The sequence below is a fragment of the Agelaius phoeniceus genome, chromosome 3, assembly GCF_051311805.1.
Source record: "Agelaius phoeniceus isolate bAgePho1 chromosome 3, bAgePho1.hap1, whole genome shotgun sequence".
In the NCBI taxonomy this organism is placed as follows: domain Eukaryota; kingdom Metazoa; phylum Chordata; class Aves; order Passeriformes; family Icteridae; genus Agelaius; species Agelaius phoeniceus.
In genome coordinates, this window is record NC_135267.1 from 12,240,867 (window position 1) to 12,311,575 (window position 70,709).

Genomic DNA, 70,709 nt, shown 5'->3' on the forward strand with positions numbered 1-70,709 from the left:
TTTTGGCCTTCAGCGGAGATCAATTTTGGCAAGCTTTGCTGCACGTGCCTTCACTTACTGGCATATGGGAAAGATTCCTGTATTTTTTTTTTTAATTGTTTTAAGCATCCATGCCATGTCTTTTCTCCCTTCCCCAACAGGTTGTGTCGTCCTCCTTGACTTTTTCCCCAGGTTTTGCAACATCTGTGAGCTTAATTTTGGCATCTTTTGGGTTTTTGCACTGCTCTGATAGAATCCCGGTCCATTTTCTTCTAGTCACTAAATTGCCCAAATTTCCCTCTTTTTTTTTTTTTCTCCTCCAATTGCAATTCCTTTGATGATATCTCCATTCCAGCCTCTTTGTAAGTCCTTCCTTTCTGTTTTGGCCTTCAGCGGAGATCAATTTTGGCAAGCTTTGCTGCACGTGCCTGCACTTACTGGCATATGGGAAAGATTCCTGTATTTTTTTTTTTAATTTTTTTAAGCATCCATGCCATGTCTTTTCTCCCTTCCCCAACAGGTTGTGTCGTCCTCCTTGACATTTTCCCCAGGTTTTGCAAGGTCTGTGAGCTTAGTTTTGGCATCTTTTGGGTTTTTGCACTGCTCTGCTAGAATCCCGGTCCATTTTCTTCTAGTCACTAAATTGCCCAAATTTCCCTCTTTTTTTTTTTTCTCCTCCAATTGCAATTCCTTTGATGATATCTCCATTCCAGCCTCTTTGTAAGTCCTTCCTTTCTGTTTTGGCCTTCAGCGGAGATCAATTTTGGCAAGCTTTGCTGCACGTGCCTGCACTTACTGGCATATGGGAAAGATTCCTGTATTTTTTTTTTAATTGGTTTAAGCATCCATGCCATGTCTTTTCTATCTTCCCCAACAGGTTGTGTCTTCCTCCTTGACTTTTTCCCTGGCTTTTGCAACATCTGTGGGCTTAGTTTTGGCCTCTTTTGGTCCTTTGCAATGCAGCTCCATTCCTCACACACCACTTCTTGAAGACACTACAAGTCCGATTTTCTGGGTTTTTGGCGTTTTTTTCACTCGCATTTCATTTGATCCTATCTCCTTTCCCGAGTCTTTTTAAGCCTTTCTTTTCAGGGTCGCAAGATTCCGTTTCCCTTCCCGAAAGGAAATGAAATTTCCTTTCGGGAAGGGAAACGGAATCTTGCGATTTCAATGGAGACCAAGAGAGGAATCTTTGGTGCATGTCCCTGCACTTGATGACATGCCATGCCTTTTGATGCCTTTGACTTTGGGAAAGATTTTTTTCTTTTTTTTTTTCCTTTTTTTCAGCATCCATGCCATGTCTTTTCTATCTTCCCCAACAGGTTGTGTCGTCCTCCTTGACATTTTCCCCAGCTTTTGCAAGGTCTGTGAGCTTAGTTTTGGCATCTTTTGGGTTTTTGCACTGCTCTGATAGAATCCCGGTCCATTTTCTTCTAGTCACTAAATTGCCCAAATTTCCCTCTTTTTTTTTTTTTCTCCTCCAATTGCAATTCCTTTGATGATATCTCCATTCCAGCCTCTTTGTAAGTCCTTCCTTTCTGTTTTGGCCTTCAGCGGAGATCAATTTTGGCAAGCTTTGCTGCACGTGCCTGCACTTACTGGCATATGGGAAAGACTATTTCCTTTTTTTATTTTAGTGTTTTTCAAGTATTCATACCATGTCCCTCATATCTTCCTCTCCCAGATTTCTCTTCTTCCTTGACTTTTTCCCCAGCTTTTGCAAGGTCTGTAAGCTTAGTTTTGGCATCTTTTGGTGTTTTGCACTGCTCTGATAGAATCCCGGTCCATTTTCTTCTAGTCCCTAAATTGCCCAAATTTCCCTCTTTTTTTTTTTTTTTCTCCTCCAATTGCAATTCCTCTTTGTAAGTCCTTCCTTTCTGTTTTGGCCTTCAGCGGAGATCAATTTTGGCAAGCTTTGCTGCACGTGCCTGCACTTACTGGCATATGGGAAAGATTCCTGTATTTTTTTTTTTAATTTTTTTAAGCATCCATGCCATGTCTTTTCTCCCTTCCCCAACAGGTTGTGTCGTCCTCCTTGACTTTTTCCCCAGGTTTTGCAACATCTGTGAGCTTAGTTTTGGCATCTTTTGGGTTTTTGCACTGCTCTGATAGAATCCCGGTCCATTTTCTTCTAGTCACTAAATTGCCCAAATTTCCCTCTTTTTTTTTTTTTCTCCTCCAATTGCAATTCCTTTGATGATATCTCCATTCCAGCCTCTTTGTAAGTCCTTCCTTTCTGTTTTGGCCTTCAGCGGAGATCAATTTTGGCAAGCTTTGCTGCACGTGCCTGCACTTACTGGCATATGGGAAAGATTCCTGTATTTTTTTTTTTAATTGTTTTAAGCATCCATGCCATGTCTTTTCTCCCTTCCCCAACAGGTTGTGTCGTCCTCCTTGACTTTTTCCCCAGCTTTTGCAAGGTGTGTGAGCTTAGTTTTGGCATCTTTTGGGTTTTTGCACTGCTCTGATAGAATCCCGGACCATTTTCTTCTAGTCACTAAATTGCCCAAATTTCCCTCTTTTTTTTTTTTTCTCCTCCAATTGCAATTCCTTTGATGATATCTCCATTCCAGCCTCTTTGTAAGTCCTTCCTTTCTGTTTTGGCCTTCAGCGGAGATCAATTTTGGCAAGCTTTGCTGCACGTGCCTGCACTTACTGGCATATGGGAAAGATTCCTGTATTTTTTTTTTAATTGGTTTAAGCATCCATGCCATGTCTTTTCTATCTTCCCCAACAGGTTGTGTCTTCCTCCTTGACTTTTTCCCTGGCTTTTGCAACATCTGTGGGCTTAGTTTTGGCCTCTTTTGGTCCTTTGCAATGCAGCTCCATTCCTCACACACCACTTCTTGAAGACACTACAAGTCCGATTTTCTGGGTTTTTGGCGTTTTTTTCACTCGCATTTCATTTGATCCTATCTCCTTTCCCGAGTCTTTTTAAGCCTTTCTTTTCAGGGTCGCAAGATTCCGTTTCCCTTCCCGAAAGGAAATGAAATTTCCTTTCGGGAAGGGAAACGGAATCTTGCGATTTCAATGGAGACCAAGAGAGGAATCTTTGGTGCATGTCCCTGCACTTGATGACATGCCATGCCTTTTGATGCCTTTGACTTTGGGAAAGATTTTTTTCTTTTTTTTTTCCCTTTTTTTCAGCATCCATGCCATGTCTTTTCTATCTTGCCCGGCAAGTTGTGTCTTCCTCCTTGACTTTTTCCCCAGCTGTTGCAACATCTGTGAGCTTAGTTTTGGCATCTTTTTGGTTTTTGCACTGCTCTGCTAGAATCCCGGTCCATTTTCTTCTAGTCACTAAATTGCCCAAATTTCCCTCTTTTTTTTTTTTCTCCTCCAATTGCAATTCCTTTGATGATATCTCCATTCCAGCCTCTTTGTAAGTCCTTCCTTTCTGTTTTGGCCTTCAGCGGAGATCAATTTTGGCAAGCTTTGCTGCACGTGCCTGCACTTACTGGCATATGGGAAAGATTCCTGTATTTTTTTTTTAATTGGTTTAAGCATCCATGCCATGTCTTTTCTATCTTCCCCAACAGGTTGTGTCTTCCTCCTTGACTTTTTCCCTGGCTTTTGCAACATCTGTGGGCTTAGTTTTGGCCTCTTTTGGTCCTTTGCAATGCAGCTCCATTCCTCACACACCACTTCTTGAAGACACTACAAGTCCGATTTTCTGGGTTTTTGGCGTTTTTTTCACTCGCATTTCATTTGATCCTATCTCCTTTCCCGAGTCTTTTTAAGCCTTTCTTTTCAGGGTCGCAAGATTCCGTTTCCCTTCCCGAAAGGAAATGAAATTTCCTTTCGGGAAGGGAAACGGAATCTTGCGATTTCAATGGAGACCAAGAGAGGAATCTTTGGTGCATGTCCCTGCACTTGATGACATGCCATGCCTTTTGATGCCTTTGACTTTGGGAAAGATTTTTTTCTTTTTTTTTTTCCTTTTTTTCAGCATCCATGCCATGTCTTTTCTATCTTCCCCAACAGGTTGTGTCGTCCTCCTTGACATTTTCCCCAGCTTTTGCAAGGTCTGTGAGCTTAGTTTTGGCATCTTTTGGGTTTTTGCACTGCTCTGCTAGAATCCCGGTCCATTTTCTTCTAGTCACTAAATTGCCCAAATTTCCCTCTTTTTTTTTTTTTCTCCTCCAATTGCAATTCCTTTGATGATATCTCCATTCCAGCCTCTTTGTAAGTCCTTCCTTTCTGTTTTGGCCTTCAGCGGAGATCAATTTTGGCAAGCTTTGCTGCACGTGCCTGCACTTACTGGCATATGGGAAAGATTCCTGTATTTTTTTTTTAATTGTTTTAAGCATCCATGCCATGTCTTTTCTCCCTTCCCCAACAGGTTGTGTCGTCCTCCTTGACATTTTCCCCAGCTTTTGCAAGGTGTGTGAGCTTAGTGTTGGCGTCTTTTGGGTTTTTGCACTGCTCTGATAGAATCCCGGTCCATTTTCTTCTAGTCACTAAATTGCCCAAATTTCCCTCTTTTTTTTTTTTTCTCCTCCAATTGCAATTCCTTTGATGATATCTCCATTCCAGCCTCTTTGTAAGTCCTTCCTTTCTGTTTTGGCCTTCAGCGGAGATCAATTTTGGCAAGCTTTGCTGCACGTGCCTGCACTTACTGGCATATGGGAAAGATTCCTGTATTTTTTTTTTAATTGGTTTAAGCATCCATGCCATGTCTTTTCTATCTTCCCCAACAGGTTGTGTCTTCCTCCTTGACTTTTTCCCTGGCTTTTGCAACATCTGTGGGCTTAGTTTTGGCCTCTTTTGGTCCTTTGCAATGCAGCTCCATTCCTCACACACCACTTCTTGAAGACACTACAAGTCCGATTTTCTGGGTTTTTGGCGTTTTTTTCACTCGCATTTCATTTGATCCTATCTCCTTTCCCGAGTCTTTTTAAGCCTTTCTTTTCAGGGTCGCAAGATTCCGTTTCCCTTCCCGAAAGGAAATGAAATTTCCTTTCGGGAAGGGAAACGGAATCTTGCGATTTCAATGGAGACCAAGAGAGGAATCTTTGGTGCATGTCCCTGCACTTGATGACATGCCATGCCTTTTGATGCCTTTGACTTTGGGAAAGATTTTTTTCTTTTTTTTTTTCCTTTTTTTCAGCATCCATGCCATGTCTTTTCTATCTTGCCCGGCAAGTTGTGTCTTCCTCCTTGACTTTTTCCCCAGCTGTTGCAACATCTGTGAGCTTAGTTTTGGCATCTTTTTGGTTTTTGCACTGCTCTGATAGAATCCCGGTCCATTTTCTTCTAGTCACTAAATTGCCCAAATTTCCCTCTTTTTTTTTTTTTCTCCTCCAATTGCAATTCCTTTGATGATATCTCCATTCCAGCCTCTTTGTAAGTCCTTCCTTTCTGTTTTGGCCTTCAGCGGAGATCAATTTTGGCAAGCTTTGCTGCACGTGCCTGCACTTACTGGCATATGGGAAAGATTCCTGTATTTTTTTTTTTAATTTTTTTAAGCATCCATGCCATGTCTTTTCTCCCTTCCCCAACAGGTTGTGTCGTCCTCCTTGACTTTTTCCCCAGGTTTTGCAACATCTGTGAGCTTAGTTTTGGCATCTTTTGGGTTTTTGCACTGCTCTGATAGAATCCCGGTCCATTTTCTTCTAGTCACTAAATTGCCCAAATTTCCCTCTTTTTTTTTTTTTCTCCTCCAATTGCAATTCCTTTGATGATATCTCCATTCCAGCCTCTTTGTAAGTCCTTCCTTTCTGTTTTGGCCTTCAGCGGAGATCAATTTTGGCAAGCTTTGCTGCACGTGCCTGCACTTACTGGCATATGGGAAAGATTCCTGTATTTTTTTTTTTAATTGTTTTAAGCATCCATGCCATGTCTTTTCTCCCTTCCCCAACAGGTTGTGTCGTCCTCCTTGACTTTTTCCCCAGCTTTTGCAAGGTGTGTGAGCTTAGTTTTGGCATCTTTTGGGTTTTTGCACTGCTCTGATAGAATCCCGGACCATTTTCTTCTAGTCACTAAATTGCCCAAATTTCCCTCTTTTTTTTTTTTTCTCCTCCAATTGCAATTCCTTTGATGATATCTCCATTCCAGCCTCTTTGTAAGTCCTTCCTTTCTGTTTTGGCCTTCAGCGGAGATCAATTTTGGCAAGCTTTGCTGCACGTGCCTGCACTTACTGGCATATGGGAAAGATTCCTGTATTTTTTTTTTAATTGGTTTAAGCATCCATGCCATGTCTTTTCTATCTTCCCCAACAGGTTGTGTCTTCCTCCTTGACTTTTTCCCTGGCTTTTGCAACATCTGTGGGCTTAGTTTTGGCCTCTTTTGGTCCTTTGCAATGCAGCTCCATTCCTCACACACCACTTCTTGAAGACACTACAAGTCCGATTTTCTGGGTTTTTGGCGTTTTTTTCACTCGCATTTCATTTGATCCTATCTCCTTTCCCGAGTCTTTTTAAGCCTTTCTTTTCAGGGTCGCAAGATTCCGTTTCCCTTCCCGAAAGGAAATTTCATTTCCTTTCGGGAAGGGAAACGGAATCTTGCGATTTCAATGGAGACCAAGAGAGGAATCTTTGGTGCATGTCCCTGCACTTGATGACATGCCATGCCTTTTGATGCCTTTGACTTTGGGAAAGATTTTTTTCTTTTTTTTTTTCCTTTTTTTCAGCATCCATGCCATGTCTTTTCTATCTTGCCCGGCAAGTTGTGTCTTCCTCCTTGACTTTTTCCCCAGCTGTTGCAACATCTGTGAGCTTAGTTTTGGCATCTTTTTGGTTTTTGCACTGCTCTGCTAGAATCCCGGTCCATTTTCTTCTAGTCACTAAATTGCCCAAATTTCCCTCTTTTTTTTTTTTCTCCTCCAATTGCAATTCCTTTGATGATATCTCCATTCCAGCCTCTTTGTAAGTCCTTCCTTTCTGTTTTGGCCTTCAGCGGAGATCAATTTTGGCAAGCTTTGCTGCACGTGCCTGCACTTACTGGCATATGGGAAAGATTCCTGTATTTTTTTTTTTAATTTTTTTAAGCATCCATGCCATGTCTTTTCTATCTTCCCCAACAGGTTGTGTCGTCCTCCTTGACATTTTCCCCAGCTTTTGCAAGGTGTGTGAGCTTAGTTTTGGCATCTTTTGGGTTTTTGCACTGCTCTGATAGAATCCCGGTCCATTTTCTTCTAGTCACTAAATTGCCCAAATTTCCCTCTTTTTTTTTTTTCTCCTCCAATTGCAATTCCTTTGATGATATCTCCATTCCAGCCTCTTTGTAAGTCCTTCCTTTCTGTTTTGGCCTTCAGCGGAGATCAATTTTGGCAAGCTTTGCTGCACGTGCCTGCACTTACTGGCATATGGGAAAGATTCCTGTATTTTTTTTTTAATTGGTTTAAGCATCCATGCCATGTCTTTTCTATCTTCCCCAACAGGTTGTGTCTTCCTCCTTGACTTTTTCCCTGGCTTTTGCAACATCTGTGGGCTTAGTTTTGGCCTCTTTTGGTCCTTTGCAATGCAGCTCCATTCCTCACACACCACTTCTTGAAGACACTACAAGTCCGATTTTCTGGGTTTTTGGCGTTTTTTTCACTCGCATTTCATTTGATCCTATCTCCTTTCCCGAGTCTTTTTAAGCCTTTCTTTTCAGGGTCGCAAGATTCCGTTTCCCTTCCCGAAAGGAAATGAAATTTCCTTTCGGGAAGGGAAACGGAATCTTGCGATTTCAATGGAGACCAAGAGAGGAATCTTTGGTGCATGTCCCTGCAGTTGATGACATGCCATGCCTTTTGATGCCTTTGACTTTGGGAAAGATTTTTTTCTTTTTTTTTTTCCTTTTTTTCAGCATCCATGCCATGTCTTTTCTATCTTGCCCGGCAAGTTGTGTCTTCCTCCTTGACTTTTTCCCCAGCTGTTGCAACATCTGTGAGCTTAGTTTTGGCATCTTTTTGGTTTTTGCACTGCTCTGCTAGAATCCCGGTCCATTTTCTTCTAGTCACTAAATTGCCCAAATTTCCCTCTTTTTTTTTTTTTCTCCTCCAATTGCAATTCCTTTGATGATATCTCCATTCCAGCCTCTTTGTAAGTCCTTCCTTTCTGTTTTGGCCTTCAGCGGAGATCAATTTTGGCAAGCTTTGCTGCACGTGCCTGCACTTACTGGCATATGGGAAAGATTCCTGTATTTTTTTTTTTAATTTTTTTCAGCATCCATGCCATGTCTTTTCTCCCTTCCCCAACAGGTTGTGTCGTCCTCCTTGACATTTTCCCCAGCTTTTGCAAGGTCTGTGAGCTTAGTTTTGGCATCTTTTGGGTTTTTGCACTGCTCTGCTAGAATCCCGGTCCATTTTCTTCTAGTCACTAAATTGCCCAAATTTCCCTCTTTTTTTTTTTTTCTCCTCCAATTGCAATTCCTTTGATGATATCTCCATTCCAGCCTCTTTGTAAGTCCTTCCTTTCTGTTTTGGCCTTCAGCGGAGATCAATTTTGGCAAGCTTTGCTGCACGTGCCTGCACTTACTGGCATATGGGAAAGATTCCTGTATTTTTTTTTTAATTGGTTTAAGCATCCATGCCATGTCTTTTCTATCTTCCCCAACAGGTTGTGTCTTCCTCCTTGACTTTTTCCCTGGCTTTTGCAACATCTGTGGGCTTAGTTTTGGCCTCTTTTGGTCCTTTGCAATGCAGCTCCATTCCTCACACACCACTTCTTGAAGACACTACAAGTCCGATTTTCTGGGTTTTTGGCGTTTTTTTCACTCGCATTTCATTTGATCCTATCTCCTTTCCCGAGTCTTTTTAAGCCTTTCTTTTCAGGGTCGCAAGATTCCGTTTCCCTTCCCGAAAGGAAATGAAATTTCCTTTCGGGAAGGGAAACGGAATCTTGCGATTTCAATGGAGACCAAGAGAGGAATCTTTGGTGCATGTCCCTGCACTTGATGACATGCCATGCCTTTTGATGCCTTTGACTTTGGGAAAGATTTTTTTCTTTTTTTTTTTCCTTTTTTTCAGCATCCATGCCATGTCTTTTCTATCTTGCCCGGCAAGTTGTGTCTTCCTCCTTGACTTTTTCCCCAGCTGTTGCAACATCTGTGAGCTTAGTTTTGGCATCTTTTTGGTTTTTGCACTGCTCTGATAGAATCCCGGACCATTTTCTTCTAGTCACTAAATTGCCCAAATTTCCCTCTTTTTTTTTTTTTCTCCTCCAATTGCAATTCCTTTGATGATATCTCCATTCCAGCCTCTTTGTAAGTCCTTCCTTTCTGTTTTGGCCTTCAGCGGAGATCAATTTTGGCAAGCTTTGCTGCACGTGCCTGCACTTACTGGCATATGGGAAAGATTCCTGTATTTTTTTTTTTAATTGTTTTAAGCATCCATGCCATGTCTTTTCTCCCTTCCCCAACAGGTTGTGTCGTCCTCCTTGACTTTTTCCCCAGCTTTTGCAAGGTGTGTGAGCTTAGTGTTGGCATCTTTTGGGTTTTTGCACTGCTCTGATAGAATCCCGGTCCATTTTCTTCTAGTCACTAAATTGCCCAAATTTCCCTCTTTTTTTTTTTTTCTCCTCCAATTGCAATTCCTTTGATGATATCTCCATTCCAGCCTCTTTGTAAGTCCTTCCTTTCTGTTTTGGCCTTCAGCGGAGATCAATTTTGGCAAGCTTTGCTGCACGTGCCTGCACTTACTGGCATATGGGAAAGATTCCTGTATTTTTTTTTTTAATTTTTTTAAGCATCCATGCCATGTCTTTTCTCCCTTCCCCAACAGGTTGTGTCGTCCTCCTTGACATTTTCCCTAGCTTTTGCAAGGTGTGTGAGCTTAGTTTTGGCATCTTTTGGGTTTTTGCACTGCTCTGATAGAATCCCGGTCCATTTTCTTCTAGTCACTAAATTGCCCAAATTTCCCTCTTTTTTTTTTTTTCTCCTCCAATTGCAATTCCTTTGATGATATCTCCATTCCAGCCTCTTTGTAAGTCCTTCCTTTCTGTTTTGGCCTTCAGCGGAGATCAATTTTGGCAAGCTTTGCTGCACGTGCCTTCACTTACTGGCATATGGGAAAGATTCCTGTATTTTTTTTTTAATTGGTTTAAGCATCCATGCCATGTCTTTTCTCCCTTCCCCAACAGGTTGTGTCGTCCTCCTTGACTTTTTCCCCAGGATTTGCAACATCTGTGAGCTTAATTTTGGCATCTTTTTGGTTTTTGCACTGCTCTGATAGAATCCCGGTCCATTTTCTTCTAGTCACTAAATTGCCCAAATTTCCCCCTTTTTTTTTTTTTCTCCTCCAATTGCAATTCCTTTGATGATATCTCCATTCCAGCCTCTTTGTAAGTCCTTCCTTTCTGTTTTGGCCTTCAGCGGAGATCAATTTTGGCAAGCTTTGCTGCACGTGCCTGCACTTACTGGCATATGGGAAAGATTCCTGTATTTTTTTTTTTAATTTTTTTCAGCATCCATGCCATGTCTTTTCTCCCTTCCCCAACAGGTTGTGTCTTCCTCCTTGACTTTTTCCCTGGCTTTTGCAACATCTGTGGGCTTAGTTTTGGCCTCTTTTGGTCCTTTGCAATGCAGCTCCATTCCTCACACACCACTTCTTGAAGACACTACAAGTCCGATTTTCTGGGTTTTTGGCGTTTTTTTCACTCGCATTTCATTTGATCCTATCTCCTTTCCCGAGTCTTTTTAAGCCTTTCTTTTCAGGGTCGCAAGATTCCGTTTCCCTTCCCGAAAGGAAATGAAATTTCCTTTCGGGAAGGGAAACGGAATCTTGCGATTTCAATGGAGACCAAGAGAGGAATCTTTGGTGCATGTCCCTGCACTTGATGACATGCCATGCCTTTTGATGCCTTTGACTTTGGGAAAGATTTTTTTCTTTTTTTTTTTCCTTTTTTTCAGCATCCATGCCATGTCTTTTCTATCTTGCCCGGCAAGTTGTGTCTTCCTCCTTGACTTTTTCCCCAGCTGTTGCAACATCTGTGAGCTTAGTTTTGGCATCTTTTTGGTTTTTGCACTGCTCTGATAGAATCCCGGACCATTTTCTTCTAGTCACTAAATTGCCCAAATTTCCCTCTTTTTTTTTTTTTCTCCTCCAATTGCAATTCCTTTGATGATATCTCCATTCCAGCCTCTTTGTAAGTCCTTCCTTTCTGTTTTGGCCTTCAGCGGAGATCAATTTTGGCAAGCTTTGCTGCACGTGCCTGCACTTACTGGCATATGGGAAAGATTCCTGTATTTTTTTTTTTAATTGTTTTAAGCATCCATGCCATGTCTTTTCTCCCTTCCCCAACAGGTTGTGTCGTCCTCCTTGACTTTTTCCCCAGCTTTTGCAAGGTGTGTGAGCTTAGTGTTGGCATCTTTTGGGTTTTTGCACTGCTCTGATAGAATCCCGGTCCATTTTCTTCTAGTCACTAAATTGCCCAAATTTCCCTCTTTTTTTTTTTTTCTCCTCCAATTGCAATTCCTTTGATGATATCTCCATTCCAGCCTCTTTGTAAGTCCTTCCTTTCTGTTTTGGCCTTCAGCGGAGATCAATTTTGGCAAGCTTTGCTGCACGTGCCTGCACTTACTGGCATATGGGAAAGATTCCTGTATTTTTTTTTTTAATTTTTTTAAGCATCCATGCCATGTCTTTTCTCCCTTCCCCAACAGGTTGTGTCGTCCTCCTTGACATTTTCCCTAGCTTTTGCAAGGTGTGTGAGCTTAGTTTTGGCATCTTTTGGGTTTTTGCACTGCTCTGATAGAATCCCGGTCCATTTTCTTCTAGTCACTAAATTGCCCAAATTTCCCTCTTTTTTTTTTTTTCTCCTCCAATTGCAATTCCTTTGATGATATCTCCATTCCAGCCTCTTTGTAAGTCCTTCCTTTCTGTTTTGGCCTTCAGCGGAGATCAATTTTGGCAAGCTTTGCTGCACGTGCCTGCACTTACTGGCATATGGGAAAGATTCCTGTATTTTTTTTTTTAATTTTTTTCAGCATCCATGCCATGTCTTTTCTATCTTCCCCAACAGGTTGTGTCGTCCTCCTTGACATTTTCCCCAGCTTTTGCAAGGTGTGTGAGCTTAGTTTTGGCATCTTTTGGGTTTTTGCACTGCTCTGATAGAATCCCGGTCCATTTTCTTCTAGTCACTAAATTGCCCAAATTTCCCTCTTTTTTTTTTTTTCTCCTCCAATTGCAATTCCTTTGATGATATCTCCATTCCAGCCTCTTTGTAAGTCCTTCCTTTCTGTTTTGGCCTTCAGCGGAGATCAATTTTGGCAAGCTTTGCTGCACGTGCCTTCACTTACTGGCATATGGGAAAGATTCCTGTATTTTTTTTTTAATTGGTTTAAGCATCCATGCCATGTCTTTTCTCCCTTCCCCAACAGGTTGTGTCGTCCTCCTTGACTTTTTCCCCAGGATTTGCAACATCTGTGAGCTTAATTTTGGCATCTTTTTGGTTTTTGCACTGCTCTGATAGAATCCCGGTCCATTTTCTTCTAGTCACTAAATTGCCCAAATTTCCCCCTTTTTTTTTTTTTCTCCTCCAATTGCAATTCCTTTGATGATATCTCCATTCCAGCCTCTTTGTAAGTCCTTCCTTTCTGTTTTGGCCTTCAGCGGAGATCAATTTTGGCAAGCTTTGCTGCACGTGCCTTCACTTACTGGCATATGGGAAAGATTCCTGTATTTTTTTTTTAAATTTTTTTAAGCATCCATGCCATGTCTTTTCTCCCTTCCCCAACAGGTTGTGTCGTCCTCCTTGACTTTTTCCCCAGCTTTTGCAAGGTCTGTGAGCTTAGTTTTGGCATCTTTTGGGTTTTTGCACTGCTCTGCTAGAATCCCGGTCCATTTTCTTCTAGTCACTAAATTGCCCAAATTTCCCTCTTTTTTTTTTTTTCTCCTCCAATTGCAATTCCTTTGATGATATCTCCATTCCAGCCTCTTTGTAAGTCCTTCCTTTCTGTTTTGGCCTTCAGCGGAGATCAATTTTGGCAAGCTTTGCTGCACGTGCCTGCACTTACTGGCATATGGGAAAGATTCCTGTATTTTTTTTTTTAATTTTTTTCAGCATCCATGCCATGTCTTTTCTATCTTCCCCAACAGGTTGTGTCGTCCTCCTTGACATTTTCCCCAGCTTTTGCAAGGTGTGTGAGCTTAGTTTTGGCATCTTTTGGGTTTTTGCACTGCTCTGCTAGAATCCCGGTCCATTTTCTTCTAGTCACTAAATTGCCCAAATTTCCCTCTTTTTTTTTTTTTCTCCTCCAATTACAATTCCTTTGATGATATCTCCATTCCAGCCTCTTTGTAAGTCCTTCCTTTCTGTTTTGGCCTTCAGCGGAGATCAATTTTGGCAAGCTTTGCTGCACGTGCCTGCACTTACTGGCATATGGGAAAGATTCCTGTATTTTTTTTTTAATTGGTTTAAGCATCCATGCCATGTCTTTTCTATCTTCCCCAACAGGTTGTGTCGTCCTCCTTGACTTTTTCCCTGGCTTTTGCAACATCTGTGGGCTTAGTTTTGGCCTCTTTTGGTCCTTTGCAATGCAGCTCCATTCCTCACACACCACTTCTTGAAGACACTACAAGTCCGATTTTCTGGGTTTTTGGCGTTTTTTTCACTCGCATTTCATTTGATCCTATCTCCTTTCCCGAGTCTTTTTAAGCCTTTCTTTTCAGGGTCGCAAGATTCCGTTTCCCTTCCCGAAAGGAAATGAAATTTCCTTTCGGGAAGGGAAACGGAATCTTGCGATTTCAATGGAGACCAAGAGAGGAATCTTTGGTGCATGTCCCTGCACTTGATGACATGCCATGCCTTTTGATGCCTTTGACTTTGGGAAAGATTTTTTTCTTTTTTTTTTTCCTTTTTTTCAGCATCCATGCCATGTCTTTTCTATCTTGCCCGGCAAGTTGTGTCTTCCTCCTTGACTTTTTCCCCAGCTGTTGCAACATCTGTGAGCTTAGTTTTGGCATCTTTTTGGTTTTTGCACTGCTCTGATAGAATCCCGGTCCATTTTCTTCTAGTCACTAAATTGCCCAAATTTCCCTCTTTTTTTTTTTTTCTCCTCCAATTGCAATTCCTTTGATGATATCTCCATTCCAGCCTCTTTGTAAGTCCTTCCTTTCTGTTTTGGCCTTCAGCGGAGATCAATTTTGGCAAGCTTTGCTGCACGTGCCTGCACTTACTGGCATATGGGAAAGATTCCTGTATTTTTTTTTTTAATTTTTTTAAGCATCCATGCCATGTCTTTTCTCCCTTCCCCAACAGGTTGTGTCGTCCTCCTTGACATTTTCCCCAGCTTTTGCAAGGTCTGTGAGCTTAGTTTTGGCATCTTTTGGGTTTTTGCACTGCTCTGATAGAATCCCGGTCCATTTTCTTCTAGTCACTAAATTGCCCAAATTTCCCTCTTTTTTTTTTTTTCTCCTCCAATTGCAATTCCTTTGATGATATCTCCATTCCAGCCTCTTTGTAAATCCTTCCTTTCTGTTTTGGCCTTCAGCGGAGATCAATTTTGGCAAGCTTTGCTGCACGTGCCTGCACTTACTGGCATATGGGAAAGATTCCTGTATTTTTTTTTTAATTGGTTTAAGCATCCATGCCATGTCTTTTCTATCTTCCCCAACAGGTTGTGTCTTCCTCCTTGACTTTTTCCCTGGCTTTTGCAACATCTGTGGGCTTAGTTTTGGCCTCTTTTGGTCCTTTGCAATGCAGCTCCATTCCTCACACACCACTTCTTGAAGACACTACAAGTCCGATTTTCTGGGTTTTTGGCGTTTTTTTCACTCGCATTTCATTTGATCCTATCTCCTTTCCCGAGTCTTTTTAAGCCTTTCTTTTCAGGGTCGCAAGATTCCGTTTCCCTTCCCGAAAGGAAATTTCATTTCCTTTCGGGAAGGGAAACGGAATCTTGCGATTTCAATGGAGACCAAGAGAGGAATCTTTGGTGCATGTCCCTGCACTTGATGACATGCCATGCCTTTTGATGCCTTTGACTTTGGGAAAGATTTTTTTCTTTTTTTTTTTCCTTTTTTTCAGCATCCATGCCATGTCTTTTCTATCTTGCCCGGCAAGTTGTGTCTTCCTCCTTGACTTTTTCCCCAGCTGTTGCAACATCTGTGAGCTTAGTTTTGGCATCTTTTTGGTTTTTGCACTGCTCTGCTAGAATCCCGGTCCATTTTCTTCTAGTCACTAAATTGCCCAAATTTCCCTCTTTTTTTTTTTTTCTCCTCCAATTGCAATTCGTTTGATGATATCTCCATTCCAGCCTCTTTGTAAGTCCTTCCTTTCTGTTTTGGCCTTCAGCGGAGATCAATTTTGGCAAGCTTTGCTGCACGTGCCTGCACTTACTGGCATATGGGAAAGATTCCTGTATTTTTTTTTTAATTGTTTTAAGCATCCATGCCATGTCTTTTCTCCCTTCCCCAACAGGTTGTGTCGTCCTCCTTGACTTTTTCCCCAGGATTTGCAACATCTGTGAGCTTAGTTTTGGCATCTTTTGGGTTTTTGCACTGCTCTGATAGAATCCCGGTCCATTTTCTTCTAGTCACTAAATTGCCCAAATTTCCCTCTTTTTTTTTTTTTCTCCTCCAATTGCAATTCCTTTGATGATATCTCCATTCCAGCCTCTTTGTAAGTCCTTCCTTTTTGTTTTGGCCTTCAGCGGAGATCAATTTTGGCAAGCTTTGCTGCACGTGCCTGCACTTACTGGCATATGGGAAAGATTCCTGTATTTTTTTTTTTAATTTTTTAAGCATCCATGCCATGTCTTTTCTACCTTCCCCAACAGGTTGTGTCTTCCTCCTTGACTTTTTCCCGTGCTTTTGCAACATCTGTGAGCTTCCTTTTGGCCTCTTTTGGTCCTTTGCAATGCAGCTCCATTCCTCACACACCACTTCTTGAAGACACTACAAGTCCGATTTTCTGGGTTTTTGGCATTTTTTTCACTCGCATTTCATTTGATCCTATCTCCTTTCCCGAGTCTTTTTAAGCCTTTCTTTTCAGGGTCGCAAGATTCCGTTTCCCTTCCCGAAAGGAAATGAAATTTCCTTTCGGGAAGGGAAACGGAATCTTGCGATTTCAATGGAGACCAAGAGAGGAATCTTTGGTGCATGTCCCTGCACTTGATGACATGCCATGCCTTTTGATGCCTTTGACTTTGGGAAAGATTTTTTTCTTTTTTTTTTTCCTTTTTTTCAGCATCCATGCCATGTCTTTTCTATCTTGCCCGGCAAGTTGTGTCTTCCTCCTTGACATTTTCCCTAGCTTTTGCAAGGTGTGTGAGCTTAGTTTTGGCATCTTTTGGGTTTTTGCACTGCTCTGATAGAATCCCGGTCCATTTTCTTCTAGTCACTAAATTGCCCAAATTTCCCTCTTTTTTTTTTTTTCTCCTCCAATTGCAATTCCTTTGATGATATCTCCATTCCAGCCTCTTTGTAAGTCCTTCCTTTCTGTTTTGGCCTTCAGCGGAGATCAATTTTGGCAAGCTTTGCTGCACGTGCCTGCACTTACTGGCATATGGGAAAGATTCCTGTATTTTTTTTTTTAATTGTTTTAAGCATCCATGCCATGTCTTTTCTCCCTTCCCCAACAGGTTGTGTCGTCCTCCTTGACTTTTTCCCCAGGATTTGCAACATCTGTGAGCTTAGTTTTGGCATCTTTTGGGTTTTTGCACTGCTCTGATAGAATCCCGGTCCATTTTCTTCTAGTCACTAAATTGCCCAAATTTCCCTCTTTTTTTTTTTTTCTCCTCCAATTGCAATTCCTTTGATGATATCTCCATTCCAGCCTCTTTGTAAGTCCTTCCTTTTTGTTTTGGCCTTCAGCGGAGATCAATTTTGGCAAGCTTTGCTGCACGTGCCTGCACTTACTGGCATATGGGAAAGATTCCTGTATTTTTTTTTTTAATTTTTTAAGCATCCATGCCATGTCTTTTCTATCTTCCCCAACAGGTTGTGTCTTCCTCCTTGACTTTTTCCCTGGCTTTTGCAACATCTGTGGGCTTAGTTTTGGCCTCTTTTGGTCCTTTGCAATGCAGCTCCATTCCTCACACACCACTTCTTGAAGACACTACAAGTCCGATTTTCTGGGTTTTTGGCGTTTTTTTCACTCGCATTTCATTTGATCCTATCTCCTTTCCCGAGTCTTTTTAAGCCTTTCTTTTCAGGGTCGCAAGATTCCGTTTCCCTTCCCGAAAGGAAATGAAATTTCCTTTCGGGAAGGGAAACGGAATCTTGCGATTTCAATGGAGACCAAGAGAGGAATCTTTGGTGCATGTCCCTGCACTTGATGACATGCCATGCCTTTTGATGCCTTTGACTTTGGGAAAGATTTTTTTCTTTTTTTTTTTCCTTTTTTTCAGCATCCATGCCATGTCTTTTCTATCTTGCCCGGCAAGTTGTGTCTTCCTCCTTGACTTTTTCCCCAGCTGTTGCAACATCTGTGAGCTTAGTTTTGGCATCTTTTTGGTTTTTGCACTGCTCTGCTAGAATCCCGGTCCATTTTCTTCTAGTCACTAAATTGCCCAAATTTCCCTCTTTTTTTTTTTTTCTCCTCCAATTGCAATTCCTTTGATGATATCTCCATTCCAGCCTCTTTGTAAGTCCTTCCTTTCTGTTTTGGCCTTCAGCGGAGATCAATTTTGGCAAGCTTTGCTGCACGTGCCTGCACTTACTGGCATATGGGAAAGATTCCTGTATTTTTTTTTTAATTGTTTTAAGCATCCATGCCATGTCTTTTCTCCCTTCCCCAACAGGTTGTGTCGTCCTCCTTGACTTTTTCCCCAGGATTTGCAACATCTGTGAGCTTAGTTTTGGCATCTTTTGGGTTTTTGCACTGCTCTGATAGAATCCCGGTCCATTTTCTTCTAGTCACTAAATTGCCCAAATTTCCCTCTTTTTTTTTTTTTCTCCTCCAATTGCAATTCCTTTGATGATATCTCCATTCCAGCCTCTTTGTAAGTCCTTCCTTTTTGTTTTGGCCTTCAGCGGAGATCAATTTTGGCAAGCTTTGCTGCACGTGCCTGCACTTACTGGCATATGGGAAAGATTCCTGTATTTTTTTTTTTAATTTTTTAAGCATCCATGCCATGTCTTTTCTACCTTCCCCAACAGGTTGTGTCTTCCTCCTTGACTTTTTCCCGTGCTTTTGCAACATCTGTGAGCTTCCTTTTGGCCTCTTTTGGTCCTTTGCAATGCAGCTCCATTCCTCACACACCACTTCTTGAAGACACTACAAGTCCGATTTTCTGGGTTTTTGGCATTTTTTTCACTCGCATTTCATTTGATCCTATCTCCTTTCCCGAGTCTTTTTAAGCCTTTCTTTTCAGGGTCGCAAGATTCCGTTTCCCTTCCCGAAAGGAAATTTCATTTCCTTTCGGGAAGGGAAACGGAATCTTGCGATTTCAATGGAGACCAAGAGAGGAATCTTTGGTGCATGTCCCTGCACTTGATGACATGCCATGCCTTTTGATGCCTTTGACTTTGGGAAAGATTTTTTTCTTTTTTTTTTTCCTTTTTTTCAGCATCCATGCCATGTCTTTTCTATCTTGCCCGGCAAGTTGTGTCTTCCTCCTTGACTTTTTCCCCAGCTGTTGCAACATCTGTGAGCTTAGTTTTGGCATCTTTTTGGTTTTTGCACTGCTCTGATAGAATCCCGGACCATTTTCTTCTAGTCACTAAATTGCCCAAATTTCCCTCTTTTTTTTTTTTTCTCCTCCAATTGCAATTCCTTTGATGATATCTCCATTCCAGCCTCTTTGTAAGTCCTTCCTTTCTGTTTTGGCCTTCAGCGGAGATCAATTTTGGCAAGCTTTGCTGCACGTGCCTGCACTTACTGGCATATGGGAAAGATTCCTGTATTTTTTTTTTTAATTGTTTTAAGCATCCATGCCATGTCTTTTCTCCCTTCCCCAACAGGTTGTGTCGTCCTCCTTGACATTTTCCCCAGCTTTTGCAAGGTCTGTGAGCTTAGTTTTGGCATCTTTTGGGTTTTTGCACTGCTCTGATAGAATCCCGGTCCATTTTCTTCTAGTCACTAAATTGCCCAAATTTCCCTCTTTTTTTTTTTTTCTCCTCCAATTGCAATTCCTTTGATGATATCTCCATTCCAGCCTCTTTGTAAGTCCTTCCTTTCTGTTTTGGCCTTCAGCGGAGATCAATTTTGGCAAGCTTTGCTGCACGTGCCTGCACTTACTGGCATATGGGAAAGATTCCTGTATTTTTTTTTTTAATTTTTTTAAGCATCCATGCCATGTCTTTTCTCCCTTCCCCAACAGGTTGTGTCGTCCTCCTTGACATTTTCCCTAGCTTTTGCAAGGTGTGTGAGCTTAGTTTTGGCATCTTTTGGGTTTTTGCACTGCTCTGATAGAATCCCGGTCCATTTTCTTCTAGTCACTAAATTGCCCAAATTTCCCTCTTTTTTTTTTTTTCTCCTCCAATTGCAATTCCTTTGATGATATCTCCATTCCAGCCTCTTTGTAAGTCCTTCCTTTCTGTTTTGGCCTTCAGCGGAGATCAATTTTGGCAAGCTTTGCTGCACGTGCCTGCACTTACTGGCATATGGGAAAGATTCCTGTATTTTTTTTTTTAATTTTTTTCAGCATCCATGCCATGTCTTTTCTATCTTCCCCAACAGGTTGTGTCGTCCTCCTTGACATTTTCCCCAGCTTTTGCAAGGTGTGTGAGCTTAGTTTTGGCATCTTTTGGGTTTTTGCACTGCTCTGATAGAATCCCGGTCCATTTTCTTCTAGTCACTAAATTGCCCAAATTTCCCTCTTTTTTTTTTTTTCTCCTCCAATTGCAATTCCTTTGATGATATCTCCATTCCAGCCTCTTTGTAAGTCCTTCCTTTCTGTTTTGGCCTTCAGCGGAGATCAATTTTGGCAAGCTTTGCTGCACGTGCCTTCACTTACTGGCATATGGGAAAGATTCCTGTATTTTTTTTTTAATTGGTTTAAGCATCCATGCCATGTCTTTTCTCCCTTCCCCAACAGGTTGTGTCGTCCTCCTTGACTTTTTCCCCAGGATTTGCAACATCTGTGAGCTTAATTTTGGCATCTTTTTGGTTTTTGCACTGCTCTGATAGAATCCCGGTCCATTTTCTTCTAGTCACTAAATTGCCCAAATTTCCCCCTTTTTTTTTTTTTCTCCTCCAATTGCAATTCCTTTGATGATATCTCCATTCCAGCCTCTTTGTAAGTCCTTCCTTTCTGTTTTGGCCTTCAGCGGAGATCAATTTTGGCAAGCTTTGCTGCACGTGCCTTCACTTACTGGCATATGGGAAAGATTCCTGTATTTTTTTTTTTAATTTTTTTAAGCATCCATGCCATGTCTTTTCTCCCTTCCCCAACAGGTTGTGTCGTCCTCCTTGACTTTTTCCCCAGGTTTTGCAACATCTGTGAGCTTAGTTTTGGCATCTTTTGGGTTTTTGCACTGCTCTGATAGAATCCCGGTCCATTTTCTTCTAGTCACTAAATTGCCCAAATTTCCCTCTTTTTTTTTTTTTCTCCTCCAATTGCAATTCCTTTGATGATATCTCCATTCCAGCCTCTTTGTAAGTCCTTCCTTTCTGTTTTGGCCTTCAGCGGAGATCAATTTTGGCAAGCTTTGCTGCACGTGCCTGCACTTACTGGCATATGGGAAAGATTCCTGTATTTTTTTTTTTAATTTTTTTAAGCATCCATGCCATGTCTTTTCTCCCTTCCCCAACAGGTTGTGTCGTCCTCCTTGACATTTTCCCCAGCTTTTGCAAGGTCTGTGAGCTTAGTTTTGGCATCTTTTGGGTTTTTGCACTGCTCTGATAGAATCCCGGTCCATTTTCTTCTAGTCACTAAATTGCCCAAATTTCCCTCTTTTTTTTTTTTTCTCCTCCAATTGCAATTCCTTTGATGATATCTCCATTCCAGCCTCTTTGTAAGTCCTTCCTTTCTGTTTTGGCCTTCAGCGGAGATCAATTTTGGCAAGCTTTGCTGCACGTGCCTTCACTTACTGGCATATGGGAAAGATTCCTGTATTTTTTTTTTAATTGGTTTAAGCATCCATGCCATGTCTTTTCTCCCTTCCCCAACAGGTTGTGTCGTCCTCCTTGACTTTTTCCCCAGCTGTTGCAACATCTGTGAGCTTAATTTTGGCATCTTTTGGGTTTTTGCACTGCTCTGATAGAATCCCGGTCCATTTTCTTCTAGTCACTAAATTGCCCAAATTTCCCCCTTTTTTTTTTTTTCTCCTCCAATTGCAATTCCTTTGATGATATCTCCATTCCAGCCTCTTTGTAAGTCCTTCCTTTCTGTTTTGGCCTTCAGCGGAGATCAATTTTGGCAAGCTTTGCTGCACGTGCCTTCACTTACTGGCATATGGGAAAGATTCCTGTATTTTTTTTTTAAATTTTTTTAAGCATCCATGCCATGTCTTTTCTCCCTTCCCCAACAGGTTGTGTCGTCCTCCTTGACTTTTTCCCCAGGTTTTGCAACATCTGTGAGCTTAGTTTTGGCATCTTTTGGGTTTTTGCACTGCTCTGCTAGAATCCCAGTCCATTTTCTTCTAGTCACTAAATTGCCCAAATTTCCCTCTTTTTTTTTTTTTCTCCTCCAATTGCAATTCCTTTGATGATATCTCCATTCCAGCCTCTTTGTAAGTCCTTCCTTTCTGTTTTGGCCTTCAGCGGAGATCAATTTTGGCAAGCTTTGCTGCACGTGCCTGCACTTACTGGCATATGGGAAAGATTCCTGTATTTTTTTTTTTAATTTTTTTAAGCATCCATGCCATGTCTTTTCTCCCTTCCCCAACAGGTTGTGTCGTCCTCCTTGACATTTTCCCTAGCTTTTGCAAGGTGTGTGAGCTTAGTTTTGGCATCTTTTGGGTTTTTGCACTGCTCTGATAGAATCCCGGTCCATTTTCTTCTAGTCACTAAATTGCCCAAATTTCCCTCTTTTTTTTTTTTTCTCCTCCAATTGCAATTCCTTTGATGATATCTCCATTCCAGCCTCTTTGTAAGTCCTTCCTTTCTGTTTTGGCCTTCAGCGGAGATCAATTTTGGCAAGCTTTGCTGCACGTGCCTGCACTTACTGGCATATGGGAAAGATTCCTGTATTTTTTTTTTAAATTTTTTTCAGCATCCATGCCATGTCTTTTCTATCTTCCCCAACAGGTTGTGTCGTCCTCCTTGACATTTTCCCCAGCTTTTGCAAGGTGTGTGAGCTTAGTTTTGGCATCTTTTGGGTTTTTGCACTGCTCTGATAGAATCCCGGTCCATTTTCTTCTAGTCACTAAATTGCCCAAATTTCCCTCTTTTTTTTTTTTTCTCCTCCAATTGCAATTCCTTTGATGATATCTCCATTCCAGCCTCTTTGTAAGTCCTTCCTTTCTGTTTTGGCCTTCAGCGGAGATCAATTTTGGCAAGCTTTGCTGCACGTGCCTTCACTTACTGGCATATGGGAAAGATTCCTGTATTTTTTTTTTAATTGGTTTAAGCATCCATGCCATGTCTTTTCTCCCTTCCCCAACAGGTTGTGTCGTCCTCCTTGACATTTTCCCCAGCTTTTGCAAGGTCTGTGAGCTTAGTTTTGGCATCTTTTGGGTTTTTGCACTGCTCTGATAGAATCCCGGTCCATTTTCTTCTAGTCACTAAATTGCCCAAATTTCCCTCTTTTTTTTTTTTTCTCCTCCAATTGCAATTCCTTTGATGATATCTCCATTCCAGCCTCTTTGTAAGTCCTTCCTTTCTGTTTTGGCCTTCAGCGGAGATCAATTTTGGCAAGCTTTGCTGCACGTGCCTTCACTTACTGGCATATGGGAAAGATTCCTGTATTTTTTTTTTAATTGGTTTAAGCATCCATGCCATGTCTTTTCTCCCTTCCCCAACAGGTTGTGTCGTCCTCCTTGACTTTTTCCCCAGCTGTTGCAACATCTGTGAGCTTAATTTTGGCATCTTTTGGGTTTTTGCACTGCTCTGATAGAATCCCGGTCCATTTTCTTCTAGTCACTAAATTGCCCAAATTTCCCCCCTTTTTTTTTTTTCTCCTCCAATTGCAATTCCTTTGATGATATCTCCATTCCAGCCTCTTTGTAAGTCCTTCCTTTCTGTTTTGGCCTTCAGCGGAGATCAATTTTGGCAAGCTTTGCTGCACGTGCCTTCACTTACTGGCATATGGGAAAGATTCCTGTATTTTTTTTTTAAATTTTTTTAAGCATCCATGCCATGTCTTTTCTCCCTTCCCCAACAGGTTGTGTCGTCCTCCTTGACTTTTTCCCCAGGTTTTGCAACATCTGTGAGCTTAGTTTTGGCATCTTTTGGGTTTTTGCACTGCTCTGCTAGAATCCCAGTCCATTTTCTTCTAGTCACTAAATTGCCCAAATTTCCCTCTTTTTTTTTTTTTCTCCTCCAATTGCAATTCCTTTGATGATATCTCCATTCCAGCCTCTTTGTAAGTCCTTCCTTTCTGTTTTGGCCTTCAGCGGAGATCAATTTTGGCAAGCTTTGCTGCACGTGCCTGCACTTACTGGCATATGGGAAAGATTACTGTATTTTTTTTTTAAATTTTTTTCAGCATCCATGCCATGTCTTTTCTATCTTCCCCAACAGGTTGTGTCGTCCTCCTTGACATTTTCCCCAGCTTTTGCAAGGTGTGTGAGCTTAGTTTTGGCATCTTTTGGGTTTTTGCACTGCTCTGATAGAATCCCGGTCCATTTTCTTCTAGTCACTAAATTGCCCAAATTTCCCTCTTTTTTTTTTTTTCTCCTCCAATTGCAATTCCTTTGATGATATCTCCATTCCAGCCTCTTTGTAAGTCCTTCCTTTCTGTTTTGGCCTTCAGCGGAGATCAATTTTGGCAAGCTTTGCTGCACGTGCCTTCACTTACTGGCATATGGGAAAGATTCCTGTATTTTTTTTTTAATTGGTTTAAGCATCCATGCCATGTCTTTTCTCCCTTCCCCAACAGGTTGTGTCGTCCTCCTTGACTTTTTCCCCAGGATTTGCAACATCTGTGAGCTTAATTTTGGCATCTTTTTGGTTTTTGCACTGCTCTGATAGAATCCCGGTCCATTTTCTTCTAGTCACTAAATTGCCCAAATTTCCCCCTTTTTTTTTTTTTCTCCTCCAATTGCAATTCCTTTGATGATATCTCCATTCCAGCCTCTTTGTAAGTCCTTCCTTTCTGTTTTGGCCTTCAGCGGAGATCAATTTTGGCAAGCTTTGCTGCACGTGCCTTCACTTACTGGCATATGGGAAAGATTCCTGTATTTTTTTTTTAAATTTTTTTAAGCATCCATGCCATGTCTTTTCTCCCTTCCCCAACAGGTTGTGTCGTCCTCCTTGACTTTTTCCCCAGGTTTTGCAACATCTGTGAGCTTAGTTTTGGCATCTTTTGGGTTTTTGCACTGCTCTGATAGAATCCCGGTCCATTTTCTTCTAGTCACTAAATTGCCCAAATTTCCCCCTTTTTTTTTTTTTCTCCTCCAATTGCAATTCCTTTGATGATATCTCCATTCCAGCCTCTTTGTAAGTCCTTCCTTTCTGTTTTGGCCTTCAGCGGAGATCAATTTTGGCAAGCTTTGCTGCACGTGCCTGCACTTACTGGCATATGGGAAAGATTCCTGTATTTTTTTTTTTAATTTTTTTAAGCATCCATGCCATGTCTTTTCTCCCTTCCCCAACAGGTTGTGTCGTCCTCCTTGACATTTTCCCCAGCTTTTGCAAGGTCTGTGAGCTTAGTTTTGGCATCTTTTGGGTTTTTGCACTGCTCTGATAGAATCCCGGTCCATTTTCTTCTAGTCACTAAATTGCCCAAATTTCCCTCTTTTTTTTTTTTTCTCCTCCAATTGCAATTCCTTTGATGATATCTCCATTCCAGCCTCTTTGTAAGTCCTTCCTTTCTGTTTTGGCCTTCAGCGGAGATCAATTTTGGCAAGCTTTGCTGCACGTGCCTTCACTTACTGGCATATGGGAAAGATTCCTGTATTTTTTTTTTTAATTGGTTTAAGCATCCATGCCATGTCTTTTCTCCCTTCCCCAACAGGTTGTGTCGTCCTCCTTGACTTTTTCCCCAGCTGTTGCAACATCTGTGAGCTTAATTTTGGCATCTTTTGGGTTTTTGCACTGCTCTGATAGAATCCCGGTCCATTTTCTTCTAGTCACTAAATTGCCCAAATTTCCCCCTTTTTTTTTTTTTCTCCTCCAATTGCAATTCCTTTGATGATATCTCCATTCCAGCCTCTTTGTAAGTCCTTCCTTTCTGTTTTGGCCTTCAGCGGAGATCAATTTTGGCAAGCTTTGCTGCACGTGCCTTCACTTACTGGCATATGGGAAAGATTCCTGTATTTTTTTTTTAAATTTTTTTAAGCATCCATGCCATGTCTTTTCTCCCTTCCCCAACAGGTTGTGTCGTCCTCCTTGACTTTTTCCCCAGGTTTTGCAACATCTGTGAGCTTAGTTTTGGCATCTTTTGGGTTTTTGCACTGCTCTGATAGAATCCCGGTCCATTTTCTTCTAGTCACTAAATTGCCCAAATTTCCCTCTTTTTTTTTTTTTCTCCTCCAATTGCAATTCCTTTGATGATATCTCCATTCCAGCCTCTTTGTAAGTCCTTCCTTTCTGTTTTGGCCTTCAGCGGAGATCAATTTTGGCAAGCTTTGCTGCACGTGCCTGCACTTACTGGCATATGGGAAAGATTCCTGTATTTTTTTTTTTAATTTGTTTAAGCATCCATGCCATGTCTTTTCTCCCTTCCCCAACAGGTTGTGTCGTCCTCCTTGACATTTTCCCCAGCTTTTGCAAGGTCTGTGAGCTTAGTTTTGGCATCTTTTGGGTTTTTGCACTGCTCTGATAGAATCCCGGACCATTTTCTTCTAGTCACTAAATTGCCCAAATTTCCCTCTTTTTTTTTTTTTCTCCTCCAATTGCAATTCCTTTGATGATATCTCCATTCCAGCCTCTTTGTAAGTCCTTCCTTTCTGTTTTGGCCTTCAGCGGAGATCAATTTTGGCAAGCTTTGCTGCACGTGCCTGCACTTACTGGCATATGGGAAAGATTCCTGTATTTTTTTTTTAATTGGTTTAAGCATCCATGCCATGTCTTTTCTATCTTCCCCAACAGGTTGTGTCTTCCTCCTTGACTTTTTCCCTGGCTTTTGCAACATCTGTGGGCTTAGTTTTGGCCTCTTTTGGTCCTTTGCAATGCAGCTCCATTCCTCACACACCACTTCTTGAAGACACTACAAGTCCGATTTTCTGGGTTTTTGGCGTTTTTTTCACTCGCATTTCATTTGATCCTATCTCCTTTCCCGAGTCTTTTTAAGCCTTTCTTTTCAGGGTCGCAAGATTCCGTTTCCCTTCCCGAAAGGAAATGAAATTTCCTTTCGGGAAGGGAAACGGAATCTTGCGATTTCAATGGAGACCAAGAGAGGAATCTTTGGTGCATGTCCCTGCACTTGATGACATGCCATGCCTTTTGATGCCTTTGACTTTGGGAAAAATTTTTTTCTTTTTTTTTTTCCTTTTTTTCAGCATCCATGCCATGTCTTTTCTATCTTGCCCGGCAAGTTATGTCTTCCTCCTTGACTTTTTCCCCAGCTGTTGCAACATCTGTGAGCTTAGTTTTGGCATCTTTTGGGTTTTTGCACTGCTCTGATAGAATCCCGGTCCATTTTCTTCTAGTCACTAAATTGCCCAAATTTCCCTCTTTTTTTTTTTTTCTCCTCCAATTGCAATTCCTTTGATGATATCTCCATTCCAGCCTCTTTGTAAGTCCTTCCTTTCTGTTTTGGCCTTCAGCGGAGATCAATTTTGGCAAGCTTTGCTGCACGTGCCTGCACTTACTGGCATATGGGAAAGATTCCTGTATTTTTTTTTTTAATTTTTTAAGCATCCATGCCATGTCTTTTCTACCTTCCCCAACAGGTTGTGTCTTCCTCCTTGACTTTTTCCCGTGCTTTTGAAACATCTGTGAGCTTCCTTTTGGCCTCTTTTGGTCCTTTGCAATGCAGCTCCATTCCTCACACACCACTTCTTGAAGACACTACAAGTCCGATTTTCTGGGTTTTTGGCGTTTTTTTCACTCGCATTTCATTTGATCCTATCTCCTTTCCCGAGTCTTTTTAAGCCTTTCTTTTCAGGGTCGCAAGATTCCGTTTCCCTTCCCGAAAGGAAATTTCATTTCCTTTCGGGAAGGGAAACGGAATCTTGCGATTTCAATGGAGACCAAGAGAGGAATCTTTGGTGCATGTCCCTGCACTTGATGACATGCCATGCCTTTTGATGCCTTTGACTTTGGGAAAGATTTTTTTCTTTTTTTTTTTCCTTTTTTTCAGCATCCATGCCATGTCTTTTCTATCTTGCCCGGCAAGTTGTGTCTTCCTCCTTGACTTTTTCCCCAGCTGTTGCAACATCTGTGAGCTTAGTTTTGGCATCTTTTTGGTTTTTGCACTGCTCTGCTAGAATCCCGGTCCATTTTCTTCTAGTCACTAAATTGCCCAAATTTCCCTCTTTTTATTTTTTTCTCCTCCAATTGCAATTCCTTTGATGATATCTCCATTCCAGCCTCTTTGTAAGTCCTTCCTTTCTGTTTTGGCCTTCAGCGGAGATCAATTTTGGCAAGCTTTGCTGCACGTGCCTGCACTTACTGGCATATGGGAAAGATTCCTGTATTTTTTTTTTAAATTTTTTTAAGCATCCATGCCATGTCTTTTCTCCCTTCCCCAACAGGTTGTGTCGTCCTCCTTGACTTTTTCCCCAGGTTTTGCAACATCTGTGAGCTTAGTTTTGGCATCTTTTGGGTTTTTGCACTGCTCTGCTAGAATCCCAGTCCATTTTCTTCTAGTCACTAAATTGCCCAAATTTCCCTCTTTTTTTTTTTTTCTCCTCCAATTGCAATTCCTTTGATGATATCTCCATTCCAGCCTCTTTGTAAGTCCTTCCTTTCTGTTTTGGCCTTCAGCGGAGATCAATTTTGGCAAGCTTTGCTGCACGTGCCTGCACTTACTGGCATATGGGAAAGATTCCTGTATTTTTTTTTTTAATTTTTTTAAGCATCCATGCCATGTCTTTTCTCCCTTCCCCAACAGGTTGTGTCGTCCTCCTTGACATTTTCCCTAGCTTTTGCAAGGTGTGTGAGCTTAGTTTTGGCATCTTTTGGGTTTTTGCACTGCTCTGATAGAATCCCGGTCCATTTTCTTCTAGTCACTAAATTGCCCAAATTTCCCTCTTTTTTTTTTTTTCTCCTCCAATTGCAATTCCTTTGATGATATCTCCATTCCAGCCTCTTTGTAAGTCCTTCCTTTCTGTTTTGGCCTTCAGCGGAGATCAATTTTGGCAAGCTTTGCTGCACGTGCCTGCACTTACTGGCATATGGGAAAGATTACTGTATTTTTTTTTTAAATTTTTTTCAGCATCCATGCCATGTCTTTTCTATCTTCCCCAACAGGTTGTGTCGTCCTCCTTGACATTTTCCCCAGCTTTTGCAAGGTGTGTGAGCTTAGTTTTGGCATCTTTTGGGTTTTTGCACTGCTCTGATAGAATCCCGGTCCATTTTCTTCTAGTCACTAAATTGCCCAAATTTCCCTCTTTTTTTTTTTTTCTCCTCCAATTGCAATTCCTTTGATGATATCTCCATTCCAGCCTCTTTGTAAGTCCTTCCTTTCTGTTTTGGCCTTCAGCGGAGATCAATTTTGGCAAGCTTTGCTGCACGTGCCTTCACTTACTGGCATATGGGAAAGATTCCTGTATTTTTTTTTTAATTGGTTTAAGCATCCATGCCATGTCTTTTCTCCCTTCCCCAACAGGTTGTGTCGTCCTCCTTGACTTTTTCCCCAGGATTTGCAACATCTGTGAGCTTAATTTTGGCATCTTTTTGGTTTTTGCACTGCTCTGATAGAATCCCGGTCCATTTTCTTCTAGTCACTAAATTGCCCAAATTTCCCCCTTTTTTTTTTTTTCTCCTCCAATTGCAATTCCTTTGATGATATCTCCATTCCAGCCTCTTTGTAAGTCCTTCCTTTCTGTTTTGGCCTTCAGCGGAGATCAATTTTGGCAAGCTTTGCTGCACGTGCCTTCACTTACTGGCATATGGGAAAGATTCCTGTATTTTTTTTTTAAATTTTTTTAAGCATCCATGCCATGTCTTTTCTCCCTTCCCCAACAGGTTGTGTCGTCCTCCTTGACTTTTTCCCCAGGTTTTGCAACATCTGTGAGCTTAGTTTTGGCATCTTTTGGGTTTTTGCACTGCTCTGATAGAATCCCGGTCCATTTTCTTCTAGTCACTAAATTGCCCAAATTTCCCTCTTTTTTTTTTTTTCTCCTCCAATTGCAATTCCTTTGATGATATCTCCATTCCAGCCTCTTTGTAAGTCCTTCCTTTCTGTTTTGGCCTTCAGCGGAGATCAATTTTGGCAAGCTTTGCTGCACGTGCCTGCACTTACTGGCATATGGGAAAGATTCCTGTATTTTTTTTTTTAATTTTTTTAAGCATCCATGCCATGTCTTTTCTCCCTTCCCCAACAGGTTGTGTCGTCCTCCTTGACATTTTCCCCAGCTTTTGCAAGGTCTGTGAGCTTAGTTTTGGCATCTTTTGGGTTTTTGCACTGCTCTGATAGAATCCCGGTCCATTTTCTTCTAGTCACTAAATTGCCCAAATTTCCCTCTTTTTTTTTTTTTCTCCTCCAATTGCAATTCCTTTGATGATATCTCCATTCCAGCCTCTTTGTAAGTCCTTCCTTTCTGTTTTGGCCTTCAGCGGAGATCAATTTTGGCAAGCTTTGCTGCACGTGCCTTCACTTACTGGCATATAGGAAAGATTCCTGTATTTTTTTTTTAATTGGTTTAAGCATCCATGCCATGTCTTTTCTCCCTTCCCCAACAGGTTGTGTCGTCCTCCTTGACTTTTTCCCCAGCTGTTGCAACATCTGTGAGCTTAATTTTGGCATCTTTTGGGTTTTTGCACTGCTCTGATAGAATCCCGGTCCATTTTCTTCTAGTCACTAAATTGCCCAAATTTCCCCCTTTTTTTTTTTTTCTCCTCCAATTGCAATTCCTTTGATGATATCTCCATTCCAGCCTCTTTGTAAGTCCTTCCTTTCTGTTTTGGCCTTCAGCGGAGATCAATTTTGGCAAGCTTTGCTGCACGTGCCTTCACTTACTGGCATATGGGAAAGATTCCTGTATTTTTTTTTTAAATTTTTTTAAGCATCCATGCCATGTCTTTTCTCCCTTCCCCAACAGGTTGTGTCGTCCTCCTTGACTTTTTCCCCAGGTTTTGCAACATCTGTGAGCTTAGTTTTGGCATCTTTTGGGTTTTTGCACTGCTCTGATAGAATCCCGGTCCATTTTCTTCTAGTCACTAAATTGCCCAAATTTCCCTCTTTTTTTTTTTTTCTCCTCCAATTGCAATTCCTTTGATGATATCTCCATTCCAGCCTCTTTGTAAGTCCTTCCTTTCTGTTTTGGCCTTCAGCGGAGATCAATTTTGGCAAGCTTTGCTGCACGTGCCTGCACTTACTGGCATATGGGAAAGATTCCTGTATTTTTTTTTTTAATTTGTTTAAGCATCCATGCCATGTCTTTTCTCCCTTCCCCAACAGGTTGTGTCGTCCTCCTTGACATTTTCCCCAGCTTTTGCAAGGTCTGTGAGCTTAGTTTTGGCATCTTTTGGGTTTTTGCACTGCTCTGATAGAATCCCGGACCATTTTCTTCTAGTCACTAAATTGCCCAAATTTCCCTCTTTTTTTTTTTTTCTCCTCCAATTGCAATTCCTTTGATGATATCTCCATTCCAGCCTCTTTGTAAGTCCTTCCTTTCTGTTTTGGCCTTCAGCGGAGATCAATTTTGGCAAGCTTTGCTGCACGTGCCTGCACTTACTGGCATATGGGAAAGATTCCTGTATTTTTTTTTTAATTGGTTTAAGCATCCATGCCATGTCTTTTCTATCTTCCCCAACAGGTTGTGTCTTCCTCCTTGACTTTTTCCCTGGCTTTTGCAACATCTGTGGGCTTAGTTTTGGCCTCTTTTGGTCCTTTGCAATGCAGCTCCATTCCTCACACACCACTTCTTGAAGACACTACAAGTCCGATTTTCTGGGTTTTTGGCGTTTTTTTCACTCGCATTTCATTTGATCCTATCTCCTTTCCCGAGTCTTTTTAAGCCTTTCTTTTCAGGGTCGCAAGATTCCGTTTCCCTTCCCGAAAGGAAATGAAATTTCCTTTCGGGAAGGGAAACGGAATCTTGCGATTTCAATGGAGACCAAGAGAGGAATCTTTGGTGCATGTCCCTGCACTTGATGACATGCCATGCCTTTTGATGCCTTTGACTTTGGGAAAAATTTTTTTCTTTTTTTTTTTCCTTTTTTTCAGCATCCATGCCATGTCTTTTCTATCTTGCCCGGCAAGTTATGTCTTCCTCCTTGACTTTTTCCCCAGCTGTTGCAACATCTGTGAGCTTAGTTTTGGCATCTTTTGGGTTTTTGCACTGCTCTGATAGAATCCCGGTCCATTTTCTTCTAGTCACTAAATTGCCCAAATTTCCCTCTTTTTTTTTTTTTCTCCTCCAATTGCAATTCCTTTGATGATATCTCCATTCCAGCCTCTTTGTAAGTCCTTCCTTTCTGTTTTGGCCTTCAGCGGAGATCAATTTTGGCAAGCTTTGCTGCACGTGCCTGCACTTACTGGCATATGGGAAAGATTCCTGTATTTTTTTTTTTAATTTTTTAAGCATCCATGCCATGTCTTTTCTACCTTCCCCAACAGGTTGTGTCTTCCTCCTTGACTTTTTCCCGTGCTTTTGAAACATCTGTGAGCTTCCTTTTGGCCTCTTTTGGTCCTTTGCAATGCAGCTCCATTCCTCACACACCACTTCTTGAAGACACTACAAGTCCGATTTTCTGGGTTTTTGGCGTTTTTTTCACTCGCATTTCATTTGATCCTATCTCCTTTCCCGAGTCTTTTTAAGCCTTTCTTTTCAGGGTCGCAAGATTCCGTTTCCCTTCCCGAAAGGAAATTTCATTTCCTTTCGGGAAGGGAAACGGAATCTTGCGATTTCAATGGAGACCAAGAGAGGAATCTTTGGTGCATGTCCCTGCACTTGATGACATGCCATGCCTTTTGATGCCTTTGACTTTGGGAAAGATTTTTTTCTTTTTTTTTTTCCTTTTTTTCAGCATCCATGCCATGTCTTTTCTATCTTGCCCGGCAAGTTGTGTCTTCCTCCTTGACTTTTTCCCCAGCTGTTGCAACATCTGTGAGCTTAGTTTTGGCATCTTTTTGGTTTTTGCACTGCTCTGCTAGAATCCCGGTCCATTTTCTTCTAGTCACTAAATTGCCCAAATTTCCCTCTTTTTATTTTTTTCTCCTCCAATTGCAATTCCTTTGATGATATCTCCATTCCAGCCTCTTTGTAAGTCCTTCCTTTCTGTTTTGGCCTTCAGCGGAGATCAATTTTGGCAAGCTTTGCTGCACGTGCCTGCACTTACTGGCATATGGGAAAGATTCCTGTATTTTTTTTTTTAATTTTTTTAAGCATCCATGCCATGTCTTTTCTCCCTTCCCCAACAGGTTGTGTCTTCCTCCTTGACTTTTTCCCGTGCTTTTGCAACATCTGTGAGCTTCCTTTTGGCCTCTTTTGGTCCTTTGCAATGCAGCTCCATTCCTCACGGACCATTTCTTGAAGACACTACAAGTCCCGATTTTCTGGGTTTTTTGCCGCTTTTTTCACTCGCATTTCATTTGATCCTATCTCCTTTCCCGAGTCTTTTTAAGCCTTTCTTTTCAGGGTCGCAAGATTCCGTTTCCCTTCCCGAAAGGAAATGAAATTTCCTTTCGGGAAGGGAAACGGAATCTTGCGATTTCAATGGAGACCAAGAGAGGAATCTTTGGTGCATGTCCCTGCACTTGATGACATGCCATGCCTTTTGATGCCTTTGACTTTGGGAAAGATTTTTTTCTTTTTTTTTTTCCTTTTTTTCAGCATCCATGCCATGTCTTTTCTATCTTCCCCAACAGGTTGTGTCGTCCTCCTTGACATTTTCCCCAGCTTTTGCAAGGTCTGTGAGCTTAGTTTTGGCATCTTTTGGGTTTTTGCACTGCTCTGATAGAATCCCGGTCCATTTTCTTCTAGTCACTAAATTGCCCAAATTTCCCTCTTTTTTTTTTTTTCTCCTCCAATTGCAATTCCTTTGATGATATCTCCATTCCAGCCTCTTTGTAAGTCCTTCCTTTCTGTTTTGGCCTTCAGCGGAGATCAATTTTGGCAAGCTTTGCTGCACGTGCCTTCACTTACTGGCATATGGGAAAGATTCCTGTATTTTTTTTTTAATTGGTTTAAGCATCCATGCCATGTCTTTTCTCCCTTCCCCAACAGGTTGTGTCGTCCTCCTTGACTTTTTCCCCAGCTGTTGCAACATCTGTGAGCTTAATTTTGGCATCTTTTGGGTTTTTGCACTGCTCTGATAGAATCCCGGTCCATTTTCTTCTAGTCACTAAATTGCCCAAATTTCCCTCTTTTTTTTTTTTTCTCCTCCAATTGCAATTCCTTTGATGATATCTCCATTCCAGCCTCTTTGTAAGTCCTTCCTTTCTGTTTTGGCCTTCAGCGGAGATCAATTTTGGCAAGCTTTGCTGCACGTGCCTTCACTTACTGGCATATGGGAAAGATTCCTGTATTTTTTTTTTTAATTGTTTTAAGCATCCATGCCATGTCTTTTCTCCCTTCCCCAACAGGTTGTGTCGTCCTCCTTGACTTTTTCCCCAGCTGTTGCAACATCTGTGAGCTTAATTTTGGCATCTTTTGGGTTTTTGCACTGCTCTGATAGAATCCCGGTCCATTTTCTTCTAGTCACTAAATTGCCCAAATTTCCCTCTTTTTTTTTTTTTCTCCTCCAATTGCAATTCCTTTGATGATATCTCCATTCCAGCCTCTTTGTAAGTCCTTCCTTTCTGTTTTGGCCTTCAGCGGAGATCAATTTTGGCAAGCTTTGCTGCACGTGCCTTCACTTACTGGCATATGGGAAAGATTCCTGTATTTTTTTTTTTAATTGTTTTAAGCATCCATGCCATGTCTTTTCTCCCTTCCCCAACAGGTTGTGTCGTCCTCCTTGACTTTTTCCCCAGCTGTTGCAACATCTGTGAGCTTAATTTTGGCATCTTTTGGGTTTTTGCACTGCTCTGATAGAATCCCGGTCCATTTTCTTCTAGTCACTAAATTGCCCAAATTTCCCTCTTTTTTTTTTTTTCTCCTCCAATTGCAATTCCTTTGATGATATCTCCATTCCAGCCTCTTTGTAAGTCCTTCCTTTCTGTTTTGGCCTTCAGCGGAGATCAATTTTGGCAAGCTTTGCTGCACGTGCCTTCACTTACTGGCATATGGGAAAGATTCCTGTATTTTTTTTTTTAATTGTTTTAAGCATCCATGCCATGTCTTTTCTCCCTTCCCCAACAGGTTGTGTCGTCCTCCTTGACTTTTTCCCCAGCTGTTGCAACATCTGTGAGCTTAGTTTTGGCATCTTTTTGGTTTTTGCACTGCTCTGATAGAATCCCGGTCCATTTTCTTCTAGTCACTAAATTACCCAAATTTCCCTCTTTTTTTTTTTTTCTCCTCCAATTGCAATTCCTTTGATGATATCTCCATTCCAGCCTCTTTGTAAGTCCTTCCTTTCTGTTTTGGCCTTCAGCGGAGATCAATTTTGGCAAGCTTTGCTGCACGTGCCTGCACTTACTGGCATATGGGAAAGATTCCTGTATTTTTTTTTTAATTGGTTTAAGCATCCATGCCATGTCTTTTCTCCCTTCCCCAACAGGTTGTGTCGTCCTCCTTGACTTTTTCCCCAGCTGTTGCAACATCTGTGAGCTTAATTTTGGCATCTTTTGGGTTTTTGCACTGCTCTGATAGAATCCCGGTCCATTTTCTTCTAGTCACTAAATTGCCCAAATTTCCCCCTTTTTTTTTTTTTCTCCTCCAATTGCAATTCCTTTGATGATATCTCCATTCCAGCCTCTTTGTAAGTCCTTCCTTTCTGTTTTGGCCTTCAGCGGAGATCAATTTTGGCAAGCTTTGCTGCACGTGCCTTCACTTACTGGCATATGGGAAAGATTCCTGTATTTTTTTTTTAAATTTTTTTAAGCATCCATGCCATGTCTTTTCTCCCTTCCCCAACAGGTTGTGTCGTCCTCCTTGACTTTTTCCCCAGGTTTTGCAACATCTGTGAGCTTAGTTTTGGCATCTTTTGGGTTTTTGCACTGCTCTGATAGAATCCCGGTCCATTTTCTTCTAGTCACTAAATTGCCCAAATTTCCCTCTTTTTTTTTTTTTCTCCTCCAATTGCAATTCCTTTGATGATATCTCCATTCCAGCCTCTTTGTAAGTCCTTCCTTTCTGTTTTGGCCTTCAGCGGAGATCAATTTTGGCAAGCTTTGCTGCACGTGCCTGCACTTACTGGCATATGGGAAAGATTCCTGTATTTTTTTTTTTAATTTGTTTAAGCATCCATGCCATGTCTTTTCTCCCTTCCCCAACAGGTTGTGTCGTCCTCCTTGACATTTTCCCCAGCTTTTGCAAGGTCTGTGAGCTTAGTTTTGGCATCTTTTGGGTTTTTGCACTGCTCTGATAGAATCCCGGACCATTTTCTTCTAGTCACTAAATTGCCCAAATTTCCCTCTTTTTTTTTTTTTCTCCTCCAATTGCAATTCCTTTGATGATATCTCCATTCCAGCCTCTTTGTAAGTCCTTCCTTTCTGTTTTGGCCTTCAGCGGAGATCAATTTTGGCAAGCTTTGCTGCACGTGCCTGCACTTACTGGCATATGGGAAAGATTCCTGTATTTTTTTTTTAATTGGTTTAAGCATCCATGCCATGTCTTTTCTATCTTCCCCAACAGGTTGTGTCTTCCTCCTTGACTTTTTCCCTGGCTTTTGCAACATCTGTGGGCTTAGTTTTGGCCTCTTTTGGTCCTTTGCAATGCAGCTCCATTCCTCACACACCACTTCTTGAAGACACTACAAGTCCGATTTTCTGGGTTTTTGGCGTTTTTTTCACTCGCATTTCATTTGATCCTATCTCCTTTCCCGAGTCTTTTTAAGCCTTTCTTTTCAGGGTCGCAAGATTCCGTTTCCCTTCCCGAAAGGAAATGAAATTTCCTTTCGGGAAGGGAAACGGAATCTTGCGATTTCAATGGAGACCAAGAGAGGAATCTTTGGTGCATGTCCCTGCACTTGATGACATGCCATGCCTTTTGATGCCTTTGACTTTGGGAAAAATTTTTTTCTTTTTTTTTTTCCTTTTTTTCAGCATCCATGCCATGTCTTTTCTATCTTGCCCGGCAAGTTATGTCTTCCTCCTTGACTTTTTCCCCAGCTGTTGCAACATCTGTGAGCTTAGTTTTGGCATCTTTTGGGTTTTTGCACTGCTCTGATAGAATCCCGGTCCATTTTCTTCTAGTCACTAAATTGCCCAAATTTCCCTCTTTTTTTTTTTTTCTCCTCCAATTGCAATTCCTTTGATGATATCTCCATTCCAGCCTCTTTGTAAGTCCTTCCTTTCTGTTTTGGCCTTCAGCGGAGATCAATTTTGGCAAGCTTTGCTGCACGTGCCTGCACTTACTGGCATATGGGAAAGATTCCTGTATTTTTTTTTTTAATTTTTTAAGCATCCATGCCATGTCTTTTCTACCTTCCCCAACAGGTTGTGTCTTCCTCCTTGACTTTTTCCCGTGCTTTTGAAACATCTGTGAGCTTCCTTTTGGCCTCTTTTGGTCCTTTGCAATGCAGCTCCATTCCTCACACACCACTTCTTGAAGACACTACAAGTCCGATTTTCTGGGTTTTTGGCGTTTTTTTCACTCGCATTTCATTTGATCCTATCTCCTTTCCCGAGTCTTTTTAAGCCTTTCTTTTCAGGGTCGCAAGATTCCGTTTCCCTTCCCGAAAGGAAATTTCATTTCCTTTCGGGAAGGGAAACGGAATCTTGCGATTTCAATGGAGACCAAGAGAGGAATCTTTGGTGCATGTCCCTGCACTTGATGACATGCCATGCCTTTTGATGCCTTTGACTTTGGGAAAGATTTTTTTCTTTTTTTTTTTCCTTTTTTTCAGCATCCATGCCATGTCTTTTCTATCTTGCCCGGCAAGTTGTGTCTTCCTCCTTGACTTTTTCCCCAGCTGTTGCAACATCTGTGAGCTTAGTTTTGGCATCTTTTTGGTTTTTGCACTGCTCTGCTAGAATCCCGGTCCATTTTCTTCTAGTCACTAAATTGCCCAAATTTCCCTCTTTTTATTTTTTTCTCCTCCAATTGCAATTCCTTTGATGATATCTCCATTCCAGCCTCTTTGTAAGTCCTTCCTTTCTGTTTTGGCCTTCAGCGGAGATCAATTTTGGCAAGCTTTGCTGCACGTGCCTGCACTTACTGGCATATGGGAAAGATTCCTGTATTTTTTTTTTTAATTTTTTTAAGCATCCATGCCATGTCTTTTCTCCCTTCCCCAACAGGTTGTGTCTTCCTCCTTGACTTTTTCCCGTGCTTTTGCAACATCTGTGAGCTTCCTTTTGGCCTCTTTTGGTCCTTTGCAATGCAGCTCCATTCCTCACGGACCATTTCTTGAAGACACTACAAGTCCCGATTTTCTGGGTTTTTTGCCGCTTTTTTCACTCGCATTTCATTTGATCCTATCTCCTTTCCCGAGTCTTTTTAAGCCTTTCTTTTCAGGGTCGCAAGATTCCGTTTCCCTTCCCGAAAGGAAATGAAATTTCCTTTCGGGAAGGGAAACGGAATCTTGCGATTTCAATGGAGACCAAGAGAGGAATCTTTGGTGCATGTCCCTGCACTTGATGACATGCCATGCCTTTTGATGCCTTTGACTTTGGGAAAGATTTTTTTCTTTTTTTTTTTCCTTTTTTTCAGCATCCATGCCATGTCTTTTCTATCTTCCCCAACAGGTTGTGTCGTCCTCCTTGACATTTTCCCCAGCTTTTGCAAGGTCTGTGAGCTTAGTTTTGGCATCTTTTGGGTTTTTGCACTGCTCTGATAGAATCCCGGTCCATTTTCTTCTAGTCACTAAATTGCCCAAATTTCCCTCTTTTTTTTTTTTTCTCCTCCAATTGCAATTCCTTTGATGATATCTCCATTCCAGCCTCTTTGTAAGTCCTTCCTTTCTGTTTTGGCCTTCAGCGGAGATCAATTTTGGCAAGCTTTGCTGCACGTGCCTTCACTTACTGGCATATGGGAAAGATTCCTGTATTTTTTTTTTAATTGGTTTAAGCATCCATGCCATGTCTTTTCTCCCTTCCCCAACAGGTTGTGTCGTCCTCCTTGACTTTTTCCCCAGCTGTTGCAACATCTGTGAGCTTAATTTTGGCATCTTTTGGGTTTTTGCACTGCTCTGATAGAATCCCGGTCCATTTTCTTCTAGTCACTAAATTGCCCAAATTTCCCTCTTTTTTTTTTTTTCTCCTCCAATTGCAATTCCTTTGATGATATCTCCATTCCAGCCTCTTTGTAAGTCCTTCCTTTCTGTTTTGGCCTTCAGCGGAGATCAATTTTGGCAAGCTTTGCTGCACGTGCCTTCACTTACTGGCATATGGGAAAGATTCCTGTATTTTTTTTTTTAATTGTTTTAAGCATCCATGCCATGTCTTTTCTCCCTTCCCCAACAGGTTGTGTCGTCCTCCTTGACTTTTTCCCCAGCTGTTGCAACATCTGTGAGCTTAGTTTTGGCATCTTTTTGGTTTTTGCACTGCTCTGATAGAATCCCGGTCCATTTTCTTCTAGTCACTAAATTACCCAAATTTCCCTCTTTTTTTTTTTTTCTCCTCCAATTGCAATTCCTTTGATGATATCTCCATTCCAGCCTCTTTGTAAGTCCTTCCTTTCTGTTTTGGCCTTCAGCGGAGATCAATTTTGGCAAGCTTTGCTGCACGTGCCTGCACTTACTGGCATATGGGAAAGATTCCTGTATTTTTTTTTTTAATTTTTTTAAGCATCCATGCCATGTCTTTTCTCCCTTCCCCAACAGGTTGTGTCGTCCTCCTTGACATTTTCCCCAGCTTTTGCAAGGTCTGTGAGCTTAGTTTTGGCATCTTTTGGGTTTTTGCACTGCTCTGCTAGAATCCCGGTCCATTTTCTTCTAGTCACTAAATTGCCCAAATTTCCCTCTTTTTTTTTTTTTCTCCTCCAATTGCAATTCCTTTGATGATATCTCCATTCCAGCCTCTTTGTAAGTCCTTCCTTTCTGTTTTGGCCTTCAGCGGAGATCAATTTTGGCAAGCTTTGCTGCACGTGCCTGCACTTACTGGCATATGGGAAAGATTCCTGTATTTTTTTTTTAATTGGTTTAAGCATCCATGCCATGTCTTTTCTATCTTCCCCAACAGGTTGTGTCTTCCTCCTTGACTTTTTCCCTGGCTTTTGCAACATCTGTGGGCTTAGTTTTGGCCTCTTTTGGTCCTTTGCAATGCAGCTCCATTCCTCACACACCACTTCTTGAAGACACTACAAGTCCGATTTTCTGGGTTTTTGGCGTTTTTTTCACTCGCATTTCATTTGATCCTATCTCCTTTCCCGAGTCTTTTTAAGCCTTTCTTTTCAGGGTCGCAAGATTCCGTTTCCCTTCCCGAAAGGAAATGAAATTTCCTTTCGGGAAGGGAAACGGAATCTTGCGATTTCAATGGAGACCAAGAGAGGAATCTTTGGTGCATGTCCCTGCACTTGATGACATGCCATGCCTTTTGATGCCTTTGACTTTGGGAAAGATTTTTTTCTTTTTTTTTTTCCTTTTTTTCAGCATCCATGCCATGTCTTTTCTATCTTGCCCGGCAAGTTGTGTCTTCCTCCTTGACTTTTTCCCCAGCTGTTGCAACATCTGTGAGCTTAGTTTTGGCATCTTTTTGGTTTTTGCACTGCTCTGCTAGAATCCCGGTCCATTTTCTTCTAGTCACTAAATTGCCCAAATTTCCCTCTTTTTATTTTTTTCTCCTCCAATTGCAATTCCTTTGATGATATCTCCATTCCAGCCTCTTTGTAAGTCCTTCCTTTCTGTTTTGGCCTTCAGCGGAGATCAATTTTGGCAAGCTTTGCTGCACGTGCCTGCACTTACTGGCATATGGGAAAGATTCCTGTATTTTTTTTTTTAATTTTTTTAAGCATCCATGCCATGTCTTTTCTCCCTTCCCCAACAGGTTGTGTCTTCCTCCTTGACTTTTTCCCGTGCTTTTGCAACATCTGTGAGCTTCCTTTTGGCCTCTTTTGGTCCTTTGCAATGCAGCTCCATTCCTCACGGACCATTTCTTGAAGACACTACAAGTCCCGATTTTCTGGGTTTTTTGCCGCTTTTTTCACTCGCATTTCATTTGATCCTATCTCCTTTCCCGAGTCTTTTTAAGCCTTTCTTTTCAGGGTCGCAAGATTCCGTTTCCCTTCCCGAAAGGAAATGAAATTTCCTTTCGGGAAGGGAAACGGAATCTTGCGATTTCAATGGAGACCAAGAGAGGAATCTTTGGTGCATGTCCCTGCACTTGATGACATGCCATGCCTTTTGATGCCTTTGACTTTGGGAAAGATTTTTTTCTTTTTTTTTTTCCTTTTTTTCAGCATCCATGCCATGTCTTTTCTATCTTCCCCAACAGGTTGTGTCGTCCTCCTTGACATTTTCCCCAGCTTTTGCAAGGTCTGTGAGCTTAGTTTTGGCATCTTTTGGGTTTTTGCACTGCTCTGATAGAATCCCGGTCCATTTTCTTCTAGTCACTAAATTGCCCAAATTTCCCTCTTTTTTTTTTTTTCTCCTCCAATTGCAATTCCTTTGATGATATCTCCATTCCAGCCTCTTTGTAAGTCCTTCCTTTCTGTTTTGGCCTTCAGCGGAGATCAATTTTGGCAAGCTTTGCTGCACGTGCCTTCACTTACTGGCATATGGGAAAGATTCCTGTATTTTTTTTTTAATTGGTTTAAGCATCCATGCCATGTCTTTTCTCCCTTCCCCAACAGGTTGTGTCGTCCTCCTTGACTTTTTCCCCAGCTGTTGCAACATCTGTGAGCTTAATTTTGGCATCTTTTGGGTTTTTGCACTGCTCTGATAGAATCCCGGTCCATTTTCTTCTAGTCACTAAATTGCCCAAATTTCCCTCTTTTTTTTTTTTTCTCCTCCAATTGCAATTCCTTTGATGATATCTCCATTCCAGCCTCTTTGTAAGTCCTTCCTTTCTGTTTTGGCCTTCAGCGGAGATCAATTTTGGCAAGCTTTGCTGCACGTGCCTTCACTTACTGGCATATGGGAAAGATTCCTGTATTTTTTTTTTTAATTGTTTTAAGCATCCATGCCATGTCTTTTCTCCCTTCCCCAACAGGTTGTGTCGTCCTCCTTGACTTTTTCCCCAGCTGTTGCAACATCTGTGAGCTTAGTTTTGGCATCTTTTTGGTTTTTGCACTGCTCTGATAGAATCCCGGTCCATTTTCTTCTAGTCACTAAATTACCCAAATTTCCCTCTTTTTTTTTTTTTCTCCTCCAATTGCAATTCCTTTGATGATATCTCCATTCCAGCCTCTTTGTAAGTCCTTCCTTTCTGTTTTGGCCTTCAGCGGAGATCAATTTTGGCAAGCTTTGCTGCACGTGCCTGCACTTACTGGCATATGGGAAAGATTCCTGTATTTTTTTTTTTAATTTTTTTAAGCATCCATGCCATGTCTTTTCTCCCTTCCCCAACAGGTTGTGTCGTCCTCCTTGACATTTTCCCCAGCTTTTGCAAGGTCTGTGAGCTTAGTTTTGGCATCTTTTGGGTTTTTGCACTGCTCTGCTAGAATCCCGGTCCATTTTCTTCTAGTCACTAAATTGCCCAAATTTCCCTCTTTTTTTTTTTTTCTCCTCCAATTGCAATTCCTTTGATGATATCTCCATTCCAGCCTCTTTGTAAGTCCTTCCTTTCTGTTTTGGCCTTCAGCGGAGATCAATTTTGGCAAGCTTTGCTGCACGTGCCTGCACTTACTGGCATATGGGAAAGATTCCTGTATTTTTTTTTTAATTGGTTTAAGCATCCATGCCATGTCTTTTCTATCTTCCCCAACAGGTTGTGTCTTCCTCCTTGACTTTTTCCCTGGCTTTTGCAACATCTGTGGGCTTAGTTTTGGCCTCTTTTGGTCCTTTGCAATGCAGCTCCATTCCTCACACACCACTTCTTGAAGACACTACAAGTCCGATTTTCTGGGTTTTTGGCGTTTTTTTCACTCGCATTTCATTTGATCCTATCTCCTTTCCCGAGTCTTTTTAAGCCTTTCTTTTCAGGGTCGCAAGATTCCGTTTCCCTTCCCGAAAGGAAATGAAATTTCCTTTCGGGAAGGGAAACGGAATCTTGCGATTTCAATGGAGACCAAGAGAGGAATCTTTGGTGCATGTCCCTGCACTTGATGACATGCCATGCCTTTTGATGCCTTTGACTTTGGGAAAGATTTTTTTCTTTTTTTTTTTCCTTTTTTTCAGCATCCATGCCATGTCTTTTCTATCTTGCCCGGCAAGTTGTGTCTTCCTCCTTGACTTTTTCCCCAGCTGTTGCAACATCTGTGAGCTTAGTTTTGGCATCTTTTTGGTTTTTGCACTGCTCTGCTAGAATCCCGGTCCATTTTCTTCTAGTCACTAAATTGCCCAAATTTCCCTCTTTTTTTTTTTTTCTCCTCCAATTGCAATTCCTTTGATGATATCTCCATTCCAGCCTCTTTGTAAGTCCTTCCTTTCTGTTTTGGCCTTCAGCGGAGATCAATTTTGGCAAGCTTTGCTGCACGTGCCTGCACTTACTGGCATATGGGAAAGATTCCTGTATTTTTTTTTTAATTGGTTTAAGCATCCATGCCATGTCTTTTCTCCCTTCCCCAACAGGTTGTGTCGTCCTCCTTGACTTTTTCCCCAGGATTTGCAACATCTGTGAGCTTAGTTTTGGCATCTTTTGGGTTTTTGCACTGCTCTGATAGAATCCCGGTCCATTTTCTTCTAGTCACTAAATTGCCCAAATTTCCCTCTTTTTTTTTTTTTCTCCTCCAATTGCAATTCCTTTGATGATATCTCCATTCCAGCCTCTTTGTAAGTCCTTCCTTTCTGTTTTGGCCTTCAGCGGAGATCAATTTTGGCAAGCTTTGCTGCACGTGCCTGCACTTACTGGCATATGGGAAAGATTCCTGTATTTTTTTTTTAATTGGTTTAAGCATCCATGCCATGTCTTTTCTATCTTCCCCAACAGGTTGTGTCTTCCTCCTTGACTTTTTCCCTGGCTTTTGCAACATCTGTGGGCTTAGTTTTGGCCTCTTTTGGTCCTTTGCAATGCAGCTCCATTCCTCACACACCACTTCTTGAAGACACTACAAGTCCGATTTTCTGGGTTTTTGGCGTTTTTTTCACTCGCATTTCATTTGATCCTATCTCCTTTCCCGAGTCTTTTTAAGCCTTTCTTTTCAGGGTCGCAAGATTCCGTTTCCCTTCCCGAAAGGAAATGAAATTTCCTTTCGGGAAGGGAAACGGAATCTTGCGATTTCAATGGAGACCAAGAGAGGAATCTTTGGTGCATGTCCCTGCACTTGATGACATGCCATGCCTTTTGATGCCTTTGACTTTGGGAAAGATTTTTTTCTTTTTTTTTTTCCTTTTTTTCAGCATCCATGCCATGTCTTTTCTCCCTTCCCCAACAGGTTGTGTCGTCCTCCTTGACATTTTCCCCAGCTTTTGCAAGGTCTGTGAGCTTAGTTTTGGCATCTTTTTGGGTTTTTGCACTGCTCTGATAGAATCCCGGTCCATTTTCTTCTAGTCACTAAATTGCCCAAATTTCCCTCTTTTTTTTTTTTTCTCCTCCAATTGCAATTCCTTTGATGATATCTCCATTCCAGCCTCTTTGTAAGTCCTTCCTTTCTGTTTTGGCCTTCAGCGGAGATCAATTTTGGCAAGCTTTGCTGCACGTGCCTTCACTTACTGGCATATGGGAAAGATTCCTGTATTTTTTTTTTAATTGGTTTAAGCATCCATGCCATGTCTTTTCTCCCTTCCCCAACAGGTTGTGTCGTCCTCCTTGACTTTTTCCCCAGCTGTTGCAACATCTGTGAGCTTAATTTTGGCATCTTTTGGGTTTTTGCACTGCTCTGATAGAATCCCGGTCCATTTTCTTCTAGTCACTAAATTGCCCAAATTTCCCCCTTTTTTTTTTTTTCTCCTCCAATTGCAATTCCTTTGATGATATCTCCATTCCAGCCTCTTTGTAAGTCCTTCCTTTCTGTTTTGGCCTTCAGCGGAGATCAATTTTGGCAAGCTTTGCTGCACGTGCCTTCACTTACTGGCATATGGGAAAGATTCCTGTATTTTTTTTTTTAATTGTTTTAAGCCTCCATGCCATGTCTTTTCTCCCTTCCCCAACAGGTTGTGTCGTCCTCCTTGACTTTTTCCCCAGCTGTTGCAACATCTGTGAGCTTAGTTTTGGCATCTTTTTGGTTTTTGCACTGCTCTGATAGAATCCCGGTCCATTTTCTTCTAGTCACTAAATTGCCCAAATTTCCCTCTTTTTTTTTTTTTCTCCTCCAATTGCAATTCCTTTGATGATATCTCCATTCCAGCCTCTTTGTAAGTCCTTCCTTTCTGTTTTGGCCTTCAGCGGAGATCAATTTTGGCAAGCTTTGCTGCACGTGCCTTCACTTACTGGCATATGGGAAAGATTCCTGTATTTTTTTTTTAATTGGTTTAAGCATCCATGCCATGTCTTTTCTCCCTTCCCCAACAGGTTGTGTCGTCCTCCTTGACTTTTTCCCCAGCTGTTGCAACATCTGTGAGCTTAATTTTGGCATCTTTTGGGTTTTTGCACTGCTCTGATAGAATCCCGGTCCATTTTCTTCTAGTCACTAAATTGCCCAAATTTCCCCCTTTTTTTTTTTTTCTCCTCCAATTGCAATTCCTTTGATGATATCTCCATTCCAGCCTCTTTGTAAGTCCTTCCTTTCTGTTTTGGCCTTCAGCGGAGATCAATTTTGGCAAGCTTTGCTGCACGTGCCTTCACTTACTGGCATATGGGAAAGATTCCTGTATTTTTTTTTTTAATTGTTTTAAGCCTCCATGCCATGTCTTTTCTCCCTTCCCCAACAGGTTGTGTCGTCCTCCTTGACTTTTTCCCCAGCTGTTGCAACATCTGTGAGCTTAGTTTTGGCATCTTTTTGGTTTTTGCACTGCTCTGATAGAATCCCGGTCCATTTTCTTCTAGTCACTAAATTGCCCAAATTTCCCTCTTTTTTTTTTTTTCTCCTCCAATTGCAATTCCTTTGATGATATCTCCATTCCAGCCTCTTTGTAAGTCCTTCCTTTCTGTTTTGGCCTTCAGCGGAGATCAATTTTGGCAAGCTTTGCTGCACGTGCCTGCACTTACTGGCATATGGGAAAGATTCCTGTATTTTTTTTTTTAATTTTTTTAAGCATCCATGCCATGTCTTTTCTCCCTTCCCCAACAGGTTGTGTCGTCCTCCTTGACATTTTCCCCAGCTTTTGCAAGGTCTGTGAGCTTAGTTTTGGCATCTTTTGGGTTTTTGCACTGCTCTGCTAGAATCCCGGTCCATTTTCTTCTAGTCACTAAATTGCCCAAATTTCCCTCTTTTTTTTTTTTTCTCCTCCAATTGCAATTCCTTTGATGATATCTCCATTCCAGCCTCTTTGTAAGTCCTTCCTTTCTGTTTTGGCCTTCAGCGGAGATCAATTTTGGCAAGCTTTGCTGCACGTGCCTTCACTTACTGGCATATGGGAAAGATTCCTGTATTTTTTTTTTTAATTGTTTTAAGCCTCCATGCCATGTCTTTTCTCCCTTCCCCAACAGGTTGTGTCGTCCTCCTTGACTTTTTCCCCAGCTGTTGCAACATCTGTGAGCTTAGTTTTGGCATCTTTTTGGTTTTTGCACTGCTCTGATAGAATCCCGGTCCATTTTCTTCTAGTCACTAAATTGCCCAAATTTCCCTCTTTTTTTTTTTTTCTCCTCCAATTGCAATTCCTTTGATGATATCTCCATTCCAGCCTCTTTGTAAGTCCTTCCTTTCTGTTTTGGCCTTCAGCGGAGATCAATTTTGGCAAGCTTTGCTGCACGTGCCTTCACTTACTGGCATATGGGAAAGATTCCTGTATTTTTTTTTTAATTGGTTTAAGCATCCATGCCATGTCTTTTCTCCCTTCCCCAACAGGTTGTGTCGTCCTCCTTGACTTTTTCCCCAGCTGTTGCAACATCTGTGAGCTTAATTTTGGCATCTTTTGGGTTTTTGCACTGCTCTGATAGAATCCCGGTCCATTTTCTTCTAGTCACTAAATTGCCCAAATTTCCCCCTTTTTTTTTTTTTCTCCTCCAATTGCAATTCCTTTGATGATATCTCCATTCCAGCCTCTTTGTAAGTCCTTCCTTTCTGTTTTGGCCTTCAGCGGAGATCAATTTTGGCAAGCTTTGCTGCACGTGCCTTCACTTACTGGCATATGGGAAAGATTCCTGTATTTTTTTTTTTAATTGTTTTAAGCCTCCATGCCATGTCTTTTCTCCCTTCCCCAACAGGTTGTGTCGTCCTCCTTGACTTTTTCCCCAGCTTTTGCAAGGTCTGTGAGCTTAGTTTTGGCATCTTTTTGGTTTTTGCACTGCTCTGCTAGAATCCCGGTCCATTTTCTTCTAGTCACTAAATTGCCCAAATTTCCCTCTTTTTTTTTTTTTCTCCTCCAATTGCAATTCCTTTGATGATATCTCCATTCCAGCCTCTTTGTAAGTCCTTCCTTTCTGTTTTGGCCTTCAGCGGAGATCAATTTTGGCAAGCTTTGCTGCACGTGCCTGCACTTACTGGCATATGGGAAAGATTCCTGTATTTTTTTTTTTAATTTTTTTAAGCATCCATGCCATGTCTTTTCTCCCTTCCCCAACAGGTTGTGTCGTCCTCCTTGACATTTTCCCTAGCTTTTGCAAGGTGTGTGAGCTTAGTTTTGGCATCTTTTGGGTTTTTGCACTGCTCTGATAGAATCCCGGTCCATTTTCTTCTAGTCACTAAATTGCCCAAATTTCCCTCTTTTTTTTTTTTTCTCCTCCAATTGCAATTCCTTTGATGATATCTCCATTCCAGCCTCTTTGTAAGTCCTTCCTTTCTGTTTTGGCCTTCAGCGGAGATCAATTTTGGCAAGCTTTGCTGCACGTGCCTGCACTTACTGGCATATGGGAAAGATTCCTGTATTTTTTTTTTAAATTTTTTTCAGCATCCATGCCATGTCTTTTCTATCTTCCCCAACAGGTTGTGTCGTCCTCCTTGACATTTTCCCCAGCTTTTGCAAGGTCTGTGAGCTTAGTTTTGGCATCTTTTGGGTTTTTGCACTGCTCTGATAGAATCCCGGTCCATTTTCTTCTAGTCACTAAATTGCCCAAATTTCCCTCTTTTTTTTTTTTTCTCCTCCAATTGCAATTCCTTTGATGATATCTCCATTCCAGCCTCTTTGTAAGTCCTTCCTTTCTGTTTTGGCCTTCAGCGGAGATCAATTTTGGCAAGCTTTGCTGCACGTGCCTTCACTTACTGGCATATGGGAAAGATTCCTGTATTTTTTTTTTAATTGGTTTAAGCATCCATGCCATGTCTTTTCTCCCTTCCCCAACAGGTTGTGTCGTCCTCCTTGACTTTTTCCCCAGGATTTGCAACATCTGTGAGCTTAATTTTGGCATCTTTTTGGTTTTTGCACTGCTCTGATAGAATCCCGGTCCATTTTCTTCTAGTCACTAAATTGCCCAAATTTCCCTCTTTTTTTTTTTTTCTCCTCCAATTGCAATTCCTTTGATGATATCTCCATTCCAGCCTCTTTGTAAGTCCTTCCTTTCTGTTTTGGCCTTCAGCGGAGATCAATTTTGGCAAGCTTTGCTGCACGTGCCTGCACTTACTGGCATATGGGAAAGATTCCTGTATTTTTTTTTTTAATTTTTTAAGCATCCATGCCATGTCTTTTCTACCTTCCCCAACAGGTTGTGTCTTCCTCCTTGACTTTTTCCCGTGCTTTTGCAACATCTGTGAGCTTCCTTTTGGCCTCTTTTGGTCCTTTGCAATGCAGCTCCATTCCTCACACACCACTTCTTGAAGACACTACAAGTCCCGATTTTCTGGGTTTTTTGCCGCTTTTTTCACTCGCATTTCATTTGATCCTATCTCCTTTCCCGAGTCTTTTTAAGCCTTTCTTTTCAGGGTCGCAAGATTCCGTTTCCCTTCCCGAAAGGAAATGAAATTTCCTTTCGGGAAGGGAAACGGAATCTTGCGATTTCAATGGAGACCAAGAGAGGAATCTTTGGTGCATGTCCCTGCACTTGATGACATGCCATGCCTTTTGATGCCTTTGACTTTGGGAAAGATTTTTTTCTTTTTTTTTTTCCTTTTTTTCAGCATCCATGCCATGTCTTTTCTATCTTCCCCAACAGGTTGTGTCGTCCTCCTTGACATTTTCCCCAGCTTTTGCAAGGTCTGTGAGCTTAGTTTTGGCATCTTTTGGGTTTTTGCACTGCTCTGATAGAATCCCGGTCCATTTTCTTCTAGTCACTAAATTGCCCAAATTTCCCCCTTTTTTTTTTTTTCTCCTCCAATTGCAATTCCTTTGATGATATCTCCATTCCAGCCTCTTTGTAAGTCCTTCCTTTCTGTTTTGGCCTTCAGCGGAGATCAATTTTGGCAAGCTTTGCTGCACGTGCCTTCACTTACTGGCATATGGGAAAGATTCCTGTATTTTTTTTTTTAATTGTTTTAAGCATCCATGCCATGTCTTTTCTCCCTTCCCCAACAGGTTGTGTCGTCCTCCTTGACTTTTTCCCCAGGATTTGCAACATCTGTGAGCTTAGTTTTGGCATCTTTTTGGTTTTTGCACTGCTCTGCTAGAATCCCGGTCCATTTTCTTCTAGTCACTAAATTGCCCAAATTTCCCTCTTTTTTTTTTTTTCTCCTCCAATTGCAATTCCTTTGATGATATCTCCATTCCAGCCTCTTTGTAAGTCCTTCCTTTCTGTTTTGGCCTTCAGCGGAGATCAATTTTGGCAAGCTTTGCTGCACGTGCCTGCACTTACTGGCATATGGGAAAGATTCCTGTATTTTTTTTTTTAATTTTTTTAAGCATCCATGCCATGTCTTTTCTCCCTTCCCCAACAGGTTGTGTCGTCCTCCTTGACTTTTTCCCCAGCTTTTGCAAGGTCTGTGAGCTTAGTTTTGGCATCTTTTGGGTTTTTGCACTGCTCTGCTAGAATCCCGGTCCATTTTCTTCTAGTCACTAAATTGCCCAAATTTCCCTCTTTTTTTTTTTTTCTCCTCCAATTGCAATTCCTTTGATGATATCTCCATTCCAGCCTCTTTGTAAGTCCTTCCTTTCTGTTTTGGCCTTCAGCGGAGATCAATTTTGGCAAGCTTTGCTGCACGTGCCTGCACTTACTGGCATATGGGAAAGATTCCTGTATTTTTTTTTTAATTGGTTTAAGCATCCATGCCATGTCTTTTCTATCTTCCCCAACAGGTTGTGTCTTCCTCCTTGACTTTTTCCCTGGCTTTTGCAACATCTGTGGGCTTAGTTTTGGCCTCTTTTGGTCCTTTGCAATGCAGCTCCATTCCTCACACACCACTTCTTGAAGACACTACAAGTCCGATTTTCTGGGTTTTTGGCGTTTTTTTCACTCGCATTTCATTTGATCCTATCTCCTTTCCCGAGTCTTTTTAAGCCTTTCTTTTCAGGGTCGCAAGATTCCGTTTCCCTTCCCGAAAGGAAATGAAATTTCCTTTCGGGAAGGGAAACGGAATCTTGCGATTTCAATGGAGACCAAGAGAGGAATCTTTGGTGCATGTCCCTGCACTTGATGACATGCCATGCCTTTTGATGCCTTTGACTTTGGGAAAGATTTTTTTCTTTTTTTTTTTCCTTTTTTTCAGCATCCATGCCATGTCTTTTCTATCTTGCCCGGCAAGTTGTGTCTTCCTCCTTGACTTTTTCCCCAGCTGTTGCAACATCTGTGAGCTTAGTTTTGGCATCTTTTTGGTTTTTGCACTGCTCTGCTAGAATCCCGGTCCATTTTCTTCTAGTCACTAAATTGCCCAAATTTCCCTCTTTTTTTTTTTTTCTCCTCCAATTGCAATTCCTTTGATGATATCTCCATTCCAGCCTCTTTGTAAGTCCTTCCTTTCTGTTTTGGCCTTCAGCGGAGATCAATTTTGGCAAGCTTTGCTGCACGTGCCTGCACTTACTGGCATATGGGAAAGATTCCTGTATTTTTTTTTTTAATTGTTTTAAGCCTCCATGCCATGTCTTTTCTCCCTTCCCCAACAGGTTGTGTCGTCCTCCTTGACTTTTTCCCCAGCTGTTGCAACATCTGTGAGCTTAGTTTTGGCATCTTTTTGGTTTTTGCACTGCTCTGATAGAATCCCGGTCCATTTTCTTCTAGTCACTAAATTGCCCAAATTTCCCTCTTTTTTTTTTTTTCTCCTCCAATTGCAATTCCTTTGATGATATCTCCATTCCAGCCTCTTTGTAAGTCCTTCCTTTCTGTTTTGGCCTTCAGCGGAGATCAATTTTGGCAAGCTTTGCTGCACGTGCCTTCACTTACTGGCATATGGGAAAGATTCCTGTATTTTTTTTTTAATTGGTTTAAGCATCCATGCCATGTCTTTTCTCCCTTCCCCAACAGGTTGTGTCGTCCTCCTTGACTTTTTCCCCAGCTGTTGCAACATCTGTGAGCTTAATTTTGGCATCTTTTGGGTTTTTGCACTGCTCTGATAGAATCCCGGTCCATTTTCTTCTAGTCACTAAATTGCCCAAATTTCCCCCTTTTTTTTTTTTTCTCCTCCAATTGCAATTCCTTTGATGATATCTCCATTCCAGCCTCTTTGTAAGTCCTTCCTTTCTGTTTTGGCCTTCAGCGGAGATCAATTTTGGCAAGCTTTGCTGCACGTGCCTTCACTTACTGGCATATGGGAAAGATTCCTGTATTTTTTTTTTTAATTGTTTTAAGCCTCCATGCCATGTCTTTTCTCCCTTCCCCAACAGGTTGTGTCGTCCTCCTTGACTTTTTCCCCAGCTTTTGCAAGGTCTGTGAGCTTAGTTTTGGCATCTTTTTGGTTTTTGCACTGCTCTGCTAGAATCCCGGTCCATTTTCTTCTAGTCACTAAATTGCCCAAATTTCCCTCTTTTTTTTTTTTTCTCCTCCAATTGCAATTCCTTTGATGATATCTCCATTCCAGCCTCTTTGTAAGTCCTTCCTTTCTGTTTTGGCCTTCAGCGGAGATCAATTTTGGCAAGCTTTGCTGCACGTGCCTGCACTTACTGGCATATGGGAAAGATTCCTGTATTTTTTTTTTTAATTTTTTTAAGCATCCATGCCATGTCTTTTCTCCCTTCCCCAACAGGTTGTGTCGTCCTCCTTGACATTTTCCCTAGCTTTTGCAAGGTGTGTGAGCTTAGTTTTGGCATCTTTTGGGTTTTTGCACTGCTCTGATAGAATCCCGGTCCATTTTCTTCTAGTCACTAAATTGCCCAAATTTCCCTCTTTTTTTTTTTTTCTCCTCCAATTGCAATTCCTTTGATGATATCTCCATTCCAGCCTCTTTGTAAGTCCTTCCTTTCTGTTTTGGCCTTCAGCGGAGATCAATTTTGGCAAGCTTTGCTGCACGTGCCTGCACTTACTGGCATATGGGAAAGATTCCTGTATTTTTTTTTTAAATTTTTTTCAGCATCCATGCCATGTCTTTTCTATCTTCCCCAACAGGTTGTGTCGTCCTCCTTGACATTTTCCCCAGCTTTTGCAAGGTCTGTGAGCTTAGTTTTGGCATCTTTTGGGTTTTTGCACTGCTCTGATAGAATCCCGGTCCATTTTCTTCTAGTCACTAAATTGCCCAAATTTCCCTCTTTTTTTTTTTTTCTCCTCCAATTGCAATTCCTTTGATGATATCTCCATTCCAGCCTCTTTGTAAGTCCTTCCTTTCTGTTTTGGCCTTCAGCGGAGATCAATTTTGGCAAGCTTTGCTGCACGTGCCTTCACTTACTGGCATATGGGAAAGATTCCTGTATTTTTTTTTTAATTGGTTTAAGCATCCATGCCATGTCTTTTCTCCCTTCCCCAACAGGTTGTGTCGTCCTCCTTGACTTTTTCCCCAGGATTTGCAACATCTGTGAGCTTAATTTTGGCATCTTTTTGGTTTTTGCACTGCTCTGATAGAATCCCGGTCCATTTTCTTCTAGTCACTAAATTGCCCAAATTTCCCTCTTTTTTTTTTTTTCTCCTCCAATTGCAATTCCTTTGATGATATCTCCATTCCAGCCTCTTTGTAAGTCCTTCCTTTCTGTTTTGGCCTTCAGCGGAGATCAATTTTGGCAAGCTTTGCTGCACGTGCCTGCACTTACTGGCATATGGGAAAGATTCCTGTATTTTTTTTTTTAATTTTTTAAGCATCCATGCCATGTCTTTTCTACCTTCCCCAACAGGTTGTGTCTTCCTCCTTGACTTTTTCCCGTGCTTTTGCAACATCTGTGAGCTTCCTTTTGGCCTCTTTTGGTCCTTTGCAATGCAGCTCCATTCCTCACACACCACTTCTTGAAGACACTACAAGTCCCGATTTTCTGGGTTTTTTGCCGCTTTTTTCACTCGCATTTCATTTGATCCTATCTCCTTTCCCGAGTCTTTTTAAGCCTTTCTTTTCAGGGTCGCAAGATTCCGTTTCCCTTCCCGAAAGGAAATGAAATTTCCTTTCGGGAAGGGAAACGGAATCTTGCGATTTCAATGGAGACCAAGAGAGGAATCTTTGGTGCATGTCCCTGCACTTGATGACATGCCATGCCTTTTGATGCCTTTGACTTTGGGAAAGATTTTTTTCTTTTTTTTTTTCCTTTTTTTCAGCATCCATGCCATGTCTTTTCTATCTTCCCCAACAGGTTGTGTCGTCCTCCTTGACATTTTCCCCAGCTTTTGCAAGGTCTGTGAGCTTAGTTTTGGCATCTTTTGGGTTTTTGCACTGCTCTGATAGAATCCCGGTCCATTTTCTTCTAGTCACTAAATTGCCCAAATTTCCCCCTTTTTTTTTTTTTCTCCTCCAATTGCAATTCCTTTGATGATATCTCCATTCCAGCCTCTTTGTAAGTCCTTCCTTTCTGTTTTGGCCTTCAGCGGAGATCAATTTTGGCAAGCTTTGCTGCACGTGCCTTCACTTACTGGCATATGGGAAAGATTCCTGTATTTTTTTTTTTAATTGTTTTAAGCATCCATGCCATGTCTTTTCTCCCTTCCCCAACAGGTTGTGTCGTCCTCCTTGACTTTTTCCCCAGGATTTGCAACATCTGTGAGCTTAGTTTTGGCATCTTTTTGGTTTTTGCACTGCTCTGCTAGAATCCCGGTCCATTTTCTTCTAGTCACTAAATTGCCCAAATTTCCCTCTTTTTTTTTTTTTCTCCTCCAATTGCAATTCCTTTGATGATATCTCCATTCCAGCCTCTTTGTAAGTCCTTCCTTTCTGTTTTGGCCTTCAGCGGAGATCAATTTTGGCAAGCTTTGCTGCACGTGCCTGCACTTACTGGCATATGGGAAAGATTCCTGTATTTTTTTTTTTAATTTTTTTAAGCATCCATGCCATGTCTTTTCTCCCTTCCCCAACAGGTTGTGTCGTCCTCCTTGACATTTTCCCCAGCTTTTGCAAGGTCTGTGAGCTTAGTTTTGGCATCTTTTGGGTTTTTGCACTGCTCTGCTAGAATCCCGGTCCATTTTCTTCTAGTCACTAAATTGCCCAAATTTCCCTCTTTTTTTTTTTTTCTCCTCCAATTGCAATTCCTTTGATGATATCTCCATTCCAGCCTCTTTGTAAGTCCTTCCTTTCTGTTTTGGCCTTCAGCGGAGATCAATTTTGGCAAGCTTTGCTGCACGTGCCTGCACTTACTGGCATATGGGAAAGATTCCTGTATTTTTTTTTTAATTGGTTTAAGCATCCATGCCATGTCTTTTCTATCTTCCCCAACAGGTTGTGTCTTCCTCCTTGACTTTTTCCCTGGCTTTTGCAACATCTGTGGGCTTAGTTTTGGCCTCTTTTGGTCCTTTGCAATGCAGCTCCATTCCTCACACACCACTTCTTGAAGACACTACAAGTCCGATTTTCTGGGTTTTTGGCGTTTTTTTCACTCGCATTTCATTTGATCCTATCTCCTTTCCCGAGTCTTTTTAAGCCTTTCTTTTCAGGGTCGCAAGATTCCGTTTCCCTTCCCGAAAGGAAATGAAATTTCCTTTCGGGAAGGGAAACGGAATCTTGCGATTTCAATGGAGACCAAGAGAGGAATCTTTGGTGCATGTCCCTGCACTTGATGACATGCCATGCCTTTTGATGCCTTTGACTTTGGGAAAGATTTTTTTCTTTTTTTTTTTCCTTTTTTTCAGCATCCATGCCATGTCTTTTCTATCTTGCCCGGCAAGTTGTGTCTTCCTCCTTGACTTTTTCCCCAGCTGTTGCAACATCTGTGAGCTTAGTTTTGGCATCTTTTTGGTTTTTGCACTGCTCTGCTAGAATCCCGGTCCATTTTCTTCTAGTCACTAAATTGCCCAAATTTCCCTCTTTTTTTTTTTTTCTCCTCCAATTGCAATTCCTTTGATGATATCTCCATTCCAGCCTCTTTGTAAGTCCTTCCTTTCTGTTTTGGCCTTCAGCGGAGATCAATTTTGGCAAGCTTTGCTGCACGTGCCTGCACTTACTGGCATATGGGAAAGATTCCTGTATTTTTTTTTTAATTGGTTTAAGCATCCATGCCATGTCTTTTCTCCCTTCCCCAACAGGTTGTGTCGTCCTCCTTGACTTTTTCCCCAGGATTTGCAACATCTGTGAGCTTAGTTTTGGCATCTTTTGGGTTTTTGCACTGCTCTGATAGAATCCCGGTCCATTTTCTTCTAGTCACTAAATTGCCCAAATTTCCCTCTTTTTTTTTTTTTCTCCTCCAATTGCAATTCCTTTGATGATATCTCCATTCCAGCCTCTTTGTAAGTCCTTCCTTTCTGTTTTGGCCTTCAGCGGAGATCAATTTTGGCAAGCTTTGCTGCACGTGCCTGCACTTACTGGCATATGGGAAAGATTCCTGTATTTTTTTTTTTAATTTTTTAAGCATCCATGCCATGTCTTTTCTATCTTCCCCAACAGGTTGTGTCTTCCTCCTTGACTTTTTCCCGTGCTTTTGCAACATCTGTGAGCTTCCTTTTGGCCTCTTTTGGTCCTTTGCAATGCAGCTCCATTCCTCACACACCACTTCTTGAAGACACTACAAGTCCCGATTTTCTGGGTTTTTTGCCGCTTTTTTCACTCGCATTTCATTTGATCCTATCTCCTTTCCCGAGTCTTTTTAAGCCTTTCTTTTCAGGGTCGCAAGATTCCGTTTCCCTTCCCGAAAGGAAATGAAATTTCCTTTCGGGAAGGGAAACGGAATCTTGCGATTTCAATGGAGACCAAGAGAGGAATCTTTGGTGCATGTCCCTGCACTTGATGACATGCCATGCCTTTTGATGCCTTTGACTTTGGGAAAGATTTTTTTCTTTTTTTTTTTCCTTTTTTTCAGCATCCATGCCATGTCTTTTCTATCTTCCCCAACAGGTTGTGTCGTCCTCCTTGACATTTTCCCCAGCTTTTGCAAGGTCTGTGAGCTTAGTTTTGGCATCTTTTGGGTTTTTGCACTGCTCTGATAGAATCCCGGTCCATTTTCTTCTAGTCACTAAATTGCCCAAATTTCCCCCTTTTTTTTTTTTTCTCCTCCAATTGCAATTCCTTTGATGATATCTCCATTCCAGCCTCTTTGTAAGTCCTTCCTTTCTGTTTTGGCCTTCAGCGGAGATCAATTTTGGCAAGCTTTGCTGCACGTGCCTTCACTTACTGGCATATGGGAAAGATTCCTGTATTTTTTTTTTTAATTGTTTTAAGCATCCATGCCATGTCTTTTCTCCCTTCCCCAACAGGTTGTGTCGTCCTCCTTGACTTTTTCCCCAGCTGTTGCAACATCTGTGAGCTTAGTTTTGGCATCTTTTTGGTTTTTGCACTGCTCTGATAGAATCCCGGTCCATTTTCTTCTAGTCACTAAATTGCCCAAATTTCCCTCTTTTTTTTTTTTTCTCCTCCAATTGCAATTCCTTTGATGATATCTCCATTCCAGCCTCTTTGTAAGTCCTTCCTTTCTGTTTTGGCCTTCAGCGGAGATCAATTTTGGCAAGCTTTGCTGCACGTGCCTGCACTTACTGGCATATGGGAAAGATTCCTGTATTTTTTTTTTTAATTTTTTTAAGCATCCATGCCATGTCTTTTCTCCCTTCCCCAACAGGTTGTGTCGTCCTCCTTGACATTTTCCCCAGCTTTTGCAAGGTGTGTGAGCTTAGTTTTGGCATCTTTTGGGTTTTTGCACTGCTCTGATAGAATCCCGGTCCATTTTCTTCTAGTCACTAAATTGCCCAAATTTCCCTCTTTTTTTTTTTTTCTCCTCCAATTGCAATTCCTTTGATGATATCTCCATTCCAGCCTCTTTGTAAGTCCTTCCTTTCTGTTTTGGCCTTCAGCGGAGATCAATTTTGGCAAGCTTTGCTGCACGTGCCTGCACTTACTGGCATATGGGAAAGATTCCTGTATTTTTTTTTTAATTGGTTTAAGCATCCATGCCATGTCTTTTCTATCTTCCCCAACAGGTTGTGTCTTCCTCCTTGACTTTTTCCCTGGCTTTTGCAACATCTGTGGGCTTAGTTTTGGCCTCTTTTGGTCCTTTGCAATGCAGCTCCATTCCTCACACACCACTTCTTGAAGACACTACAAGTCCGATTTTCTGGGTTTTTGGCGTTTTTTTCACTCGCATTTCATTTGATCCTATCTCCTTTCCCGAGTCTTTGGAAGCCTTTCTTTTCAGGGTCGCAAGATTCCGTTTCCCTTCCCGAAAGGAAATGAAATTTCCTTTCGGGAAGGGAAACGGAATCTTGCGATTTCAATGGAGACCAAGAGAGGAATCTTTGGTGCATGTCCCTGCACTTGATGACATGCCATGCCTTTTGATGCCTTTGACTTTGGGAAAGATTTTTTTCTTTTTTTTTTTCCTTTTTTTCAGCATCCATGCCATGTCTTTTCTATCTTGCCCGGCAAGTTGTGTCTTCCTCCTTGACTTTTTCCCCAGCTGTTGCAACATCTGTGAGCTTAGTTTTGGCATCTTTTTGGTTTTTGCACTGCTCTGCTAGAATCCCGGTCCATTTTCTTCTAGTCACTAAATTGCCCAAATTTCCCTCTTTTTTTTTTTTTCTCCTCCAATTGCCATTCGTTTGATGATATCTCCATTCCAGCCTCTTTGTAAGTCCTTCCTTTCTGTTTTGGCCTTCAGCGGAGATCAATTTTGGCAAGCTTTGCTGCACGTGCCTGCACTTACTGGCATATGGGAAAGATTCCTGTATTTTTTTTTTAATTGTTTTAAGCATCCATGCCATGTCTTTTCTCCCTTCCCCAACAGGTTGTGTCGTCCTCCTTGACTTTTTCCCCAGGATTTGCAACATCTGTGAGCTTAGTTTTGGCATCTTTTGGGTTTTTGCACTGCTCTGATAGAATCCCGGTCCATTTTCTTCTAGTCACTAAATTGCCCAAATTTCCCTCTTTTTTTTTTTTTCTCCTCCAATTGCAATTCCTTTGATGATATCTCCATTCCAGCCTCTTTGTAAGTCCTTCCTTTCTGTTTTGGCCTTCAGCGGAGATCAATTTTGGCAAGCTTTGCTGCACGTGCCTGCACTTACTGGCATATGGGAAAGATTCCTGTATTTTTTTTTTTAATTTTTTAAGCATCCATGCCATGTCTTTTCTACCTTCCCCAACAGGTTGTGTCTTCCTCCTTGACTTTTTCCCGTGCTTTTGCAACATCTGTGAGCTTCCTTTTGGCCTCTTTTGGTCCTTTGCAATGCAGCTCCATTCCTCACACACCACTTCTTGAAGACACTACAAGTCCGATTTTCTGGGTTTTTGGCGTTTTTTTCACTCGCATTTCATTTGATCCTATCTCCTTTCCCGAGTCTTTTTAAGCCTTTCTTTTCAGGGTCGCAAGATTCCGTTTCCCTTCCCGAAAGGAAATGAAATTTCCTTTCGGGAAGGGAAACGGAATCTTGCGATTTCAATGGAGACCAAGAGAGGAATCTTTGGTGCATGTCCCTGCACTTGATGACATGCCATGCCTTTTGATGCCTTTGACTTTGGGAAAGATTTTTTTCTTTTTTTTTTTCCTTTTTTTCAGCATCCATGCCATGTCTTTTCTATCTTGCCCGGCAAGTTGTGTCTTCCTCCTTGACTTTTTCCCCAGCTGTTGCAACATCTGTGAGCTTAGTTTTGGCATCTTTTTGGTTTTTGCACTGCTCTGATAGAATCCCGGTCCATTTTCTTCTAGTCACTAAATTGCCCAAATTTCCCTCTTTTTTTTTTTTTCTCCTCCAATTGCAATTCCTTTGATGATATCTCCATTCCAGCCTCTTTGTAAGTCCTTCCTTTCTGTTTTGGCCTTCAGCGGAGATCAATTTTGGCAAGCTTTGCTGCACGTGCCTTCACTTACTGGCATATGGGAAAGATTCCTGTATTTTTTTTTTTAATTGTTTTAAGCATCCATGCCATGTCTTTTCTCCCTTCCCCAACAGGTTGTGTCGTCCTCCTTGACTTTTTCCCCAGCTGTTGCAACATCTGTGAGCTTAGTTTTGGCATCTTTTTGGTTTTTGCACTGCTCTGATAGAATCCCGGTCCATTTTCTTCTAGTCACTAAATTGCCCAAATTTCCCTCTTTTTTTTTTTTTCTCCTCCAATTGCAATTCCTTTGATGATATCTCCATTCCAGCCTCTTTGTAAGTCCTTCCTTTCTGTTTTGGCCTTCAGCGGAGATCAATTTTGGCAAGCTTTGCTGCACGTGCCTGCACTTACTGGCATATGGGAAAGATTCCTGTATTTTTTTTTTTAATTTTTTTAAGCATCCATGCCATGTCTTTTCTCCCTTCCCCAACAGGTTGTGTCGTCCTCCTTGACATTTTCCCCAGCTTTTGCAAGGTCTGTGAGCTTAGTTTTGGCATCTTTTGGGTTTTTGCACTGCTCTGATAGAATCCCGGTCCATTTTCTTCTAGTCACTAAATTGCCCAAATTTCCCTCTTTTTTTTTTTTTCTCCTCCAATTGCAATTCCTTTGATGATATCTCCATTCCAGCCTCTTTGTAAGTCCTTCCTTTCTGTTTTGGCCTTCAGCGGAGATCAATTTTGGCAAGCTTTGCTGCACGTGCCTGCACTTACTGGCATATGGGAAAGATTCCTGTATTTTTTTTTTTAATTTTTTAAGCATCCATGCCATGTCTTTTCTATCTTCCCCAACAGGTTGTGTCTTCCTCCTTGACTTTTTCCCGTGCTTTTGCAACATCTGTGAGCTTCCTTTTGGCCTCTTTTGGTCCTTTGCAATGCAGCTCCATTCCTCACACACCACTTCTTGAAGACACTACAAGTCCCGATTTTCTGGGTTTTTTGCCGCTTTTTTCACTCGCATTTCATTTGATCCTATCTCCTTTCCCGAGTCTTTTTAAGCCTTTCTTTTCAGGGTCGCAAGATTCCGTTTCCCTTCCCGAAAGGAAATGAAATTTCCTTTCGGGAAGGGAAACGGAATCTTGCGATTTCAATGGAGACCAAGAGAGGAATCTTTGGTGCATGTCCCTGCACTTGATGACATGCCATGCCTTTTGATGCCTTTGACTTTGGGAAAGATTTTTTTCTTTTTTTTTTTCCTTTTTTTCAGCATCCATGCCATGTCTTTTCTATCTTCCCCAACAGGTTGTGTCGTCCTCCTTGACATTTTCCCCAGCTTTTGCAAGGTCTGTGAGCTTAGTTTTGGCATCTTTTGGGTTTTTGCACTGCTCTGATAGAATCCCGGTCCATTTTCTTCTAGTCACTAAATTGCCCAAATTTCCCCCTTTTTTTTTTTTTCTCCTCCAATTGCAATTCCTTTGATGATATCTCCATTCCAGCCTCTTTGTAAGTCCTTCCTTTCTGTTTTGGCCTTCAGCGGAGATCAATTTTGGCAAGCTTTGCTGCACGTGCCTTCACTTACTGGCATATGGGAAAGATTCCTGTATTTTTTTTTTTAATTGTTTTAAGCATCCATGCCATGTCTTTTCTCCCTTCCCCAACAGGTTGTGTCGTCCTCCTTGACTTTTTCCCCAGCTGTTGCAACATCTGTGAGCTTAGTTTTGGCATCTTTTTGGTTTTTGCACTGCTCTGATAGAATCCCGGTCCATTTTCTTCTAGTCACTAAATTGCCCAAATTTCCCTCTTTTTTTTTTTTTCTCCTCCAATTGCAATTCCTTTGATGATATCTCCATTCCAGCCTCTTTGTAAGTCCTTCCTTTCTGTTTTGGCCTTCAGCGGAGATCAATTTTGGCAAGCTTTGCTGCACGTGCCTGCACTTACTGGCATATGGGAAAGATTCCTGTATTTTTTTTTTTAATTTTTTTAAGCATCCATGCCATGTCTTTTCTCCCTTCCCCAACAGGTTGTGTCGTCCTCCTTGACATTTTCCCCAGCTTTTGCAAGGTGTGTGAGCTTAGTTTTGGCATCTTTTGGGTTTTTGCACTGCTCTGATAGAATCCCGGTCCATTTTCTTCTAGTCACTAAATTGCCCAAATTTCCCTCTTTTTTTTTTTTTCTCCTCCAATTGCAATTCCTTTGATGATATCTCCATTCCAGCCTCTTTGTAAGTCCTTCCTTTCTGTTTTGGCCTTCAGCGGAGATCAATTTTGGCAAGCTTTGCTGCACGTGCCTGCACTTACTGGCATATGGGAAAGATTCCTGTATTTTTTTTTTAATTGGTTTAAGCATCCATGCCATGTCTTTTCTATCTTCCCCAACAGGTTGTGTCTTCCTCCTTGACTTTTTCCCTGGCTTTTGCAACATCTGTGGGCTTAGTTTTGGCCTCTTTTGGTCCTTTGCAATGCAGCTCCATTCCTCACACACCACTTCTTGAAGACACTACAAGTCCGATTTTCTGGGTTTTTGGCGTTTTTTTCACTCGCATTTCATTTGATCCTATCTCCTTTCCCGAGTCTTTTTAAGCCTTTCTTTTCAGGGTCGCAAGATTCCGTTTCCCTTCCCGAAAGGAAATGAAATTTCCTTTCGGGAAGGGAAACGGAATCTTGCGATTTCAATGGAGACCAAGAGAGGAATCTTTGGTGCATGTCCCTGCACTTGATGACATGCCATGCCTTTTGATGCCTTTGACTTTGGGAAAGATTTTTTTCTTTTTTTTTTTCCTTTTTTTCAGCATCCATGCCATGTCTTTTCTATCTTGCCCGGCAAGTTGTGTCTTCCTCCTTGACTTTTTCCCCAGCTGTTGCAACATCTGTGAGCTTAGTTTTGGCATCTTTTTGGTTTTTGCACTGCTCTGCTAGAATCCCGGTCCATTTTCTTCTAGTCACTAAATTGCCCAAATTTCCCTCTTTTTTTTTTTTTCTCCTCCAATTGCCATTCGTTTGATGATATCTCCATTCCAGCCTCTTTGTAAGTCCTTCCTTTCTGTTTTGGCCTTCAGCGGAGATCAATTTTGGCAAGCTTTGCTGCACGTGCCTGCACTTACTGGCATATGGGAAAGATTCCTGTATTTTTTTTTTAATTGTTTTAAGCATCCATGCCATGTCTTTTCTCCCTTCCCCAACAGGTTGTGTCGTCCTCCTTGACTTTTTCCCCAGGATTTGCAACATCTGTGAGCTTAGTTTTGGCATCTTTTGGGTTTTTGCACTGCTCTGATAGAATCCCGGTCCATTTTCTTCTAGTCACTAAATTGCCCAAATTTCCCTCTTTTTTTTTTTTTCTCCTCCAATTGCAATTCCTTTGATGATATCTCCATTCCAGCCTCTTTGTAAGTCCTTCCTTTCTGTTTTGGCCTTCAGCGGAGATCAATTTTGGCAAGCTTTGCTGCACGTGCCTGCACTTACTGGCATATGGGAAAGATTCCTGTATTTTTTTTTTTAATTTTTTAAGCATCCATGCCATGTCTTTTCTACCTTCCCCAACAGGTTGTGTCTTCCTCCTTGACTTTTTCCCGTGCTTTTGCAACATCTGTGAGCTTCCTTTTGGCCTCTTTTGGTCCTTTGCAATGCAGCTCCATTCCTCACACACCACTTCTTGAAGACACTACAAGTCCGATTTTCTGGGTTTTTGGCGTTTTTTTCACTCGCATTTCATTTGATCCTATCTCCTTTCCCGAGTCTTTTTAAGCCTTTCTTTTCAGGGTCGCAAGATTCCGTTTCCCTTCCCGAAAGGAAATGAAATTTCCTTTCGGGAAGGGAAACGGAATCTTGCGATTTCAATGGAGACCAAGAGAGGAATCTTTGGTGCATGTCCCTGCACTTGATGACATGCCATGCCTTTTGATGCCTTTGACTTTGGGAAAGATTTTTTTCTTTTTTTTTTTCCTTTTTTTCAGCATCCATGCCATGTCTTTTCTATCTTGCCCGGCAAGTTGTGTCTTCCTCCTTGACTTTTTCCCCAGCTGTTGCAACATCTGTGAGCTTAGTTTTGGCATCTTTTTGGTTTTTGCACTGCTCTGATAGAATCCCGGTCCATTTTCTTCTAGTCACTAAATTGCCCAAATTTCCCTCTTTTTTTTTTTTTCTCCTCCAATTGCAATTCCTTTGATGATATCTCCATTCCAGCCTCTTTGTAAGTCCTTCCTTTCTGTTTTGGCCTTCAGCGGAGATCAATTTTGGCAAGCTTTGCTGCACGTGCCTTCACTTACTGGCATATGGGAAAGATTCCTGTATTTTTTTTTTTAATTGTTTTAAGCATCCATGCCATGTCTTTTCTCCCTTCCCCAACAGGTTGTGTCGTCCTCCTTGACTTTTTCCCCAGCTGTTGCAACATCTGTGAGCTTAGTTTTGGCATCTTTTTGGTTTTTGCACTGCTCTGATAGAATCCCGGTCCATTTTCTTCTAGTCACTAAATTGCCCAAATTTCCCTCTTTTTTTTTTTTCTCCTCCAATTGCAATTCCTTTGATGATATCTCCATTCCAGCCTCTTTGTAAGTCCTTCCTTTCTGTTTTGGCCTTCAGCGGAGATCAATTTTGGCAAGCTTTGCTGCACGTGCCTGCACTTACTGGCATATGGGAAAGATTCCTGTATTTTTTTTTTTAATTTTTTTAAGCATCCATGCCATGTCTTTTCTCCCTTCCCCAACAGGTTGTGTCGTCCTCCTTGACATTTTCCCCAGCTTTTGCAAGGTCTGTGAGCTTAGTTTTGGCATCTTTTGGGTTTTTGCACTGCTCTGATAGAATCCCGGTCCATTTTCTTCTAGTCACTAAATTGCCCAAATTTCCCTCTTTTTTTTTTTTTCTCCTCCAATTGCAATTCCTTTGATGATATCTCCATTCCAGCCTCTTTGTAAGTCCTTCCTTTCTGTTTTGGCCTTCAGCGGAGATCAATTTTGGCAAGCTTTGCTGCACGTGCCTGCACTTACTGGCATATGGGAAAGATTCCTGTATTTTTTTTTTAATTGGTTTAAGCATCCATGCCATGTCTTTTCTATCTTCCCCAACAGGTTGTGTCTTCCTCCTTGACTTTTTCCCTGGCTTTTGCAACATCTGTGAGCTTAGTTTTGGCCTCTTTTGGTCCTTTGCAATGCAGCTCCATTCCTCACACACCACTTCTTGAAGACACTACAAGTCCGATTTTCTGGGTTTTTGGCGTTTTTTTCACTCGCATTTCATTTGATCCTATCTCCTTTCCCGAGTCTTTTTAAGCCTTTCTTTTCAGGGTCGCAAGATTCCGTTTCCCTTCCCGAAAGGAAATGAAATTTCCTTTCGGGAAGGGAAACGGAATCTTGCGATTTCAATGGAGACCAAGAGAGGAATCTTTGGTGCATGTCCCTGCACTTGATGACATGCCATGCCTTTTGATGCCTTTGACTTTGGGAAAGATTTTTTTCTTTTTTTTTTTCCTTTTTTTCAGCATCCATGCCATGTCTTTTCTATCTTGCCCGGCAAGTTGTGTCTTCCTCCTTGACTTTTTCCCCAGCTGTTGCAACATCTGTGAGCTTAGTTTTGGCATCTTTTTGGTTTTTGCACTGCTCTGCTAGAATCCCGGTCCATTTTCTTCTAGTCACTAAATTGCCCAAATTTCCCTCTTTTTTTTTTTTTCTCCTCCAATTGCCATTCGTTTGATGATATCTCCATTCCAGCCTCTTTGTAAGTCCTTCCTTTCTGTTTTGGCCTTCAGCGGAGATCAATTTTGGCAAGCTTTGCTGCACGTGCCTGCACTTACTGGCATATGGGAAAGATTCCTGTATTTTTTTTTTAATTGTTTTAAGCATCCATGCCATGTCTTTTCTCCCTTCCCCAACAGGTTGTGTCGTCCTCCTTGACTTTTTCCCCAGGATTTGCAACATCTGTGAGCTTAGTTTTGGCATCTTTTGGGTTTTTGCACTGCTCTGATAGAATCCCGGTCCATTTTCTTCTAGTCACTAAATTGCCCAAATTTCCCTCTTTTTTTTTTTTTCTCCTCCAATTGCAATTCCTTTGATGATATCTCCATTCCAGCCTCTTTGTAAGTCCTTCCTTTCTGTTTTGGCCTTCAGCGGAGATCAATTTTGGCAAGCTTTGCTGCACGTGCCTGCACTTACTGGCATATGGGAAAGATTCCTGTATTTTTTTTTTTAATTTTTTAAGCATCCATGCCATGTCTTTTCTACCTTCCCCAACAGGTTGTGTCTTCCTCCTTGACTTTTTCCCGTGCTTTTGCAACATCTGTGAGCTTCCTTTTGGCCTCTTTTGGTCCTTTGCAATGCAGCTCCATTCCTCACACACCACTTCTTGAAGACACTACAAGTCCGATTTTCTGGGTTTTTGGCGTTTTTTTCACTCGCATTTCATTTGATCCTATCTCCTTTCCCGAGTCTTTTTAAGCCTTTCTTTTCAGGGTCGCAAGATTCCGTTTCCCTTCCCGAAAGGAAATGAAATTTCCTTTCGGGAAGGGAAACGGAATCTTGCGATTTCAATGGAGACCAAGAGAGGAATCTTTGGTGCATGTCCCTGCACTTGATGACATGCCATGCCTTTTGATGCCTTTGACTTTGGGAAAGATTTTTTTCTTTTTTTTTTTCCTTTTTTTCAGCATCCATGCCATGTCTTTTCTATCTTGCCCGGCAAGTTGTGTCTTCCTCCTTGACTTTTTCCCCAGCTGTTGCAACATCTGTGAGCTTAGTTTTGGCATCTTTTTGGTTTTTGCACTGCTCTGATAGAATCCCGGTCCATTTTCTTCTAGTCACTAAATTGCCCAAATTTCCCTCTTTTTTTTTTTTTTCTCCTCCAATTGCAATTCCTTTGATGATATCTCCATTCCAGCCTCTTTGTAAGTCCTTCCTTTCTGTTTTGGCCTTCAGCGGAGATCAATTTTGGCAAGCTTTGCTGCACGTGCCTGCACTTACTGGGATATGGGAAAGATTCCTGTATTTTTTTTTTTAATTTTTTTAAGCATCCATGCCATGTCTTTTCTCCCTTCCCCAACAGGTTGTGTCGTCCTCCTTGACTTTTTCCCCAGGATTTGCAACATCTGTGAGCTTAGTTTTGGCATCTTTTGGGTTTTTGCACTGCTCTGATAGAATCCCGGTCCATTTTCTTCTAGTCACTAAATTGCCCAAATTTCCCTCTTTTTTTTTTTTTCTCCTCCAATTGCAATTCCTTTGATGATATCTCCATTCCAGCCTCTTTGTAAGTCCTTCCTTTCTGTTTTGGCCTTCAGCGGAGATCAATTTTGGCAAGCTTTGCTGCACGTGCCTGCACTTACTGGCATATGGGAAAGATTCCTGTATTTTTTTTTTTAATTTTTTTAAGCATCCATGCCATGTCTTTTCTCCCTTCCCCAACAGGTTGTGTCGTCCTCCTTGACATTTTCCCCAGCTTTTGCAAGGTGTGTGAGCTTAGTTTTGGCATCTTTTGGGTTTTTGCACTGCTCTGATAGAATCCCGGTCCATTTTCTTCTAGTCACTAAATTGCCCAAATTTCCCTCTTTTTTTTTTTTTCTCCTCCAATTGCAATTCCTTTGATGATATCTCCATTCCAGCCTCTTTGTAAGTCCTTCCTTTCTGTTTTGGCCTTCAGCGGAGATCAATTTTGGCAAGCTTTGCTGCACGTGCCTGCACTTACTGGCATATGGGAAAGATTCCTGTATTTTTTTTTTAATTGGTTTAAGCATCCATGCCATGTCTTTTCTATCTTCCCCAACAGGTTGTGTCTTCCTCCTTGACTTTTTCCCTGGCTTTTGCAACATCTGTGGGCTTAGTTTTGGCCTCTTTTGGTCCTTTGCAATGCAGCTCCATTCCTCACACACCACTTCTTGAAGACACTACAAGTCCGATTTTCTGGGTTTTTGGCGTTTTTTTCACTCGCATTTCATTTGATCCTATCTCCTTTCCCGAGTCTTTTTAAGCCTTTCTTTTCAGGGTCGCAAGATTCCGTTTCCCTTCCCGAAAGGAAATGAAATTTCCTTTCGGGAAGGGAAACGGAATCTTGCGATTTCAATGGAGACCAAGAGAGGAATCTTTGGTGCATGTCCCTGCACTTGATGACATGCCATGCCTTTTGATGCCTTTGACTTTGGGAAAGATTTTTTTCTTTTTTTTTTTCCTTTTTTTCAGCATCCATGCCATGTCTTTTCTATCTTGCCCGGCAAGTTGTGTCTTCCTCCTTGACTTTTTCCCCAGCTGTTGCAACATCTGTGAGCTTAGTTTTGGCATCTTTTTGGTTTTTGCACTGCTCTGATAGAATCCCGGTCCATTTTCTTCTAGTCACTAAATTGCCCAAATTTCCCTCTTTTTTTTTTTTTCTCCTCCAATTGCAATTCCTTTGATGATATCTCCATTCCAGCCTCTTTGTAAGTCCTTCCTTTCTGTTTTGGCCTTCAGCGGAGATCAATTTTGGCAAGCTTTGCTGCACGTGCCTGCACTTACTGGCATATGGGAAAGATTCCTGTATTTTTTTTTTAATTGTTTTAAGCATCCATGCCATGTCTTTTCTCCCTTCCCCAACAGGTTGTGTCGTCCTCCTTGACTTTTTCCCCAGGATTTGCAACATCTGTGAGCTTAGTTTTGGCATCTTTTGGGTTTTTGCACTGCTCTGATAGAATCCCGGTCCATTTTCTTCTAGTCACTAAATTGCCCAAATTTCCCTCTTTTTTTTTTTTTCTCCTCCAATTGCAATTCCTTTGATGATATCTCCATTCCAGCCTCTTTGTAAGTCCTTCCTTTCTGTTTTGGCCTTCAGCGGAGATCAATTTTGGCAAGCTTTGCTGCACGTGCCTGCACTTACTGGCATATGGGAAAGATTCCTGTATTTTTTTTTTTAATTTTTTAAGCATCCATGCCATGTCTTTTCTACCTTCCCCAACAGGTTGTGTCTTCCTCCTTGACTTTTTCCCGTGCTTTTGCAACATCTGTGAGCTTCCTTTTGGCCTCTTTTGGTCCTTTGCAATGCAGCTCCATTCCTCACACACCACTTCTTGAAGACACTACAAGTCCCGATTTTCTGGGTTTTTTGCCGCTTTTTTCACTCGCATTTCATTTGATCCTATCTCCTTTCCCGAGTCTTTTTAAGCCTTTCTTTTCAGGGTCGCAAGATTCCGTTTCCCTTCCCGAAAGGAAATGAAATTTCCTTTCGGGAAGGGAAACGGAATCTTGCGATTTCAATGGAGACCAAGAGAGGAATCTTTGGTGCATGTCCCTGCACTTGATGACATGCCATGCCTTTTGATGCCTTTGACTTTGGGAAAGATTTTTTTCTTTTTTTTTTTCCTTTTTTTCAGCATCCATGCCATGTCTTTTCTATCTTCCCCAACAGGTTGTGTCGTCCTCCTTGACATTTTCCCCAGCTTTTGCAACATCTGTGAGCTTAGTTTTGGCATCTTTTGGGTTTTTGCACTGCTCTGATAGAATCCCGGTCCATTTTCTTCTAGTCACTAAATTGCCCAAATTTCCCCCTTTTTTTTTTTTTCTCCTCCAATTGCAATTCCTTTGATGATATCTCCATTCCAGCCTCTTTGTAAGTCCTTCCTTTCTGTTTTGGCCTTCAGCGGAGATCAATTTTGGCAAGCTTTGCTGCACGTGCCTTCACTTACTGGCATATGGGAAAGATTCCTGTATTTTTTTTTTAATTGGTTTAAGCATCCATGCCATGTCTTTTCTCCCTTCCCCAACAGGTTGTGTCGTCCTCCTTGACTTTTTCCCCAGCTGTTGCAACATCTGTGAGCTTAATTTTGGCATCTTTTGGGTTTTTGCACTGCTCTGATAGAATCCCGGTCCATTTTCTTCTAGTCACTAAATTGCCCAAATTTCCCCCTTTTTTTTTTTTTCTCCTCCAATTGCAATTCCTTTGATGATATCTCCATTCCAGCCTCTTTGTAAGTCCTTCCTTTCTGTTTTGGCCTTCAGCGGAGATCAATTTTGGCAAGCTTTGCTGCACGTGCCTTCACTTACTGGCATATGGGAAAGATTCCTGTATTTTTTTTTTTAATTGTTTTAAGCCTCCATGCCATGTCTTTTCTCCCTTCCCCAACAGGTTGTGTCGTCCTCCTTGACTTTTTCCCCAGCTGTTGCAACATCTGTGAGCTTAGTTTTGGCATCTTTTGGGTTTTTGCACTGCTCTGATAGAATCCCGGTCCATTTTCTTCTAGTCACTAAATTGCCCAAATTTCCCTCTTTTTTTTTTTTTCTCCTCCAATTGCAATTCCTTTGATGATATCTCCATTCCAGCCTCTTTGTAAGTCCTTCCTTTCTGTTTTGGCCTTCAGCGGAGATCAATTTTGGCAAGCTTTGCTGCACGTGCCTGCACTTACTGGCATATGGGAAAGATTCCTGTATTTTTTTTTTTAATTTTTTTAAGCATCCATGCCATGTCTTTTCTCCCTTCCCCAACAGGTTGTGTCGTCCTCCTTGACATTTTCCCCAGCTTTTGCAAGGTCTGTGAGCTTAGTTTTGGCATCTTTTGGGTTTTTGCACTGCTCTGATAGAATCCCGGTCCATTTTCTTCTAGTCACTAAATTGCCCAAATTTCCCTCTTTTTTTTTTTTTCTCCTCCAATTGCAATTCCTTTGATGATATCTCCATTCCAGCCTCTTTGTAAGTCCTTCCTTTCTGTTTTGGCCTTCAGCGGAGATCAATTTTGGCAAGCTTTGCTGCACGTGCCTGCACTTACTGGCATATGGGAAAGATTCCTGTATTTTTTTTTTAATTGGTTTAAGCATCCATGCCATGTCTTTTCTACCTTCCCCAACAGGTTGTGTCTTCCTCCTTGACTTTTTCCCGTGCTTTTGCAACATCTGTGAGCTTCCTTTTGGCCTCTTTTGGTCCTTTGCAATGCAGCTCCATTCCTCACACACCACTTCTTGAAGACACTACAAGTCCGATTTTCTGGGTTTTTGGCGTTTTTTTCACTCGCATTTCATTTGATCCTATCTCCTTTCCCGAGTCTTTTTAAGCCTTTCTTTTCAGGGTCGCAAGATTCCGTTTCCCTTCCCGAAAGGAAATGAAATTTCCTTTCGGGAAGGGAAACGGAATCTTGCGATTTCAATGGAGACCAAGAGAGGAATCTTTGGTGCATGTCCCTGCACTTGATGACATGCCATGCCTTTTGATGCCTTTGACTTTGGGAAAGATTTTTTTCTTTTTTTTTTTCCTTTTTTTCAGCATCCATGCCATGTCTTTTCTATCTTGCCCGGCAAGTTGTGTCTTCCTCCTTGACTTTTTCCCCAGCTGTTGCAACATCTGTGAGCTTAGTTTTGGCATCTTTTTGGTTTTTGCACTGCTCTGATAGAATCCCGGTCCATTTTCTTCTAGTCACTAAATTGCCCAAATTTCCCTCTTTTTTTTTTTTTCTCCTCCAATTGCAATTCCTTTGATGATATCTCCATTCCAGCCTCTTTGTAAGTCCTTCCTTTCTGTTTTGGCCTTCAGCGGAGATCAATTTTGGCAAGCTTTGCTGCACGTGCCTGCACTTACTGGCATATGGGAAAGATTCCTGTATTTTTTTTTTAATTGTTTTAAGCATCCATGCCATGTCTTTTCTCCCTTCCCCAACAGGTTGTGTCGTCCTCCTTGACTTTTTCCCCAGGATTTGCAACATCTGTGAGCTTAGTTTTGGCATCTTTTGGGTTTTTGCACTGCTCTGATAGAATCCCGGTCCATTTTCTTCTAGTCACTAAATTGCCCAAATTTCCCTCTTTTTTTTTTTTTCTCCTCCAATTGCAATTCCTTTGATGATATCTCCATTCCAGCCTCTTTGTAAGTCCTTCCTTTCTGTTTTGGCCTTCAGCGGAGATCAATTTTGGCAAGCTTTGCTGCACGTGCCTGCACTTACTGGCATATGGGAAAGATTCCTGTATTTTTTTTTTTAATTTTTTAAGCATCCATGCCATGTCTTTTCTACCTTCCCCAACAGGTTGTGTCTTCCTCCTTGACTTTTTCCCGTGCTTTTGCAACATCTGTGAGCTTCCTTTTGGCCTCTTTTGGTCCTTTGCAATGCAGCTCCATTCCTCACACACCACTTCTTGAAGACACTACAAGTCCCGATTTTCTGGGTTTTTTGCCGCTTTTTTCACTCGCATTTCATTTGATCCTATCTCCTTTCCCGAGTCTTTTTAAGCCTTTCTTTTCAGGGTCGCAAGATTCCGTTTCCCTTCCCGAAAGGAAATGAAATTTCCTTTCGGGAAGGGAAACGGAATCTTGCGATTTCAATGGAGACCAAGAGAGGAATCTTTGGTGCATGTCCCTGCACTTGATGACATGCCATGCCTTTTGATGCCTTTGACTTTGGGAAAGATTTTTTTCTTTTTTTTTTTCCTTTTTTTCAGCATCCATGCCATGTCTT